The 64846-nt window shown below is 33.6% G+C and overlaps 5 protein-coding genes across 9 annotated transcripts; all 5 read right to left on the bottom strand.

Moving 5' to 3' along the window:
• Positions 1–3267: 3267 nt before the first annotated feature.
• On the bottom strand, positions 3268–6647 carry LOC18047574 (E3 ubiquitin-protein ligase SINAT5). The gene is made up of 3 exons (XM_006441025.2): positions 6182–6647; positions 4654–5040; positions 3268–3819 (listed from the first exon to the last, which is right to left on the bottom strand). The coding sequence occupies exons 1-3, from the start codon at positions 6449–6451 to the stop codon at positions 3457–3459; spliced, it is 1020 nt and encodes a 339-aa protein (XP_006441088.1). The 5' UTR covers positions 6452–6647; the 3' UTR covers positions 3268–3456.
• Positions 6648–12263: 5616 nt separating this feature from the next.
• LOC18047575 (CLP protease regulatory subunit CLPX1, mitochondrial) lies at positions 12264–20749 on the bottom strand. 4 transcript variants are annotated; one of them, XM_006441027.2, is made up of 15 exons: positions 19900–20749; positions 19220–19281; positions 18918–19018; positions 18297–18376; positions 15992–16042; positions 14780–14854; positions 14603–14680; positions 14309–14365; positions 13956–14026; positions 13756–13855; positions 13555–13659; positions 13230–13292; positions 12956–13078; positions 12557–12712; positions 12264–12474 (listed from the first exon to the last, which is right to left on the bottom strand). In XM_006441027.2, exons 1-15 carry the CDS (start codon positions 20425–20427, stop codon positions 12397–12399), a joined length of 1728 nt encoding a protein of 575 aa, XP_006441090.1. In that variant the 5' UTR covers positions 20428–20749; the 3' UTR covers positions 12264–12396. The 4 variants fall into 4 exon arrangements, with proteins under 4 accessions (XP_006441090.1, XP_006441089.1, XP_024043918.1 ...); XM_006441026.2 differs by having other exon boundaries at positions 12264–12468; positions 19900–20748; XM_024188150.1 differs by having other exon boundaries at positions 18918–19022; positions 19900–19986.
• A 1853-nt stretch (positions 20750–22602) lies between these two features.
• Positions 22603–33135, bottom strand: LOC18047576. The gene is made up of 12 exons (XM_024187930.1): positions 30210–33135; positions 29086–29216; positions 28571–28670; positions 28324–28456; positions 28160–28223; positions 26535–27279; positions 25746–26072; positions 24209–25054; positions 24055–24127; positions 23888–23973; positions 23239–23358; positions 22603–22992 (listed from the first exon to the last, which is right to left on the bottom strand). The coding sequence occupies exons 1-12, from the start codon at positions 32775–32777 to the stop codon at positions 22918–22920; spliced, it is 5268 nt and encodes a 1755-aa protein (XP_024043698.1). The 5' UTR covers positions 32778–33135; the 3' UTR covers positions 22603–22917.
• A 2071-nt stretch (positions 33136–35206) lies between these two features.
• LOC18047577 lies at positions 35207–36732 on the bottom strand. Its single transcript, XM_006441029.2, has 2 exons — positions 36613–36732; positions 35207–35714 (listed from the first exon to the last, which is right to left on the bottom strand). Exon 2 carries the CDS (start codon positions 35691–35693, stop codon positions 35304–35306), a length of 390 nt encoding a protein of 129 aa, XP_006441092.1. The 5' UTR covers positions 35694–35714; positions 36613–36732; the 3' UTR covers positions 35207–35303.
• Positions 36733–40125: 3393 nt separating this feature from the next.
• LOC18047578 lies at positions 40126–57161 on the bottom strand. Of its 2 annotated transcripts, XM_006441030.2 has the most exons (38): positions 56943–57161; positions 56408–56812; positions 56287–56319; positions 56116–56202; positions 55938–55993; positions 55207–55290; positions 54586–54658; positions 54338–54393; positions 54118–54223; positions 53922–53990; positions 52329–52415; positions 51779–51829; positions 51509–51644; positions 51339–51400; positions 51106–51234; positions 50790–50880; positions 50638–50672; positions 50230–50305; positions 49910–50092; positions 49550–49708; positions 49374–49395; positions 49149–49263; positions 48919–49035; positions 48152–48469; positions 47930–48039; positions 46790–46964; positions 46567–46675; positions 46343–46434; positions 45442–45540; positions 44455–44521; positions 44130–44215; positions 43771–44052; positions 43551–43691; positions 43121–43235; positions 41374–41569; positions 41087–41278; positions 40639–40959; positions 40126–40520 (listed from the first exon to the last, which is right to left on the bottom strand). In XM_006441030.2, exons 2-38 carry the CDS (start codon positions 56789–56791, stop codon positions 40304–40306), a joined length of 4731 nt encoding a protein of 1576 aa, XP_006441093.1. In that variant the 5' UTR covers positions 56792–56812; positions 56943–57161; the 3' UTR covers positions 40126–40303. The 2 variants fall into 2 exon arrangements, with proteins under 2 accessions (XP_006441093.1, XP_024045690.1); XM_024189922.1 differs by lacking the exon at positions 55207–55290.
• Between the last annotated feature and the right edge of the window lie 7685 nt (positions 57162–64846).

Raw genomic sequence — 64846 nt, forward strand, 5'->3', positions numbered from 1 at the left:
CGGTTCGATTCGGTTTGGGTTGGCGTTTTCAACCCGATTGGGTTCAATTCTCCAACCTGATCGGGTTGAAACCCAAACCGAAACCCGAATAACCCGAACTGAAACCCGATATGCCCACCCCTGGTGGAATCAGTGCAGTCACTGCTATTTATTAACTGTTTCAAAGTGTTTGGGGATAAATTTGAGGCATTGATTTGGGTCAATGGACAAGCGACACGTGTTAGCAGAGAATAATAGAGGAGAAAAATCAATAATTTTAAATGAATGAAGGGTAACTCAAGATAAGCTAGGGCCTAAAGATAATCTCGTAGAGAGAGAGGATGGCTTCAATAAATTTATCCAATTCAAGGGGTAAAAGTAGAATTCAAGAATGATAATTAGAGTCTTCACCCTGTGTGGGCTTATAGGCCATCAAAAAAGGAATAAATATTTTTGACCTTTAGGTTAAAAGCAAGAGACTAATGAAAGAATAATTAGCTGAACATAACAACGAGGAAATGACATGTCAGCACTCCTCAATTGTCCTTTGAGAAGCAGCAAGACCACTACATCAGCTTCTGCCACATGGCAAAGTACAAAGATCACATGATGGCCAGAGGAATTACTTGTTCACCAAGTTTACTTGGTTACTATCAAGTTAATAAAAGGAAAAGATGAAAATAGCCTTACTTATGGAGAATAGACTAATGAAAATTCGTCAGTTGTCTAAAAATACTAAAGTACCCTTAGGAACACTCTTATATAAGTTCCACATATTCAATTTTAAAAAGAATCTCTCTTTTTGCTGTATTTCAATCTCGACGGTCTTTTCAAGATCTGATTTCTTAAGAGGGTGCTTTATACTCTTCTTCCTCCATTTTTATACTTCCATGGAAGATCTTACCACCTTATCTCTTACAAAAGTTTTCCCTTATTCTTATCTTAGAAAACTCTCTTCATAAGATCTTCATTTCCCTTATGTTGTTATTCACTATAAACCACTTTTAATAATGTTTTATTGATATTATAAAGTAAACCATGTAATACTTCATTTTTACAGTAGATTATAGATGAGTTACACCTACGGACGTAAGCCAAAGGTGCAGAACACGTAAAATTTTGTGCATTCTTTATTTTTCATGCTTATTTTTTGCTTATTATGATGCTTTTGGTGCTCGTATTATATTTCATTTATGAACTCACTTGAGATACACCACGAGCTCTATTGAATCCCCCAAATAAGTTCTTTAAAGTTATCTCCTAACTATACTTGAGGTACCCTTGAGCTCCTTATGTTAACTCTCTAAAATAACTCCCACCGGTCTCATACTGGTCTCCGTATTATTGCAAATTCATAAAACCTTAGTTCACCTCCCAAATCACTTCAGCTCACCTCCCATATCACCTCAGCTATATCCTTTGCCTTGAACAGCAAAAAAACATTCTCAAATCCAAACTTAACACAATCTTTCCCTATATATAAATTTGTTTGTTTAAATCGGATTAACCTGGATGCAAGGATGGAGCCAGCATGGGACCAATTGGGGCACAGGCCCCAACTGGCTTTTAAAATTTTTTTTATGATTATATTAAAAAATTATATTTTATTTGTTATTTACGAAAAATGCCCCAACTGAATTGTAAAATTTGAAAGTGACTTCAGTAATTTAAAAATATTTCATATTGTCCCTAGTTTAAATATCTAATTCTAAATAATTTAATTAGTTATCAACATTTCATGAAACTCGATTAAAGACAAGAGAACAAATATTTAAAAAACAATCATAACAAAATGTTAGTATAATGGTTAATGGACCGGGCTTTAATCTTTTTATTTTCTATTCAAGCAAAATCAATTATTTGGTCCTTCAACAATGACTCATAAGTCGTAAGTCTATCTAATTCTAATTTTTAATTTTCTAATTAATCTTTCGTTTAGTTTTAAAATCTATAATTTTATCATGCATTCATGTTTGCTCTGTGTGTTATAATATATGAATATTTTTGTTATTATTAAAAGATTTTAAAAGCAAATTAAGTAATAATCTAGTCTTGTATATTGAAAAATATATTTTTGCTTATATTGATAATGAAATTATCATACATTATTTTCAACTCATAAAATCACATTGAGGAGTTTTCAACGAGAACAATTGTAATAGGTAACTTTATTACCAATGAATATTATATTATAATTGTAATGTTATATATTGCTATCTAAATTTTTAGAAGTGTATTATGCTTTAAATAATGTTTCAATTAGATGCGTGCAGACGCACTCTACAAGAAGTACGATTGTGCATGTGGCAAGCTCCCATTTGGAGTTTGTGGGGCCCACAACACAGTTTCCCAAATGAAAACTTATCACACGCGCAGTTGCGCATTCGAGTTATGTTTGATTTTAAATGTGCCCCAACTCGATCAAAATCCTGGCTACATCCCTGTTTGGATGTGATGAGAACAACTACTAAATAGTTCAAATCGGATCCTAGCGAAAATCTGGTTAAAACACAAAAGATTAATTCAATGCAGTTTGCATACCTCTTGCCATCTATCACACAAAGCATCATAAAAACAATTGAAGGGAAAATATATAGTTCCATGATTTTTTCTTGATTCATCTATCATAAAATAAGATCCCTAATCCCAGCGACATCAAATGAAGTTTTAAGGGTCAGCTTCGTGTAGCACATTCCATTGAGTTACAACCCAGTGATGCATTTCCTTGAACAGTTTCTGTGCATAACTTAAAAATATTTACACTTGGAGACAATCAAACAGAGGCGGTTTGCACTCGATTATCAGATAAAAAGACTCCGTTCTTGAGCAGCCAATAGAGATTCTGACTTCTGTGAACCACCAAATCGGAATTTAGAATCAAACGAATGATTATCTTCTCTCCAACATGAGATTGAATTACAAGGAGTAAAGCTCTAATCTAATGAGAGTATTGTAAATGAATCGCTGAGGATCTCTGATTTTCTCAAAACCCAGAGACTCCTAAAAAATGAAGTGTGTTTATATTAAAAAATTAGAGGATTTAGTGTGACTGTAATTGGAGAAGACTGAGCTTTTGAATAAGTCATTAATTTTGCCGCCATCTCATAGTTACATCGTATTGTCGTCTAAAAGAATAATATAAACACGACTTCACGTTTCGGTGCTAGTTAATCAAACGACTTGTCGTCCAATTTTTACTGCTGAAATTGCTTTCACCTACATGTAGAATCAACTTTTTCTTTTTAATATTTGTTGAAGGTTATTTGATCAAGCCGATGGTGGCGGCGCCCCCCGGGGAAGGGGGGGCGCGGGGTGTTAGAGGGGAAAAAAAGGTTGTACAATTTACTGAAGATGAAAAAGCCATTCTCAGTTCCGTTACAACGGACCAGAAAACTTGACACAGCTTCAACACACCAGAAAAATGTTCCAAACAAATCACAAATAAAAAAAAAAGAACTTGAATACAAAAATCACCTCTCAGCTACATAGGTTTGGTATGCACACGCCAGCATCTGGATTCTGTTGTTCCTTCCATATCCTCCCAGTAACTCTTAGCTTCAGCTCCTTCCTGTCCCCACCAGAGAAGAAAAGCGCCATGTTTCGTTGGATGATAAGACCATCGTGGCTATCTCTGACCTTCCGGTGGCAATCCCGGATGCTTCGGGGTGTTCCCTCCCAACTGAGCTTCCTACCATTTCCCCCAACCTCTAGGCTATAGCTATAGCTTCGAGCTTCAGTCTCATCACCCATAAAACGGAGGAATGCCATGTAAACAGGAGCTGTCCCAAGCTGGTATGCTTCGAAATGAAGGCAGAAGTATTGACCAAAACAATGGAAAACCTGGCCCAATAAAGAGTGGGGAAAAAAGGGAAAAGGACAGTGACACTTCCGTAGCTTGGCAATATGGTCAAGAAGACCCCTTAGAATTGGTCATATAGACCTCTTTTTAGACAATTATTCCAAATGAAATACAGTTGAGTCACTATAGTCAAAGGGCATAATTGTGCTAAAAGGAGACTATGTGACAATTTCTGAAAATAAGGGGGTCCCTATAACCATTTTGCCAAACCACGGGGTGGCATTGTCATTTTCCCATTAAAAAAAAAAATACAAACATATGAATAACGGGTTTAATGTGTGATTTCTTTAGGTGTGTGCTTGGAACCAGTCATGAAATTGTTTTTGCAACAGGCAGGGATATGGATGGTCAATGCACATCCTCAAATAAGCCACTAATCATCACACTGATGGATATAACAAATGCAAGCAGCCTTGCCAACTACTTTCATAATAAGATTGCCCTTAATCCTTTTTAACTGAACAACAAAGCCATAAACATAGCCATAAACATACAAACCACAGAACAGTTGACCCCAATCAAAAGAAAACACATAATCACCATTTATACATGAAGCAAGATTCTAGTCTTGGATAACCGAAAAATAAAAGCAAATGCTTTCGAAAATGAATGTGCCTGAAGTTTCGAACAGTTGCATAGAAGCACTACAGGGGCACTTCTATCTAAAAGGTGTTAATTGTGAAGTTTTATTGCATAAGGTTTAATCAGAAATCCACACAATGAAAAAATGTTAAAACACTATATTTGCCAGGAACCATCACACTTACGTCAAATGTATAGAGCAAATTAACGAATCTTTAATCAAATACACTTACTGTAAGCATCCATGTAGCATTCTCTACTTCACGGGGATTGGACTTCACATAGCGATGATTGAATGTGCATCCTGTGTGCATATCTACTTTGTGATCGTCCCTCAAATGGGCAACCAAGTATGGGATGTCCCCAACGACAGAGCAATCTGACCCAGCATATGGGCAGTTATACGGTCTGAAGGTGCACATAACCTCATGTTTAAGTTTGCTGTAATATGGAAATATCTCTGGGCAACCCAGGTGGTAATACTTGCATGGCAGTTCAAGTGATTCAGCCACCTTCTCCAATGCTAAACACCTAATATCTCCGAGCTCCTGTCTACAAGTGGGGCACCGGTTGTGTACCCTTGTTTTACAAGTGGAACAAAGTGTGTGTCCATTGTGGCACTGTAGAAGAGATATATTGCATAAAAGAGCAGCTCATAATCCAAGACTTGCACAAATATAAATATCAGATAAAATTCAGAATCTAAAGACAAAACCTATGTTCCTTTTTCTCTCAATATTTTAATGAATATTTGAACTAATATAAGTATTTTAATTAACCTCCACATAACTTGAAGTCTTCAAAAAGAAACCTTTAATGGTGTTAAACAACACCAAGGCAAGACTCGTAACATATAAAAGGAAAAAGTATTTTAGAAGATGCTACTTGCTGTGAAAATGCAATAGGGTGCGAGTCATCTTAATTCTTACATATCTAAAAGTAATGTCGTCACCACCACTTAGAAGGGACCATGCATTGCAAATTAGCAACAAGTACTAATGAGCACAGAATACTGTTAAACAGGATGAGCATTGACCTCTACATCACACATCCTGGACCAAAAAAAAGAAGAAGTTCAAATAGGAACAATATATGACTCAAAGGTTCTGCAGTGAACATTATTGAGCGAAGGATGCATTAACATGAGAGACACTTATAACCATCTAATGCACAATTGGAATTGCATAAAAAATTGTTATTTCACAGAAAAAAAAAAACACAAAGACAACCATCTAAGTTATTCTATTGGTCACCACAACTTTTCTTTAACAATAAACTACATATTTTTCCAAAACCTGCAGAAATAGACTTCAGCAGGAGCTCCAGTTGGGTCCTCTGTTAGCATTATGAATTTAGAATAAATATCCCATCCGTTACAGTCTTGTACTCTTGTTCAGGTTCATTCCTTGGTCAAAAAGAAAGAAAAGTACCGTATGAATTAGAGTCTAAGTTCAAACCCTTCCAATTGACCTTAATCTAGTACTTGCTAGAACTCCATAATCTAACACCCAAAGGTTCTATCTTAATCAACATACTTCATTAACGGACATTAAGAAGAATTCATTACTTAAACAAATTCAATATTATTCATCCTAAGAAGATCCAAAAAGTCTATGAATCAAACTTAAATTCAGTTAAAAAACAATCCGAAAACCAATGCACATGCAAAATCAAGTCATCAATGCCATCAAAATCCCCATTTCAAAAATCCATCCAAACCAACTAATTACCAAAGATAATTTTTTTTCAGAAAAAAACTACCTGATGGATTGGTGGGTACATAGAATTGGTGCAAACAGGGCATTCAAGCAACTCATGAACACTGGTGGCAGGGGCGATCGCCGTGGGACCCACAATACCATTGATGCCATTAGTGTTTGCTGCATTATTGTTGTTGATGGCATTATTGTGAGGCTTTGATGATGCAAATTGATGGTGATGAAGAAGAGGAGGATGGTGATGATGGCTGATCTCATCCTCATCCATCAACCCATCCATGGATGACACACACTCAATACTATCCAATTCCATCTGACAATAAAACAAAATCAACAACAATTTTTTTTCAATTTTTAATCAAAAACTTTTAATGGGTATCTTTCTTTTTCTCTCTTCTTCTCCAAAGTTTTTTTTTTTTTTTCTTACGAAGAAGAAGAAGAGAGAAAAAAAAAAGATTTGGATTTCCCAGAAACCAAACCACCACTTAAAAAAAGGGCAAAAAAAAAAATTCTTTTCTTCGTCAGCGCTTTTTCTTTAATTATTTTGTTTTTTATTTTTTTTTCTCTCTCTCTCGCGCGATTTTGTGAACTGTGAAAAAAGAGATGTATAAGGATGACCGTTTGATTTCCAAAAGAGCGCTCGATTTGTAATCCGACGGCTATTTGAATTTTTATTTTTTATTTTGTTTTCTTATTGTTGTTTCCGACAGGACAACCTTGTGACATCGACTTCAACTGCAATGAAAGCAAACAAAAATAGTAAAACATGCAAATGTTGTACTACTGTACAACCAACTTTTTACTTTTATTTTATTCTATTTTTGTTGTTGTTGTATTTACAATCCACTTAAAGAAATGTTACCTAACATTTGAAACTTGTAACGACGAAATTGTTAGTTATTTTTAAAAGGGTCATTCTACAATGGAGTCATTAAAGTAATGGCATCAATATCGTAATTAAATATAAATTATGTAAATAAAATATAAGACATATAAATTTAATGTAAAATTTATAAATTAGTATTAAGTATACACAAAATATAAACTATATAAATGGTATATAAGACTTGTAAAAAAAGTAAAAATAAATAAATTAATATAGAAGTGGTAAATTGTTGTATTATTGGTAAATAAAATAAAAAATTTATAAATATAATATAAAACTCGTAAACCAATATTAAGTATAAAATAAAACATAAATTGTGTAAATGGAACATAAGATTTGTAAATAGAAGATAAAACAAGTAAATCAATATAAGAGTTGTAAACTGACATATTATTGATAAATAAAACAAAAAACTTATTGATATAACAGAAAATTTGTAAATCAACATTAAGTGTAAAATAAAACATAAATAATATGAATGGAACATAAGACTTGTAAATGAAAAATAAAATAAGTAAATTGACATAGGAGTGGTAAACAAAATAAAAACTTATCAATATAACATAAAACTTATAAATTAACATTAAGTGCCAAGTAAAATATAAATTAAGTAAATGAAACATGAAACTTATAAATTGTGTTGACCTAAATGACTCATGACTTTGATTTTGATGGTAATAAACCATGTGTCAAGGGTTTATTGGTAAAAGTTTATTAGCCAATATATGTTCCAAATCTCACTAGCTCTTGAGGATTAAAAGCCAAAAATCATCTATGTGAGAATAAGTTCAAAGCATTCAAATGGATGAAGGCTTAAAGCTCATCAAATCAAGGACAGACATAAAAAATACTAGCTTAAGTGATTTTCTCTTGTTGTGGTTCTTGTAAAGCTAATATGATTAATTGAATGCATGTCTAAGCACTTAAAAACTCAAATTATTTTCATGATTTTTTTTAAGAAAATCATTCTCATAAAATAAAGATCCTTTTCTTTAAAAGAAAAAATGATTTTATGAAATGAGTAGTTTTCAGTTTATGGACCAAAATGGGCCTATTTGAATCTTTAAGACATTTTTAGGGGAAAATTATGATTTTGGATCAATTAGGAGTAAACTGGTTGTGGCAAATGGCTAACCGATATCTTTGGAAGAGGCTCTGGATGCAAATGGTGAGCCGTTTACTTCAAGTGGCTAACCCATGACTTTTGAGAGAGTTTTTAGATTAGAAGGCTAACTGATAATTTTTAAGCGGTAATCCGAATTCGCAAAATTTTCAAAATTGTCTCAAAACGATAACTTGCCATAATAAACGGAGATCCGTTTCAAATTAACGATAATCTGATAATTCCCAAAAATAAAATAATAGCTAGTTTTTCTTACTCATACTATAAAAAGACAAGTCAAACTCATTTCAAAAGTGCTTGCTCACCTTATTCATTATCTTCTTCAATTTTTATTAAGCTTAATATTGTTCATACAAATTGCCTTGAGATTTCATTTGCTTATTCATTTACACTAATTTATCATTGAGCAATAATTCAATCTTTGTAAACTTCAATTTCATTTAAAAAATTGAATGCTTGTAAGTGAGGGGAAACATTTAAGGAAGAAGTGTGTGATTATTTCTTATTGCAAAAGTTTATGGACACATTGGAGGTCAATTATAAACATTTTGAAGCCTTGGGTTATAAGGCTTGAATAATGAAATCCTCAAGTACGGTTGGCTTGGAGGGGTAGCTGTAGGCGGATTTTGCCAAACCATATAAAATAAAATCTTATGTTTGGTTTCCTTTCCCTTACATCTTTGAATTCACTCATTGTTATATTTATTGTTATTAGTTGAATTCCAAATTGGTATTGGATTGCTTTTTTTATCGTTTAATATTTTTTAGAAACCTAATTCACCAATTCTTTTGGGTTGTTTAGCTAGACTTTCAAATAGAAGGTGAAACAAGTAAATTAAAATAAGAGTAATAAATTGATTTATCATTGGTAAACAAAGTAATATAAAACTTGTAAATCAACATTAAGTGTAAAATGAAATATAAATTATGTAAATGAAATAGAAAATTTGTAAATGAAATGTAAAATAAGTAACTTATATATGAGTTATTAAAAACATAATAACTTACAAATGTAAAATTAGTAAATAATTCTACATTGAATAATGATAATTTTGGGTTTATGTAATACATGTGATGATATATGTAAAGTTCTATTAAGGATAAAACTTATTCTTAAAATTATATTTTGAAAAGCTATTCTTTTCATATCTTTCAATACTGTTTGTAAAATAAATGATTTTACATCATTCTAAACCCTCCTTAACAGCAATCCTAAATGTTCTTTTAGTATTAAGTAAAAAGCAAAGTTTGAAACTTTATGAAATATGTATAAAACTGAAAATTAGATAAATTTTATTGATATTTCCTATATGTCTAGTAAAATTATTTTTACTTATGTAACCTGTGTAGTAAACAAATATTATGATGAACGAAAAAAAAATTTATCGATGTCCTATGATGAATATAGAATTTATGGTTAAATTAATTTAATTAAACTTATTTCAATTGTTTTCAATACAAATTTTTGTTTTTAATTGATGATATATTTTATTTTTTAATTAAATTAAATGAATAAACTATTTTTTAAATAAATTTTAATGTTGATTTACAAGTTTTCTGCTATTTTTACGAGTATTTGTTTTGTTTGCAATTTTAAAACACTAATTTCACTCTTATTTACCTTATATTTACTAGTCACATGTGTAATTTACAAAATTTATGTTCATTACAACATTGATACTATAATTTTAATCATGGCATCATATAATTTTCCTTTTTAAAAACTTGTTACTGATAACTGAGAAAGTTATCGCTTATACGTTATTATTCCAAGCAAGGTATAGTAATTTTTTTTTTAATCTCTATTTTTAGAAATTTGTCACACATGACTCTTTTTAGATAAATATTAGCGCATGTCCTCCAAAGTATATTTTATTATAAAAATGTAAATTTATTCAATTTTGAATCCAAAGTATGTAATTTGTATAAATCATTCTTACAAAATGACAGAACAAAAGCAAACCCAAATTATAATAAAAGTTACAATTGGATACTTGTATTGACTTGTCGTGTGTTTTGTATGTAGTGGGATAGATTCTGTTTGAGCATGGAGACAAAATAAAAGTTAGATTCGAAAGCATTTTAACATTAACAAGGCATGTTTGATGTTTCCATAAAAGAAGATATTAAAAAAAAAAAAGAAAAAGAAAGAACAAATAGGCCAGAGCAGATTCAATTCTACTTGTGACGGTGAGCTCCAACCTGCCGGGTTTAGAAAATAGAACAGAAGAAGCTTTAACGGTTGACTTATAACTTCGATAGGTACCATATTCCACATCTTCACATCGTCAAATCATTAAATTTTATTAGTTTTTATTGATTTTATTGATTTTTTTTTTTTGAGAAGTTATTGATTTTTTTTTTTTGATTTTATTGACTACATGAGAGATTACATTATTGCAGTTGGATCCATTAAAAAAATAAAATAAATAAGTGTTCATAATTTTTGTAAAAATATAATTTTATCGAGTACTCCACAAATGTATGCACAAAATAGTCTTCTGTCTTTACAAGAATAATACAAGTCAAAACAAATGCGCGTAGAGATACTCTGTTTGTATATCTATTGTGACATTTAAATACGATTACGGTATAATGTGAATTAAGCATTTAATGTTGATCCCACGTCGGGCGAAAGAAAATACAAAGTTGTGGTCTAAATTCTTCGGATATTATTCATTTTCTTCTGCACACTGAAAACGTGAATCGTGAAACAACGCCACATATCATTCTCATCAATTCATACAACTACAATATGTACTAGAAGCTCTAAATTTGTAATGAACTATGTCATTTTCCTAAATAATATTCACCATTAAAACGTTATTAATATTTGACGTTAAATCTTGTTGGCCTCTTGGGCACAACTCGATTAGCTATAAATGCGCTTTGCACGTACAATCATCCAAGTTCAAATTCGAGTTATTTTTAGCAGGTGAAATTTTTTACCCCCACCACGCTTTCTTTCTATGAGAAAAAGAATGAAAATATCACGTATTTCTAAGAAGCTTTTAAAAGTGTTGTGAATACTGAGTAGGGTTGGGTAAATCGAATTTCGATTCGAGTTGTTTGAGTTACAATCCGATCAGGTTAAAAACGCGAACTCAAACTAAACTGATTAATTTGGTTTGGTTCAGTTCGGGTTCATAACTCAGATATAATTGATGGATGATTCGAATTAAAATTTTAGTTTAGGTTAAATTTGAGTTAGAACAGTTCACTCTCAAATCTAAGCATACTTTTTTTTTTTGTGACTAAAAATCTAAGCATACTTGACAACAAAGATTATAATGAAACAAAACAAAACAAATCATTTTATACTAATTTAAGATGCGAACGACTTTTTAGTCAAAGCATTTTCTACAATTAAGTGAGCCGAGCTAACAATAGAGAAAGTAGTACTTTGGAGGAACGGTTGTTTTTGTACATATATATATTTTTAGACTCAACCCGTTCCGATTTTATAGGTTAATCCGATCCAAACACCCACCCTTAACTGTAAATTTTAAAAGTCTTTACGTATATTTAATAAATTTTATTGTTGAACTATCGTAAGAATATAAATGATTAAATTTAATATAATATTGAATTCAATTTATTTAACCTTATATATGTATGTGTGTTTGTGAAATATTTTTTTATTGTGTATGTATAATAATTAATAACTAGAATAATAATTAACATTATTAATTTTACTTTTTACTTTGTTCTCTAAATTGATAATAATAATAACCTCTTTAAAGTTAATAATTTTATTTTTTAATTAATAAAAATATTTTTAGATTTTTATAATTTTATATAAAATTATATTAAATATAAAGATAATTTTCAAAATCAAATTTTAAAAAATTATCCATTCCTACCTTTCAAAATCTACAGTAGAATGAAATAATTTTATCATAAGTTATTTATAAAAAAAAATTAACCAAACACTAAAATTAACTTTTTGACATTTCAAAATCACTTTTAAGCCTTCCGATTATTAACTTTTTAACTTTTCAAAATCACTTTTAAACCTTCCAAAAATAATTTCACACGAGCCAAATAAACTACCTAAGAAGCTCAAATTCGGTCTATGATTTTAGATACACAGAGATATACCTACGGCAAAAAATATTTTCAGTGCCTTTTTCTTGGAAGGAATGATAATATAGCTTCTCATATAATTACACAATTAATTTACTATATTAATGTTAAACTTCTTATGTACAAGGATGAAGTTACATGTAAAAATCAAAAGTACGGCACATTACATGCTGGCAACAATGGAAGGAATTTCCGTTTCCATTTCAGGCTCTCCATCTGCTCCCGCAACATTTGTCTGCAACTCAAAATCAAAGCATTTGTGAGAAATAAATATAAATGGTGATCTCACACCATGGTGCATCCAACATTTAAGTAAAACACACCTCCAAGTCCTTCCTTTTATGTTGAGCAAGATAACGATCCAATGCACCTTTGCCGTAAAGAATCTTAGCCCCACAGCCACGATCCTCTGACCCGACAGCCTCTTCATCGACTACAACAGCATCAATTACCTCATCTCCTGCCCTAACATCAGGAATCTACAAAATAGATCATAAAATTGGTTACCATGTTTCCCATCCACGCAGCTGGAAAGGCAGAAGAATTAATTGCTATATAGCTTGATCTGTTCGGATTTTTAGCAAGTGTATTGGTCGGCAACTACACCACTAAGACTAGCTACCTAATTGTCTATAATTAGCCGCTCAGCTATAGTCCTACAGATAACATCTATGGTTCTACAGGCTCCACAAATGAGATACTGTTGTTCAAACACGACATACCTCATACATGGCGTCCATCAAGATGTTCTCCAATAGTGATCGCAATCCCCGAGCCCCAGTATTTTTACTTATAGCCTTTTTAGCAATTAATCTCAAAGCATTTTCCGTAAAATGCAGCTTGACCTGAGAAAAGCAATAACTTAGACACTGAGACAGAGAAATTATAGGGAAAAACCTTCTATAATTGTGCAAGAACTTCAGTAAGCATAGTAAAATAACATTATAACAGTAAATATCTTCAATAAACCAGCTAGAAAGACACTGAGGCACTCACGCCATTCATTTGGAACATTTTTCTGTATTGCTTCCCAAGTGCGTTCTTTGGCTCCGTCAGGACCTACAGAATGTCAGTGCCAGTAAGATTACTGAGGCTCATGGGTAACTTGTAAAACCGAGGAAAATGGCATTTCTGCAGGAGTAAAATTGATGCAACTAATTACATCAATCCCATTATTGCCCACTATTATAATAATGGCAGAAAAGGAAGTATTCAAAACACAAGCATACCAGTAAAAATATAGTTCTCATGAATATGAGAAAGCATGTCAGCTGCTCCTCTTCATCATGCAAATAACAACAGAAAACACATTGACTATTACCTGAACAAGTTGATTTTCAGTTAGAGCTAACAAGCTCACAAGAACAGGAAATCGTCCAACAAATTCTGGTATCAGACCATATGCAATGAGGTCACTGCTTTCTACCTGCCAACAAGGGAGTTCACAGTATATATCCGAAATCTAGCGGAATTACAAATGCAATCAGCTGTAAATTTTAACACTGACTGGTAAATCACTTACAGTCTCCATTAAAGACGATGTCACAACAGCATCTGTAACACCACCAGCCCTCATATTTGCACGTACTGGGGCACCAAATCCAATAGAAGAATCCTGCCGCCTACAGTGGACTCAAAAGCACACTCAATTTCCAAGGAAAAACTATCCACATCATGTCCAATGCAACGACATTGAAATTATAACCTCTAAACTGGTATTACCTTTCCGAGATTGTTTTTTCTATGTCAACAAAGGCACCCCCACAGATAAAGAGTATATCCTTTGTGTCAATCTGTGGAAAACATGAATAATGAGAACATCAAACACAATTCTACTCCTAAAAGTAAATGAGATTGAAAATCTATCCAAAAGAAGTCCAGCACCAGCCAATCACCCAATAATAATCATCATAAGAATGTGGTCAAGGCCAAGTCCTCACAGGTGTTGAAAAATAATAAATAAATGTACCTCTTAAACTCATATGGCTATGCCTATGTGCTTGTACCATGACCATATTTTATATGCAAATAAGTCCACATCTATGAAACATTTTTAGAAACCACATCATATTTACCTGAATGTTGTCACCTCTAGGATGCTTTCGAGCTCCCTTCTCAGGAACATTGACAACCTAGATCACAAAACTTCAGTGCATCAGAATACAAATAAATCAATTATGTTGGTTTGTGAAACAATGACCAAATGTTGAAATTTGAATCTTGTTCATCCACGTCTAGAGGTTAACACATATACAGCTTGTTCTGTAGCTGCTTAAATGGCACCATGCCACCTCCACAGAGCTCAATGATCGAGATACAGAGGAACAAATAAAAATTCAGTCTCAATTCATGCAAATAAAGCACTTAACAGTTCCTTCCAGCATTTTCAGCAGAGCTTGTTGAACACCCTCTCCAGACACATCTCGACTAATATTAAGGCTCTCCGCCTGCCCAAACAAAAAGGCAGAGCATGAAGAAGTGTTCACATCAAAGAAAAACAATATCTCCGATAAAAATGTTTTGATCATGAAAAAAGTGAGGGGAACCTTTTTGGTGATCTTATCAACTTCATCAATATACACAATGCCCTGCTGAGCAGCTGCAACATTATAGTCAGAAACCTGTGAAACGAGAATGATTTTAGATCTGCAATCCAATATAAGCATAAAATGTCATAAATTCCAACAATTTCCCAAGTGACATAACACTTTCTGCCCATCTTACAAGGACATAAGAAGTATGCAGCCTTAACTAAAAGCACCTTCCATATTCTACCCCAAAAACACCACACAAAACCTACCTAGTACCAGGTTCACCTTCCTACTACACACCTACGAGAAATGGACAAAAGCTGAACATATAAGAGAAACGGACAAATGCTGATGATTCCATCAGAAACCAAGTGGCAAAGTTTGTCCTTTGATATTTTGATAATATTGCAGCACCCAATTTCCCGCAAACATACCAGGGGATCATCTACTTCCAAGGCAAGAAAGTTAAGAAAAAGGTACAGAAACTAGAAAGTTCCATTTGTGCTCATAAGGACATACGTTAGGAGATTGGCCAACTTAATGTGGAGACAAAGTGGATCAGACGAAAGACTGGTCGAAACAAGGTTAGAAACTAACAAAAATATCGAAGGCACTACTACACTTTGGAAAAGGCTATTAAGCAGAAGATGGTCAAAAAAGAACTGCAGTTCAGTGGTTTTACATACTCTCACAACTCATCCATGTAAACCAGTCAAGAGAAGCACCCCGCAAAGAATCCTTTAAAACACATTTACTGATTTTTGGTTAGGAAGGATTGCTGTCTTTACAACATTATAAAAACCTAGTTACCAGGACAGCAAAAGAACCAAACTGACCAGAAAAATATCACAATAGCTTGATAAAGAAAATGCACAACAGTTCATATCCTCTGTGACTAAATCTACAGAAAGACTCAATTTTCTGTTTCCTGGATGTTTAAAATCAACAATCTAACTCAGAAATACTCAATCCTTCACCTATTACTTCATAATATCTGGATTCCACTACGAAAAAAATGAAAAATTACAGAAATTCGATTGAAAGTTTTGAAAAACTATCAACTGCAACAATCACTACAGTAGCAGAAACCAAAAGTAGAAAGCATAACTCATGAAATGATGCAAGATCATACACATGCCATCAACAGGTGACGTGCATTTTAAAAACAAAGTAGCTCTTCAACATCTAATTGATGCATGTAAACAAATTATGTTTCTGAGAATTTACCGTGAGAAGTTTGTATAAGATGGACTCCACATCTTCTCCAACGTATCCTGCCTGCAAATAAAATGCCAATGCCACAATAAAGTGAGTGCCAGTCACAATTTGCACAGATTTCCAACTCAAGTACAGCAACCAAATATCAAGAGTTGACACAATTACAACAAGAAGAACACAAAGAACAATCCATAGAATACTTTCATCACATAAATCAAGTGCATGTCTGAGTGCTTGCCCACACATGTGCTTGTCTATGTGCATTCATGTGCGCAGTTGTATTTGAGTAAGAGAGAACAGGAATGTAAATGGTGGATCATATACTCTTAAACAAATGGTAACAGGAAGAAAATCCCAAATTAGATAAGGTTTCTGGTTCCCCCGTCTCCCCCCCCCCCCCCCTCCTCTTCTCTCTCTCTATTTATCCTCTTCAGCCGGAAATCGTACTCCATTCAGACAGGCTTGAATGTCTTGCCCAGCCCAGGTATTAATATTTAATGTTTTAAGCACACCCACATATATACTAAATACACCTATTAAAAAAATTAAAATATATTTCATAATCGGCCTAAGACCAAAGCTCAAATGTAAAAGCCACTTCCAAATATTCAAATTGGAAGTGGAATAGCAATGGCTATCAACTATTTTGAAAGAGCCATTAAAAGATGGAAAAGAGCCATCCGCAAATGGCCTTCCCTCCACCCCCCCCCCCCCCAACCAAATAGTTGGCTTTATTTTAAATTTTCATTTTCTTTTCTCACAAATACTCAACTCTCCCTAGTAGGAGGGTCTTTAGCAATACATTTGTTTGCAATTGCAATCAAGTTTTTGCTACCCCTCTTAACTCGATGAACATAAAATGATCGAACATTTTTTAGCGAGGGTGCTTGGATCTCTTTCAATGATGAGGACAATCATTTTAAATTCTTCAAAATTTCAAAATTTATAGAGAGAATGGAGCATTTGGAAGAAAAGAAAATTTTATGAACAAAACATAAAAATAAGAACCATTGAATGGGAAAAGTGTAACTACTCTTTTCTATTATATTTTATGGCTCTTTAGGAAGAGTCATTGGCCACTGCTACACCTACCAGTTCCAATTTGAAAATTTTAAAGTGGCATTTACATTTGCGCTTTGGCAATTATTTAAGCCGAATATGAAATATAATATTATAATTTCAATTGTATATTTAGTATTGATGTGGGGTGCACTTAAATGACTAAAAATTGTAATGCCCAATCCGCCTAGGTAGGCCAACACATTTAAAGCGCAGCTGGCTCTTTTTGCCAAGCCTACTTCGTATAGGATGTTGGACTTACGGTATCATATTCGTAATTTTCTACCCCAACATTAATTATGCAATGATCTTTGGGAGGCAGTGCACCTAGTTAAATGTATTTGTCTCTCCTTAGGATTATAGTTATTGCATAATTTGTTAATTTAGTTGTGCTGTGGTATTCTAATTTCTATTCACCCGGACAGCAATTAAGTATTACATAACTTAACACTAGTCCTTTTCATTTAGTAATTCATAGCATAGCTGTCTTTTCTATTCACCCCAACTGGAATTAAGTGTCACATAACTTACACTAGTCCTTTTCATTTAGTAATTAATAGCATAGTTGTCTTAGACTTTTACACGATGATTTAGTAATTCACCATCAATTTTACAATAATTTGCCTTTTTATCTTAGTAATTTAGTAATTGTGCCATTTCGTGTTTAAACATAAGCATAAAGTAATCTTTTCAAATGGATAATTTACATACAACCAAATTGAATATGGAAATCGAAAAAGAATATTAATAAGGAATTAAGAATTAAGGGACATTAAAAAAAATGATTATAAAAATAATAACCCAAGCTCGGGACAACCCCGGGCAAGCAAAAATCCAGTCTTTTTCCCAGGCTCAGGCTTAAATAAACAACAACTGCCCCATTTGTCTGACCTAAACCAGAGCTCTAAAACATGAAACAATCTCATCAATTTTTTAAATATTATATTTCTTGTTGTTATCAGTTCTGTTTGCTGTAGATCTTCAGTCAAACAGAAGAACAAAGGAAAATACCAAACATCAGATGCTACTAAAACCAAAATTATGCGCAGCTAAACCTAGATGCCAATTAGGTAATTAAATAACATTTCCCTAGAGTATTACAACATTAAAAACCAAATAGAAATTTCCTGAAGGCCAAAAGGGCAATTCCCCTCAACAAAGCAGCACTTGCATTACTTATTGCTGGCTTTTCAGAAGGAAAGTGGAAGAAAAAAGTAGAAAAAGTATCCAACTAAAACAAGAGTCAGTGACTTGCCTGAGTCAAAGTAGTAGCATCTGCAATAACAAAGGGAACATTCACATAGCGTGCCAAGGTCTTGGCAAGTAAAGTCTTCCCTGTCCTTGAAACAGATTTAAAAGAGTACAGGTGAGACTAGTAATATACAGTAGCATTATAATGATCATTAAACTTAAATTCTATGACAGCACAGTTAGGAACGAAACAATACCACAATAAAAGTCCAGTCAAAACTCAACACTGCAAATAATCAGATATCAATGCAAATAAATGAAAGAAAAAAAAAAGAGAAAAAAGAAAAAAAGAAGAAGAAGAAGGCTAAGTAGAAAAAAAAAGAAAAAGGGATAGGTCCTTCTCTTATAAAATTTTTTTAAGCAGTAGTTACCCCAAAAAGGAAAATGATCCAACCTCATTAATTACACATAAGCCTGAGCAATCAAGGACAAATAGAAATTGCAATGCATCCAAACTAGACTATTATTAGCAACCACACGTAAAACATCTAAAGAAGAGAGCACTATACAGCCAGGATACAAGGCTTACAGAAGATTTTTTTGAAAAAAAAAAAAAAAAAGAGGCAAAACTGAAAAAGTTAGAAGTAGACTATAGATTATTAGAAAAAGGACAACACCAAATTACCTGAGCCTGTTGGCCCCATTAGGAGAATGTTACTTTTCTCCAGCTCCACAGTATCATCATCTACTCCATCTGTTGTGCAGCTGCTAGATTCTCCTGCTGACCTAACTTCCCAAGTGGTCGTAGCCATGTTAACAACTGAGTTCCCTCTCAGTGAGTGTGATCAATAATAACAAACAGCAATGCACATACGCATGAACATGGCAGTAAAATGAGAAAAAAGGATTCAAACAACGTGTGCATGCACTTTCTTTTTTTTCTTTATTTAAATTGAGGTGTGCGTATACCGAAGAAAAAGAGCTAACCGTTTTTGCGATGACTCATTATAAATTCTCATATAGTGATTGTACACTGCCACAGACAGCACCTGCATTCAGGAAAAAAAATATTATTTCTTAAGATAATGTTGACATTGAGTTCCTCGTTTATACATGGAGACATTAATCATTGAAAATATAATTTAACTGAATCGTTCAACTGATATGCAGCTTCCAAAATTGGCTCAATGCACAAAAACATGATAAAAGCCCCTTCCTTTTATATAAATAGGAGAACTGAAAGCATTTCCTAGTAAAGCCAATTAGGAAAAGTTAGACCCTCAACAATTTGCATTCTCATATTACATTTTTCATCATGAAAGCCATACCAACCATCACATTTTTATAAAAAATACCACATATTGAGTTGTCAAAATAAAACTTCTTCCCAGCTAAACTACTTCTAATGAGTCTTGATATTTATAAAAATTCAATAAAACAACATGCTTCACATTCAGATGAAAATAAAATTCAATGACGAAATAGTAAATTAGAACTTGAAGCTAGTCTTGTTGCTTCTAGGATTCTGAGAACCAAACAAAATCACATATTACCACCAAAAATACAAGGAACACTTGAAAACCAGCAACCAAACAAAACAATGCCAAAGATAAATAAATAAATAAACAAAATAACAATCATAAAGCCAATTGAAAAAAAAAATTCACCTTCTTAGCTCTCTCCTGTCCAATCACAAACTTATCGAGCCCCTTACAAATCTCCTTCGGAGTTGGAAACTTGTTCCCCAAATTTGAGCCACCCCAGCACCCATCCTTCGAACCTGAACCAAACCCACTTCCTGACCCGCCTCCGCGCACCAGATTAGGACCCTGTCCATTGACCCGGACCGCAATTCCATCCCCCGGAGGCTGCCATACTTCTGGTGGGTCCCCATATGAGCTAGTAATACTACTACTGCCACCCGTCAATTTTTGACATTTCGCATTATCTGTGCATAATTGAGAGCCCTTTTCGACCAATTCTCCACGAAGAGAGACGGGCCTGAATGAAGTGAAGTGATAGGGAGTGTTGATGACGTGATCGTCCCACTTTGAACGGTGTGCACAGCGAGAGCTGCTTGCTACACGACCAGCATGCATGTAACTGAGCATCAGGTACCTGAACTGGGATACTGTTAAAGAGGTCGTTCCCACCGTGGCGGGTTTGGATCTGAGTGCAGCAGCAGCAGCAGCCATTAGTGCGGGAATTATCAATTTTTCCCGGGGAAAAAAAAGAAAAAAAAAAGAAAAGGAAAAACTGAAAATAAGGGTTTAAAGATGGGATTCAGAGGATCATTCAAAGAGGTCAAAAGGGAAAATTCGGTGAGGGATTTGAGAGAATTTGAGGTGAATTGAAGTGGGTATCTGTTAGAATTTGAAGATTGGGAATGAAGATGAATTAAATTAAAACAACAGTCAACAAAAGGGGCAACCGGAGATAAAATATCTTTTTGATATTTACAGGATATGAGGTTTCCAGAGAATTTAACAAAAATATTTTGTGTAGAGGTGTTAGAGCAAACGATGTCGTTGTGACTTGGCAAATTGGGCACCAACAAATTTGTCATAAAATATCAAAGGCAGATTCTATTTCTTCCAAGTACAATGAATTATCAAACCATTTTTTTATATTAACTTGAAAAAGTAAAAAACCTTTTTGACCTTTTGTTTTTTCTTGTAATTTTTCTTTTTATTATTGTATAGGCACTACGGTGATTTGTGTCTTTTTTTTTTATAATTAAAATATGATTTTTACCCACAATAATTGAATTGGGTAGACTTATCTTTCAGTAAAAAAGAATCCATAGCGAGCCAACTTATAGAGTTACTGTTCGATTTCGTCCCAACAAAAAGGTCATTTTTAGGTACTCTCTTAAGTATTGTCTTGAGCAATTTGACTTCATGTTTTGCACCCCGAGACGGCATTTTATGGTTGTTTCTTTCTCCGTTTGATATTAAAAAAAAAACTTTATTATTTCCAAAAAGATATGAAATATCAAATTAACAATAAGACAAAATAAATAAGACCAATCAATTAATATATTTATTTTTTAGGGTTTAAGATGCTCTTCTTAATTTTTTTAAAAATCCTAATCTCTTCTTGTTTTTTAAATTTAATTTAAAAATGACTTCTTATAAAAAAGATAATTATCCACCGACCATCTATTTTTTTTACACTTTTTAAAAAATACATAATTCTTAATTTTTTTTTATTGAACTCTACTCGAGACTATATTATTTTACACTTATCCACTTTCATCTTCAAACTGTTAAGAAAACTAACGGAGTATTGTGTAAATAATTTTTTTACCCCAAATATAAAAGAGCAATTATTCATCGACTACTTTTTTTTGTATTTTTTAAAATTACACATTTCTTAATTTTTTTTTACTAAACTTCACTTAAAGTTATATTATTTTACACATATCCACTTCTATCTTTAAATAATGTCATTGTGAAATGATAATTTTATACTTATGATATTAACAAAATTCTAACTGTGTTATAACGAAAGTGGACAAGTGAAAAAAATGTTAATTTCAGATAAAGCGCTGTAAAAAAAAATTTTGTATTTTTAGAAAAATAAAAAAATAAGTGATCAGTGGATAATTACCCAAAAAAATAAAAAAAAATAACTTGATTACCAGTACCAAAATTAAAAACTCAATCTTGCCTACTCTTTTAACAAAGAGAGACTAAAATTTAAAGTTTAATCTTGACTACTCGTTTAACAAAGAGAAACTAATTGAGAAAAAAAATAAAGACTTAAGAGAAGTCAACTCTTGATGTTCTGACACACGTCGAATTATAAAGATTTTTTCAGAGGTCCAAACATTATTATGAATCAGACTTTTGGATTGATTATTGCATGCGACAAGATTTGACGCATGTCGAATTGATTGTTGCTAACTTACAGCAGCTTAACTTAACAATTGCCTTTAAAACACGTAATAAAAACAACTAATTGTATTATTTTATACTTTTTAGGTATTGATAACGAAATTTTTTTGTAAAATACATCTTTCATAAGAATCAGACTACGATATAACTGTGGTACCGTACCATAATTATATCCAACCGTTGTATACACTTGAATTGATTGAGTCTATTGATATCCAACAGCTGGATGCAACTGTGGCACAATACCACAGTTGCACCACAGGTTTCTCCCTTTCATAAATCATATTCAAACAATTCATCACAGCATTAGCCAAATGCTGGTGGATAAATATATTTTTGCATGCTTCATAGATGATTTTGAAGATAATTATTTTTTCTTCTTTAATTCACGAACGGATGATGCCAAATCGCCAATTACTTCTTGATAAAATTTAATAGGTTGAAAACAAAAGATTGGAGTACGAACCCCGTTCACATTAACACTTGCTTCTCTTCAATTTCAGTTTTATAAAGAAGAAAAGAAGAATGCTGGATCCAATGAAGATTTCACAAACTACCCGCCAAAAAATGACAATTTCCTTGGTAACCACATGAGAATTTCTCAATGAGTACAGATATCTGTCAAGTGTCAATCAAGGCATACATTTTTAAGTTGTAACAATTTTGTGTGCCACCGCAGCTGTTAGAAAGACAATTACAGATTGCCAATTAGATCTCCCAGAAAACAATCTCTACCAAAATGGAGACTGCCAGTAGATGGTGGTGAGGTAAACAACACAACCGGTCTCACTCGGATTTCGAAGTAAGAATTTGGGCTTCACTTACAGCTGCGCTTACGGCATATAATGCCATCTTCTTTACCTATAATAAGAAAGATTCTGTAAGTGTGCTGCTGATTCACGTATACCAGCACTTCTGAGTACTCACTACAACATAACAACCCAACGTGATTCCTTCAGAACAAGTCGGTCATCATTGTCATGCATGGTATTGATGCTAGAAGCTAAAAGCAAGACTTGGGGGAGTCTGTTTTTGGTAAAAATCCATCTTGTTTCACAACATATTATGTAGCAGAAAAATAATAATGACAATAAAAGAAAAAAATACCTCTAATTTGTCTTCATTTGCTCTGTGACCTTTTGGAAGCAAACGAAACTCCTCAGTCAACTGAATGCATTCTTGAACATTTTCAGGGGATACGAAGTCGAGGGCCACTTTAATGCAGGACTGCAAAAGAATATGATACAGTTTAAAACTTAATTAGACACATAAATCCAGATTAAGGCCCAGCGTAGAAACTTAACATCATGAGAATTGGGATCTTACTGGTAGTTCTAATAATATAAATTAATATTAAGTCCCCTTCCGAGGTTGTTACAGAGGGGACTGATCCTTAGATCTGACCAACTAGGCTAATCTGTTGGGACAACTACATCGTATCAACTTATCTAACAAATTTACAAAGTTGCAATAATGCTGACTCCAAACATCTTATTCTTTTTCATAATTCCCAGATAAATTCCAAAAACATATGGATAGTGGCTACCAAATTTCTTATGACAATGAAAAATCTGACTTTCATGCAATTACCAAGAGAAATGGGGCTCAAATTGAATAACCTATACAGGAATGAAAATTTTAAGTTGTTTAATATCTATATGGGCTGATGACAAGCAACCAGCAAATCAACAAGAGATGACTAAAGGAGGGAGGAAAAAAAAAAATTGCCTAGATTCCCAATTGACAAGAATCTCACCTTTCTATTTCTCACTTGATGTGGGCATCCAGCAGGAATGAAAACAGCCTCACCAAGATGTTGCTCGAATGTCCAAGGTTCAACATCTGAAAAGTTATTGGAGGTTACACACCAGTATGGCATCTTTGTATAAAGGTAAAAATGACTTGATTGATAATATATCTTACTAAACTCCTCCTTCAGCTGCTTTTTATGTCTCTCACTTAGAAAAAGGGTCTGGTCATGAATGGGGTGAATAACCTGAGGCAAGCACAAGACAATCAACTTAAAACAATATTGATGACAATGATATTGACAGCATTGGTAGGGAATGATACATACAGAAGTCACAGGATGATTATTAATGTGGCGGAATTCTTTCTGATGCTTCTGTAAGTACTCAATCAATTTGGGTACATCCTGCCTACGGAAAATGTCCCAAACAGCACCACCATATACAACATCTGTCATGTGATTATCCAGAAAATTATCTCTTTCTGCATTCACATCGGACTCAATTGATGCTTCATTATCAACTCCATCATCTGAATAAGTTGCCTCCAAAGACCCTTCACCCTTGACAAGTTCTGTTTTCCCTGCTACATCATAAGGATGGTCTTGATTGCACACACTTCCCTCAACTGTTTCATGGTTACCCTCAAGTGCATGGGCAGGTTGAAATTCTTCAACTGCAGCACAGCTGTGCCCTGTATCCATCCCATTTGGAAAGGAGGGATTAGCCCTAGCATCATCCAGACAATTATTATAGCTCTGAATCCTGTTGTCTGGTAAGGACTCTGAAGCTGCATCCCTCTCACCCTGGTCTGGTTTTGGACCATGAAAATCAGACTGCCCCAGAGCAGATTCTCTCCTTTTTGGAGTTAACCACAGGGCATCCAACCCTTTTGAATATTCTCCCTCTTGGGATGTGTTTTGTATGCCATCTTGTTTCTTTTCCTCTAAATTAAAATGCTCCATTAAGGAGTCACTCCCAGTGGTGTTCACTTTAGGGTTTTTTTCTTTTGGAGGTTTTTTTTGTGGCTTCCTTCCCACTCTACCTGATGCATTTGGCACACGACTTGAAAGCTTGTCCAAATCTTCAGCATCATATTTCTTCTGTAAATTTTTAATGATTTTTTGTTGCCATGGGGGAATCTTCACTTCAGCTGTGTGAGTCAGAACATTGACCTAAATGGAAATCCAAATAGAAGACATGACTTTGTAATGCCTAATAGTGGAAAGAGACCTTAACCTTATGGGTGACACTGTAAATCATTTATTAGCCAATACCCATAAGAGTATAAAGAAGAAAATTGTAGAACCCACTAAATTCTATGTATCAGTTATATTAAGAATTTAATATTAGTATGATTGACCAAATTTAAGCTTTTAACAGTGAACCACGATTAAAAGCTTCCCCGAGTCAATAAATAAATCACCATATTTATTTTAATTGGTTTTGTCAGTCACCAAATATTGGCTTTATTTAATATAGTCCAAATATGCGACTAACATCTAGTAGTTCCGCAGGTGAAAGAAAACAAGGCTTATCCTGGATTTGCGAAACCATATCTTACTGGAAAAGACAAAGAAAGGCTAGATAAGGACTTCTACTGTTCGTAACGATAACAGAAGATTCTCATCAGTTATTCAACCTCCAAACTATCACCACCACAAGCATCTCTAAGCGCAATGCAACTGTTAACTTACTTTAGGACATCTCCAAATCTTACAAACCATGTTTTGAGTTAGATTTTCAATAAATTATTATTCTATAGTGATGGAAGAACTAGGAGCATGTAGAAACCAGGAATAATGCCAAAACGGGACCATAATCATGAAGATAAGGTTCAATAATTTATACATAAAAATAGCATACCGCATCAGAAATGTCACAATGTAGTTTCGTCACTGAATCACCTCTTCCAAGTTCTTCCGAAGACCCATAAGCAATGTATGCTTTGGGTCCCAAGTCAGGCTTTAAAACAGCAGGAAGCTTTGTGGCAAGATTCAATGGACCAGATTTTGGATGGGTATAATCAGCAAAGGGAAGCATAGCTATGAATTCAGCACCATGCCTTGGCAAACACTCCTCAAATGAATTTGATGGAGGCCAATCCTTCAACTTCAGCATTCCTGGCCATCCATTCCTGTACCTTCGACCTTCTAAGTACCCCTTAAAGAACTGGAAAATATTAATTTCAACCTGTAGTGCCAAGAGGAAACATATCGTTAGATTGTAGTTAAAACTGGAGGCAACTTCCAGTAGAAAAGTTTTCAAGCTGTTAGAACCTGATTGAGCAACATGAAAGTTAAAGCTATTAGGTGGAATTGTCCAACAAGAAAATGAAACTATGTCAAACTCAAGAATTTGTCAATATATGATTCCTAACAATCTCTTCACATTTAAGCTCAACAAAAGAATAGGCCTAGCATGTGGAGCCCAAGAGGACAAGAAGAGATCCGAGAAAAGATTCTATTTAGGATAGGCTCAACCGGCAAATGAAGGCATATCATTTTCAGATGACTACCAAGATAAAAGGATATATCATACAAAAATTCATCATTCAGCATGCATCACGCCGAAGGAAAGAAAATAAAATTCATAAATGTATGATATCAGAAATTGCAAAAGTGCAGCTTAGCATGCAAAAATCGAAATGCATACCTCACACCACTCCAAACAATCAATGGCTTTAACCTTGTGAGCTTCCTCTTTTAATATCCTCCGTGCCCCGACAAAGGCCCTCCACATGACCATCGGATCCCAACTAAGTCCACAAGTCGTTTCAAGTACGTTTCTGACAATAACTGGTTCCCCTCTGATCCAGTGCATTTGAAAATGCTCAATTGCACTGTTTCCCAATTGGATTGCATTTGGGCAGTACAGATAATTGTCCTGACTGTTCTCTCTATAAGCTGCCTGCCTTACCTCAAGAGGTTTTGTTCCATTTTCAGCAGAATCAACAGGACGACACAAAGAACATCCTTGAGAAACATTGACATCCAGTGAACGATAACTGAAAGTCAGATCTTCTGCAGTCGTAATCAATTTGCTAACCCAATTAGCATCAAAAATGCGTCTAAGGGTAAGCATTTGAGTCCCACAACCTCCCCGTGCTTTGGCAGGACAGGGGATCCTACCATGAGGCTCTGCTCTCCAATCAAGAAATTTACAAGACATATCAGCCACGCAATCATCTGTTCCAAAATTTACAGAATTTTGGCCATTCAATTCTGCCACTTGACCACGCACTTTTTCAAAAACTTGCTGTTGAGAAGATTTTGCTTCCTTATCTCCAGACTGAATATCTTTTCTTATTTCCCAACAACAAGTGAGACAGAGATCATAGGAACAATCAGGATTTGGACAGCTTCTGTGGAAATTGACAATGGATGTACTGCAATTGTCACTGCCATATAGGAAAAGATTATGGTTACAAATTTTATATTGCAATATATTAAAAAGTTATGAATGCAGATGTTTACTTTAACACATAATATTACCACCTAACACAGCAAAAAGAACAGCCGTGTTTCAAAAGAGAAAATAAACTAGTAAACAAAAATGAAGGAACATATCTCTAATGTACAATTCGTACATTGAAAGAGGAACAAGAAATCTGTTAACAGTCTGAACTCCTTTACATAATGTTTCCGCAAAGCATGGATATATGAAATCACATTAGTCACTGCCACTTAGGGAAGCAGAAATCTACCAGGATCAGCAAAGAAAAGCAAGAATATTTCATCAAAGATAGACAATCCTATGCAACAAATCTAATCCTCCACCACAATAAAGACTAGATTTTAGAAGTTAAGAACATGCAATTCAAATATTCAACCAACAAAATTTTTTTCAGGAAAACAATTGCGCAGAAAGAGAAAAAAATAAAGTAGAAAAGACATCAAAGAGTAGATATAAACAAGGTATTAAAAAAAGGAAATCTGAAAGGAAAGAAAAAAAATCATTTCCTTCAAACCTTTCTATCTTCAGGTAAAAGAAATTAAAAATTGCTCTTAAATGGATCTTTGATCCTGATTACTAAGTTTAATTCAATTTAACAGCAAACAAGGTCACTAACTTCCTTTAGCATTAAGCATGAGCCTCATAGCAGACTCATGTCTACCCTGTTGACACAGTACGGGCAATACATAATATAGCATCAACATACTAAAGACAAAAATGTGTTTTCCTCTGATATACCACACTTTTCCAACGATTAGAAGCTGCTGCCAAACAAAGTTTTAAGGATGAAGACACTATGCATTTCAGAGATCATGAGATGATACCAATACACTCGATCATCATCGTCCAGTACAGATCTCTTCACATGATCTTCTGTCAACTGGATACCTATGGAATGAATGGACCAAACACAATGATAAGAATTTCGGCAATCTATCTAGTGAAAAGAACAAAACTTGCAATATGTGATCTTATCCGACTAAAATACCACAGATTTTGGATTCTACTTCCAATTCAGAGTTCTGCTCCTGTTGAATATGCCTCAGGAGAGGTAGCGTCTTTTGTAGCAAGTAAAGTAACTTTTCCAACTTGATATTTTTATCCTCTTCTTGGTGCCCAGCCTATCAGAATCGTATATATTATTTGAAATTATAAAGGAAAAAATGCTCTGAATTCAAACTAAATTATGTTGACCAAATAAAAGAAAAGAAGAAAAAGAATCTGAACACACGAACCAGAACATCTAAATCTTGTTTAAGGCATACTCTGCAATTGCAATTGCCCCTGCAGAAAGGACAGGCAATCTCTATGTCCTCTCTTGTTTTCTCTGGGTACCTAATTCAGTTCTTCAAAAACAGTATCAGGAGTTGCACAATAAATTAGAAAAATAACAAAGCGTCATCTAAAGTAACACTTTCTCTCAACTAAGCATCAAATAAGAAGCAATTCATAACCATGATTAACTTTGTTGAAAACTTGACATTAATGCTATTGTTCTAACCAAAAGATGCTGGGAGAAATTAAACGATAAACAAGTAAATTTACAGTTCAATAGTCATGTTTAAACCAATGGTTGTTTAACTGCACTTTTCAAGAGAAAAAAAGATTTGCAAAATGTAATTATTTTTTGCGGAAATGATATCCTTTTTCTCCCTCATAAAATCAAATAATCTACTGTCCAGGAGTCCTGGTTGTTACATTTTTTTTTTATTTTTTATTTTTATTTTTAATAAGAGTCAGACATTGTTACCACTTTGCAACACATTGATAGCAATAGCGTTTCCTTTTGCAATTGGCACAAACGACAACATCACTCCTATCATTCCTCAAACATTGGTGGCACATCAAACCCCTCTGCTCCTTTTTGCAGCTGGTAGCATCCTAATACAGAAACCCAGTCACAGTAAATTACAAATAAAAATTGGAAGGGTGTGGCATTGACATGGAGAATCAACAGATATGCCAATAAGAACTACAGTAAAAGTAGATAGAAGATAATTCTTCAATCTGCAATTAGAAAAGATAGAATTATAATTCTGTTCTTTCCCCACTTCTGCGTGCAAATAGCACTCCTAGCATACAAAATCCAATTTCCACCAATTTAACCATTATTTAAACAATCTCTCATGCTTCTGGCAAGAAAAAGGTTCAGTTCCACTCATGACATCAGACTATCACAAAGGGGCAGTGATAGCAATAAAGATGTCTGGTTACTTCTATGATCACATACACTTATTGGAAAATTCCAGCTGAATGGCTTACAGGATCAACCAGAAAACAATGCCAATATCTGTTCCCACAACAAAGCCATTTAAAAGCATGTGAAACAATGATCACAATAAACAAAGACAGAAAGGAGGGGGGGGGGGGGGGGCGACATAAGAAAACATGATCATTCAAGCTGGCGCGATTGAACATGATTAATTCACATCATAACTGCCTTAAATTTGATATATAGGCTGTAATCTCTGCTCTAGGGTGAGTTGACATTGGCTAGGTTATGAGTTGCTTTGAGTTTAGTTGGTGAAAACTACCCACAAACGCACTACCTGAATGATTAGTCACACCAAAAGAAAATGTACTATCGGGTATATAAAGTATTCTGTTGTCAGAGAATTGTTGCATGAAAATTTTTAGATATTTACATTGTATGATTGACAAATCAAGGAGCAGTATCGTGTTATTGAGCATTAACTTACTAGGAATGCCAAAACATAAGGTTTACTGAGTACATTTTTCCCAATTCATTAGTTTAAGAAGTTAATTCACCGACAGCACTAATTGACCTAGCCTCTAAATGTTTTAGCAGTGATAAGTGATTATTAACAAGCCGCACAATGGCATATGAGAAATGATGAATTTGGAAGAACTCACGATTGACTCTGAGTTTTCTGATTGGTTGCAAATTTTCCTTGGTCTTCCTCTAGTCCTCTTTTCAATTTTGACAGAGTCATTTGATAACTTGCATGTATTTATATCTCCATGGCCGATATCACTTCCTTCTTCAACCAGACAACCCCTTTTCACTTTCATATATTTTCCCTTTTCCTCTCCTATCTTAGTAGGAGGTCTCTGATTTTGATGCTTCTTCGCTAAAATCCTATTCAAAGCTTTCCCATAAAAAACTGCTCTCTTATTCTTTCCATCCTTTCCTCGGCCTCGCTTGCATGGCTTCTTATTACCACAATCATTCTTCTGCACATCCCCAACCTGCTGTTTTTCTTCTCCTTTTGCCATGCTTGTTCTCTCTAAGCTCACTGGAAGTACATTCTTATGACCAGAACTATTATCACACACAATATTGCCAGGCATTCTGCGATTTTCTTCACTGGTAAGAATTTTGTTCTTTTTTTTAGAACCCATAGGCCTGCCTCGCTTTTTCTTTAACAGTACAATATTGCCTCCGCCTGACAGCTGTTGAATAATTTCTTCGGTACCAACAATTTCCTTCTTCTTCTTCCAACCTTTTGGCCTGCCTCGCTTTCTCTTTAACAGTACAATATTGTCTCTGCCTGACAGCGGTTGAATAATTTCTTCAGCACCAACAATTTCCTTCTTCTTCTTCCAACCTTTTGGCCTGCCTCGCTTTCTCTTTAACAGTACAAAATTGTCTCCGCCTGACAGCGGTTGAATAATTTCTTCAGCACCAACAATTTCCTTCTTCTTCTTCCAACCTTTTGGCCGGCCACGCTTCTTCCTCGGCATGGAATTCACAGCTTCACCTTCAGTTGCTTCAACATTCATTTTCCTATTTTCATCACCTCCACATGTAGTCCTCTTATTCTCTAAATCCAGAGGCCTAAAATTCTGGTCACAGGCATTATCACCTACCAAAATTTCAACAGGCACCTCATAAACAACGCCAGCAAAATGGTTCTTCGTATTGTTAAAAACCTGTAGCCAGGCAGGCTTATCCTTTGCCCCAGCTGTCACACAATCAGCTCCATCACCATTACTAGCTTCAACGTTCACTATCCCGTATTCCTCATTTACAGCAGTAACCCTCTGGTTCTCCAAACCCTCAAGTCTAACATTACTATAATAATCGCCAACACCACATACAATATCACTGGAAATTTCTTGATTACCTTTAGCCAACTTCTGCTTCTTGCTCTTGGAACCCTTTGGTCGTCCACGCTTTTTCTCTGGCTTGACATTCTCTCTAACCACTCCATCACCAAATCTGGCGTTAACTGGCATTCCCCTATCCCTTTGAATCTTCAAACCTGTCGGCAAAATAGTCCCAACAACACCATTGTAAACTCCCTCACCTGCACTATGCACTTCACCAACTGCAGTTGAATGTGCTTGCCTATACTTAGGCTCCACAATCCCATCTCCAATAATTGACTGTTCAATATTGCAAGTAATTGTATCATCACAAACTTTAGCACTTGCAATTTCTTGATTACCTTCAGCCAGCTTCTGCTTCTTGCTCTTGGAACCCTTTGGTCGTCCACGCTTTTTCTTTGGCTTGACATTCTCTCTTACGGCTGCGTCACCAAAACTGGCGTCAACGGGCATTCCAGTATCCCTCTGAATCTCTGAACCTGCCTGCAAAATAGTACCAACAACACTATTGTAACCTCTCTCAACTGCACTACACTGACCTTGCCTATACTTAGGCTCCGCATTCCCATCTCCAATTGGCTGTTCAATATTGCAAGTAATTTTCCCATCACGATCTTCACCCCTTGCAATTTGACCAGGAAATTCTTGATTTTGCTCATCAAAATTTTTCTTTCTCTTATTCTTAGAACCCTTTGGCCGACCTCGCTTCTTCATAGGCCCCTCAATCCCATCCTCACCAACTTTGCTTAACCCTTCAATATCAGCTTGGTAAGCAGGAACCTTTTTCTTATTCTTTGAACCCACAGGCCTGCCACGCTTACGCTTTGGCATTACCAGAGCACTCTTACCATCATTTGCATTTCCACTTGCTGCTATTTCACCAAACAGACGCTCGATTCCATTACCATCATCAACACTCCCAAACAGACCCCCAAACCCTTCTCCACAAAATCCCAAACCCCCATTTCCATCACCACCACCACTACCATTAACTTGACCAAAAAGGCTGCCAATTCCTTCACCACCATTTCCACCACCACTGACTTCACCAAACAAACCCTCAAATAGCTCACTAGCAAAATCCAAACCACCATTCTCACAAGCATTGACACTAGATTTACCCACCTGTAAAAAATCTTCATTCACAAGATTCCCACCTCCATCTTCACCAAACAACTGATGAAAAGCTTTAACATCAAGAATTTCGCCAGCAGCAGCACCACCAGCACCAAACCGACACGTAGCTTCTTCTCCTCCTCCACCTGCAGAAGCCAAACCCACTTGATTTTCCCGATCCCCACCCAAAAGCTGCAAACTCTCCTCATCATCTTCGATTCCACAACCATTTTCACTCTTCTTCTTGTTCTCCATTCTCACTTCTTGTCTCCCTTCCTCACATAAAGTCTTTGCCTGTTTTCAAAGCTCTTTCAGTACAACTCTGTTCCACTCACTCATCATCATCATCTGAAGGCTATGAATTCATTCTTTCTCTCAACAAGCAGAATCATCAAGACTCTGTTTAGATTCATTCTATGAAAATCTTGATTTTTTTTAAAAAAAATCAAAACGGTACGGGTGACACTGTATGCAGTGAGTTAAATGCTTGCCAATGATACCAATACAAAAAATGTTATGGATTCTAGGCTACCAGTACTAGTACTAGCCCCACTAACAATATTAAAATATAGCAGTCCAGACAGAATCTATGGAGACTTCTTTTTTCTTTACTTTTTATTGAGTCATGAAATTAAATTAAAAATAAAATTATGATAAATTTGAAACGGAAATATTTGGGAGACAAAGTCTGAGGGACTGACACCTCATCACACAAATGTATGACTCTGCGAAGAGTGAAGACAGAACAGAAGTAAATGAATGTGTGCGCGAGCCGCGGGGTCCCCCCCCCCCCCAAATACGTACAGCTCGAGCGGCATCTTCATGATACCTATGCAAGTACTTCACTTCCATTTTTACGTACAATGATTTTTTTTTTTAAATTCTTTTTTCATTTTTTGTTTATGGAAATAATTTTTTCATGAATATAATAATAATTTTGAAACAGAAGGGATAAACGGACTAGTTTTCTAGTACACGTGTATATTATTATTCTTGCATGTAGTTACGTGGCACAACTCATCTGATATCGAACGTGTGTTCATCTTATTTGTTGCAATTCATGTGATATCTGACCTGTAAAATAATAATTTTATTTATGAAGTAATAATAAATATCTAAAATTTTATATTTTATATTTGATCAAATAACGTGTCATTGATTAAATAATTGATAATTTTTTATAAGATCTAAATGAATTAATCATATTATCTCATCAACTAATTATTAAATATCGTATCATTTAAGATAATTTTTTAAATAAAAAATTTAAAATATATACCGCTACTCTTATTTATCACAGTTCTTATCATATCTAATCAAATGTGCCATCCAATCATTTGACTCATACAATATTTAACGTGCCATGAATTTTTTAGTCTCAATTCACATAATATTTAGAATAGTGATAATTGACTCTGTCAATTTATCTCATCAGCTCCCACGTTTAATTTAGTTTACTTTAATTATAGAATTACCTTATTGAAAATAATTACTTATTATTTTAATTTCTCTCCCACGTCTCTCTCTCAAATATCAGCATCACCACAACTTGTCTTTTTCACCACCAAATTCACCATCACCCATCAATTAGAGGATGTTCCTGTGAGTGTGAAGTGCTGTAATTCCATTAAAATAATTTGTTCTACGACTGATGACACGTAACTTTAATATCTTGGAATCAATAAAGAATGCAGTCTGACTATTTTTTCTTTTCTTTTCTTTTCTTTTCTTTTCTTTTCTTTTCATTCTCTGATGTTTATAGCCATGATCAAGCACCAGAGACAAGGAGAATAAAGTAAATTTAAAAAAATATATGATGAAAATTGTACCAAACATTGTGATTCACTCCACTTTTTCTCACCTATACTTCTATTACATCTCTCAGTTAACTGGGTATTAGTTTTACTATAATTATTGGATTTGACTTATGTGGATCTAGCTATTTCGTAATCTTAATTTGATTATTAGATTTTTATTGCAATTGAAAACGTTGTGTTGTTGTAATTTTAATATGGTGGTAATGGTGATGATGCAGTTAGAGATGATGAAAATAAACAGTGGGGATGAAGATAATGCTTGAGAGAGAAAATAATAATTATATTTATTGAGGGTAATTTAGGAAATTAGTTAAGTAAATTTGTAACGTGAAATTTAAACAGATAAATTGAGGGGGTTAATTATCACTGCTCTGACGTTTAATGTGTAATCAAGTAATGAGTTAATTCAAAAATAATCCACTGCTCAAAATATAAAAGGAAGTTCAAACTCAAAATTTTAAGAATTAAATGAGACGAAGTGCCAACTCTGAGTGGGAAGAAATGACCAAAATCAAACCATCAAACCAATTCAGCTCAAAATTCAGTTTTGATTTGATTTTAAAACTTCCAAATAAATTGGGTTCAGCACACACACACACACACACATATATATGGACGAAATACAAAGGAAAACCAAAATTTTTAATTTTCAACTGAGCCGAACTGAATTCGATTCGAGTTACAAGTTCAATTCGATTTAGGTCTCATTTAATTGAACGGGCCCACTTCAATTCTTGTTCTGAGAAGACCATTTTGCCAAGTGGCAGTTGACCGTGAAAATTCATATTAATATTGTAATTACATATCCTTGCCCAAAAGTAGTGTGAACTCAGGTTGGTCCAATTTTATTTAAAACAAGCAAGAAAATTTAACATGAATAATCATAATAATAAGCACATTAATGCCAAGTTCAGTCTGAAACAAGAAATGGGAACAAAACATGATTTTAAAACGCCAAGTTTACTCATCTTTCTTTTGCTTTATCCTCTTCTTTCATTTTCTTCTCCCACCGGCGCTTCTTGTAGTCCAACAAGATTTCGGGCATTTTCTCCATCAATTTGGCAGTGTTTGCCCGTTTCTCTGCGGCTATTCTATCAACCTTGTGCCCTTTCCTCTTGGTTTTCATCTCTTTCCTCTCTGGATCATACAGCCAATCCTGCCCTGCCATGAGAACTTCCTTACGGAGTCTGGCTCTGCGACGAGCACTGATGCCGAGCGGCTTCCATGCCCCTAACTCCCAGTAACCCCACACACCCTTGGCTAGTTCATCTTTGTATTTTGCCAACTTCTCCTGCCATGGATACTGGTATTCTGCAACAGCCTTCGCCACAGAACTTGCTGCTTTCCCTGCCATTAACTTACTTCCAGGTTACGTCTATAAGAGAGAAAACAAAAACACCGTGCTAATCAGTTTGACATAATCATTATTATAAACCAAAATATTAAATTTACGAAACGACTAATAAACCTGCTCAAGAGGACAGAAAAAGTTTGAGGAGACTTTTAAAACACACATATTTGACTCCATATCAAAATGTCCGCAACAATACAATAAGTCTCATCCATGTTTGTGGATGCTTAAAAAAGACAACTATTCCTTGAGGGCATTCAATAAAGACCGATTTAATTTGGTCAATACTCATGGGTCAAACCAAACCAAATTTTACCTTCAAGTTTCTACAAAACTTTGTCCATTTTATCAAATCATTAGTGCAATTTTAGAGTTGAAATCCATTTCCCTACCAAGGAAGGACATTGAGAAATCAAACAGGCATGCAAACAAAGTTGCCAGAATACGAACAAGTGGGTTCAATGTTCGGGATAAATCAGCTACATAATATATAATGGCCAGCACTATTACTCATATAGGGAATCAACAGATATGACTATAAGCAGTAAAATATATATATATATATGTAACCGAATCAATAGTAGCTCACAAAGTTTCAGAAAGACTTCATGATGACGACTTAAAACCCTCTCAGGCATTTTATCGAACAACTTGAGCACAGAAAGTGTTAAATTGTCTTACACATAATTAATTTGTAAACCCGCAAAACGCAATGCTGGGGTTTTCTTTTTATGGCAACAGATCGACGACAACGTGCGATTTAAATTAAATTAAATTAAATATATATATATCACGCTAAAGTTGAAATTCATAACCTAAGATTCTGTTTGGTTGCCTAGAAAAAGGAAGAGGAAACAAGCAGAGGCAAATAATACTAGCTTTCGAACGAAAAGAGAAATGTTTTGAGTGTAATGAAACTTACAGAAACCAAAGATGTTGAGTTGCTGAAGATGGAAAGCCAGTCCCTTGGAGCTCACAAAAACCCTCTTGCGCTTCTGGACTTCCGTGTTGATTTTATGGACACCTTTTTTTTTTTAAACCTTCGGAGGAGGATGGGGTCAATTTTCAAAATTACAAATTTTTTTCTTTGTATTTTTTTTTAAATACTGCTATACAGGCCTATAACAGATTATACAAATTTAGACCTTCTTCGTAGCATGTACTCCTTTGAAACGCTACCCAGATAATTATTATTTACAAATAAATTATATAATTAAAATTTTTTTCGTGGCATGTACTCATCTGAAGCGCTGTCTAAACAATTATTATTTACAAACAGATTATACAACAGATTCTTTAAACCCTCCATTCACATTTCGTGAGGAATAAATTAGCTTCACTCAATTATTTAATAATTGAGTGATGATTGAAATTAACTCCCATAATACTTTTATGGAAGCTCAAACTCTTATACTCAACATTATAAGTGCAAGGATTCTCCTACTAGGCCAAAGATCTATTAGTACAGTTACAACATAATTGAATCCAAATAACAATATATTTTTAATATTTTTTAAAAATATTTTGGGCGGCATTTACCATAAAATCAATAAAAGTAGCCCATGACTAAAATAACCCGAAGTAAGATATTTCACAAATGATCATGTCTTATCTGACTTCTAATAACTTTCTCACTACTTGATGCTTGATAGTGCCCAACTATGAGGTATTGCATATTTGATGTCACAGCTATGACTCATAAGCCATAAGCTGCAGTAGATCCATCGAATAGTACCGTAGTAGTGGCGAAAGTGAAAATAAAAATTTCAGTTTGATGGGACAAAGTGTACTTGTTTAAATGTTTGATTAGAAGTATATTCATCGGATAAATTTAAAGTTTAGCTTAAAAATATTAATATGTAAAAAAGAATATTGCAGCAAAAATTTAAAAAATTATATTATTCAAATCTTTAATATATGAAAAAATACGACAATGTTGCATCACTTCAATCACACATCTATCTCGAGGGAAATTGAAAAAAAAAAATCAGAATTTTGCGATCTCTCGAGCCTTTTTGTTATCTAATGAAGTAAATTGTCATACGTGCGTACGTGCGTCTCAGATTGTTGTGGGGCCAACAATGATAATTTGGCAACGTGCATTATTTCCTATTCACTTAACTCCAAAAAAAGAAATTTTCCAATTTTCAAAATATTTTGGAGGTGGCCCCCGCTCTTCTAAGGCTTTACAAATAGTTTCGCAAGTCGCAGCACACAAATTAAGTAGCTCTCTTTTGGTCTTCGGATAATTTTTTTGGTTAGTTAATAATAGCTAAAATAGCAAAAACTAAAATCTGTGATAAAGTAACTTTTCTTTTTTGCTGTCAAATGGCTTATCAATTAGTTAAGTTGGCACAATTTAATATTTAAAATGGGTATCAATGAAATTTTGGTTTAGTAGGAGAACTCTTACACTCAAATCAGATTAAAAGTTCGGGTCTCTATAATAATATTATGAGATTAGTTTTAATCATCTGTATTATGAAGATTGATTTTAGTCCTCCCTTAATTATAAAATAATCGAGTGGAGATAATCTTAAATGTGAGTGTCCAATCTCCAAAATAAAAAACAAAAACAAAAAAAGATTATGGATGGAAAGTGAATTGTGTTGTTATTAGGGTAATTGAAAAAAAAAACATACCTTGTTAGCAATTACTACCCCCCCCCCCAAAAAGTTAACAACAAACTCTTTTTTTTTTTTAAAAAAAAGATAAAAGTATGCATATACCTTTATAAAATTTATTTTTAAAGTAGAGCTCCTTGGATGTTAATAAAAAAACCTACCTCCACAAGTTACAACAAATTAATTTCTTATCAATTGTAATGTTAGAGTTCAATAAAATTTTTGGGTGCATTTGACACACTATATTGCATTACATTGTATTAATTATATTGCATTAGCGTGTTACATTAATTTGTAATGTAATACTATATTTAGTGTAATATGGATTGTATTATATAAAATAATATTATTTTATATTAATATAAAAATTAAATGAATTTTTTTAATTTATTAATTTTTAGGGTTTTATTATTAATTTTTTGAAATTAAGTATTAAATAATACTATAAAAATGATTTAATGAAATACTATTATTAAATAATAAAATATTACAATATTAAGTTATATTACTAATGGTATCATATTATAATATGATTTATTTCTATGTATTATTTATTATAATATAGTATATTCATATTATATTATAAAATAATATAATATTAAATTATAAATTTTACTTTTATATTTTAAATAATAAATAATTAAATAAAATTAAAATACCTCTTAGGTATTTAATTATGTATTATCATTTATTTACTAAATATTTAGGTTTATTACTGTCTCGTATTATTATTTAAATTAAAATTTTTATTTAAATATAATAAAATTAACATTTAATAAATCTACATTTATTATAATTTATTAAATAATAAAACTTAAATGATTATATTTAAAATATGAATAATATTTTAATACAATACAGTTTAAACCCTACTTTTTCATAAATTTATTTTATACACCTTTCTTTGTCTTGCCCACATTTTTAATGCAGTTGAATGCAACTAAAAATTACAACTAAAAGTAAATTAACATAAAAACTGTGTTCTAATTAGGGATGGCAAACAGCGGGCCTGGGCCAGGCTTTTTTCAAGCCCATGCCCAGCCCCTCTGTCAGCTAAGTGTACCAGCCTGGGCCAGGCCGGGCTTGAGCTTTATTGTTTTAAAAATTTAAATTATTGTAAATTTGAAATAAATTAATGATCAACAAGTTATTACAATCATAGATAAATTAAAGAGAATAAATATTTCAAATTAAAATAATAAATAAAGCAAATAAAAACTCACAACTTTAATTTTCTTTAATACTGAATTTTCTAATTCAAACGATCTCTTAATTAATTGATACAAAAAAGAGAATTTAGTATAATAATTTTAATTTTTTTGAATCATAATTAATTTATAAGTTAAGAATTTAAGTTTTCTTTTTTATTTTTAAATTACTTTTTAATTTTAATTATATTATTCTAATTTATAAAATTATTTTTTTAAAAAATAATGGGCTTGAATTTTGTACGGATTATTTTTCTTAGGCCCTTGTCCAAGCCCTCATGGGTGAGGGCCAGACCTAAGCCCACGGACCGGGACTGGACCCAAATAATCTTGAGCCGGCCCAGACTTTTTTACCAACCCTAGTTCTAATGCAAATTATCAAAAGCACCATTTCGCTTTGAGCTAAACGCTACTTACGAAATAGGACGGACTGTTGCGAAAACATTGTGGCTTATCAGCTGATAAATTGTCTCTAGCTGAGAAATCCAGAACCCAAAATGAAAAAAAGCCAGAACCCCCCAGAACCAAACTATAGACTAGAAATTGTCACAAACCTTGCAAATGTCGAAAGTTAAATACTTATTTAAAAAAACAAAAACGAAAATCACTGATACAACCTTTTAAATATCGTGTGTTTTCCACAAATAACAGATGATGGTTAAGGTTAATACAAAAAGACAGTACTATCTACTAACTATATATGCCCACGACATCTTTCATTTCTATGGCATTTACACTTTACAGCCATATAATAATTACAACTACGATTAACAAAAGCAGATCATTTAAGACTGGTTTGCCAAAGATCCATAAACGAATTAAATTTATCTTCACTATTTTTAAGCTTCTCCAAATCTTTCTCAAGGGCTTTATTAGATTCCTGTATCGACTGCATGATCCCATCCAACTCCAACTTCTTTTCTTCAATTTGCTTCAATGCTTCGATGCTTTGAGTAGATATTCGGGTCCTGACAATGGGGAAACATATTGTAGGATTCCTGAAAAAACAATCACCAGACCACTTCATGCTCAGTTGCTCACTTATTGTGATTCTCATTTTATAAAAAAGGATTGTCCTTGATTCATAAAAGCAACCAACACCATTGAAATACGTACCCACATCCAAGAGAGATGATACCGTCCTCTTTCAAGATCCCACCATCCAGAGATACAGCACCATGTCTTATACAAGTATGCGCCTCTATCATGTCTTTACGGGTTTTATACACTTGAAGCTTGCCAAAGAGTCGATACAATAAAGTCTCCCGAAGACCATTCCCCGCACTTGTTCTTATGTGCATGTGGTGGTCATCTAGGTTAACCATATTAACTGCATATCCCACAAAACCTGCAGGGATATTTCCTTTTGGTAAGGTAGGTGCTGGCAAGGCTAACTTCCTTTGTGGGTCATTGCTTCCAAACTTCCCAGAGTACGGCCTGCCAAACCAATTCGAAAATTTGAATCATTACCACAAATTATTAATAACTTGCAATGTATGCATACAATATATTGATTTTTTCTTCTCCTTTCTATTTTTAGCAACTGGGAAGCTCAATATCATACCTTATACCCTCAAGGCATATAACAAGGTATCTGCCATCAATAGACTTTCCAAGTGCAGCTGCTGTGGCATGTAGCGCACACTTACGATCGATAGTTCCATCTTGTTCATACTTCTCAAGTGCAAATGCTGCTTCAAAAGATCTACACACCAAAGCAAGCATTTGATGTTCCCCCAGGTACTCTGCTAATGTCCTGAATACAAGGAAATCCAAAGAGTCAAGGATTGCAGACAAATTTAGTGAGTTTTCTTTTAATTTTAATCTAACCAAAAGAACTGTAGGGATGACCTGCTAAGCTTGTTGGTGCAGACTGTACCAATTAGAGCAACTGGACCAACTACATCTTCCATGAAATTTGACCGTGGTTTGCTGTACAGAAACTCCTTGGTAGAACAGCAGATAACTGAGGCAGCAGATTGATATATACTTTTAATCCGTCTTATGATTTCTTCTTTTGTCAACAAGGAGTATGGCTCAACTGAAACTGTCAAAACACATCAATTTTGAGTCTTCTGCTTTATTTTTGCAATTTTCACAGAATACCACATTATGCCAGCAACAAAATGATAGGAAACAGACTTGAATACAATCAGGTGTTATAATCTGACAAAAGTAGGTACTAGGTATTCTAGGCTTCTCTAGTTATCAGGCAAACCAATTTCCTTATTAGGTCATCTCCAATAAAATGTGATAGAACTTTTTCTTGAGGATACTTATCAGATCATCCTAATACAGGAAAGAGATAACCTTCGAAATCATTGCATCTAAATTATTTCCAGCTATATTCCACATTAAACATCCAGATTCCATCAACGTTGCAATGACACCTACTCTTGCAGCAGTACAGAAAATGACATATCTTAGTCTACAATGTAGAACCCATAAAAAGGCTACAATTCTCAATTGTCTACCTAAACATAACCCAAGTGCAAGGAACCTATTGTCAGCAATGTCCAATATTTAAGCACATTAAATTGATTAAATGAAAAATAGGTGATTATCTATCGTTTACCACGAAACAAAATTATTTCAGTAAAATTGACCTATGAAATAAGACACATGTATATAAATTCAATGAATAAATGATATATATAAACAATAAACCAAGAGGTAGAAATGTTTTGAATCACTGTTTGCATAAAATTGTTTAGTGTCATCAACTTCACAGGCAAACCAATATAACCTTGTGTAGTAAAACTTAGTTTTCTGACTCAAGTTTCCTAAAAGTATGAACTAATAATGATCAAACTTTATTACTACAAACTGCAGCATGCATCTAAGTTTGGGTGGTGAGCACAGTTAGTGTGGACTTGAGTGCAATGAATCCAAAACTCAGAGTCCCAAAACGGTTCGTTTTGATTAAGTGATTCAGTCTTTTGTCACATGCTGCACGTGGTGTTTTAATCCAAAAGCTAAACGACTCAGCAACTGTCGTTTTGGAGAAACTAAAGTGATGCACGTGAGTCAACTCGTGAAGAAGGGAATCAAGGCTGTTAAAAGCCATTACACACGTGTCCAGATTCTGTGCAATCTGGGTTTCAGCATCAGGGATATAAAACTGGTTGCTGAGGGGAAAATACGTGTGGTTTTGATAGAGCTTTAGAGAGGGATCAGAAAGTGAGAGAGGGTAATCTTGTTGCTTGTAATCTCTTGTTAAGGAGCTCTGTATTTGTCTTCTTGATTCATCAATAAAGCTTTTCCTGTGGCTTTTCCCGTGGATGTAAATTGTGCATGTAATGCACAATTGAACCACGTAATATGCTGTTCTTGTGAGTTGTTTCTTGTTTTAGTTAAACACTGTTATTAATCATTAGATCTAGAGCATACATAGATTGAGTTGAGAACTTGGCATCTAATCTTGGTTTCTTCTGCAACTTGTTTGATCAAGAACTTGAGTCTCCTGGGCAGTGGCTTAGTATCTTGAATCTTAAAGGGTACTAAATCACTACAGTTAGTATTAATTAAATTTCATCAGTTTGAATATCTGTAATATTTGTATCTTTTAATCAACAAAAAAGATTTCATAAGCCAAAACCTTGCAACTTGGATAGCACTTCCTCAACTTCCATCTTCTGATCATTGAGCAATTTCAGTGCCTTCTCGTGACGCCCGATGCATAAACCATAGTTGCGCACTTCGCTCTCAAGTTCCTGCAGGAAAAACAGCCCCATACACAAAAGAATGAAACTTGGGGAACCAATTATCAGTGCTTGACAAGTGACGACAGCTCATCTAAGTACTGACTTGAACACTACTTGTGGAGACTTTAAAACTCAAAAAATAAAGCAAAAGTCTTTTAGGTGAATGAAAATCGGAAAAAATTGAAGACTCTGATTGACATGCACTTTGAAACTCAATTAAGGGAATTTCCTGCTTTGAGAAAATGATAAAAAATAATGATGCCTCAACAAAAACCTAAAATGGATTTACATCTTGTACAAGTTAAATCACTAACATACACATACATTCACAATTTTCATGATGGGCACCATATGGTTTCCAACATGTTTGATTGGAGATGGACCCTCAAGGAGAAAAACCTTTCCACCAGAACATGGAGTTCTAATATCATCAGACTCCAGTTTTGGTGCTCGGACAATAGGTACCTATAAATACAGAGAAACGATTATCGCTACAGAATGATTGTTAAAAATGATCATGACAAAGTTCATTACAAGTTGCAACCTTGATGCTTGTATTTAGCTCTGTATATTGAGAGTGCGTGGCTACAAAGCAAAAGCACCCCTCATTCTGAGGTAGGGAAATAGCAGGGACAGTACATCGACCTTGCCTGAAAGCATACCGAATTGAATTCTCTGTGTTAATTAAGTCTGACCTTATTGTAAGAGTATGGGACTGCCCACTTTTATCATCATCATGAATAGTTACATCAACAGCACCCTTGGAATCAACAATTTCGAAAGTTATATCTTCCAGTTGAGAACCAACGGTACAGCATTCAGGCACCTGTCACCATAATCTATTATGAAAATTATAGAAAATAATGATTAAGAAAACTGAGGATGAAAGCAAAGTGCACAAACCCCTGATATGACTCTCAGCTCTCTTTTCTCAGTTTGAAAATCTTGCTTGAAAATAACTCCATTATCAGATAAAACAGAAAGTGACACTGCAAGGCAGCACAACTTAGAATGAAATCACTAAGCAGCCATAATTGAAAGATACAATTGAATACTTTTTAATTTTTGAAGTAGAACAAGTGATAATACACTGTATGAGGTTCTAATTTGTTACAATTTTATAGTAATGATGTTAGGCAGGAGAAATTAAACACTCATTTTCTTTTTTCTGCCTGCAAGCACAACCAACAGATTATGAGGGAAGACACCATCAGATGAATGCACGTACCATTTTTTCCATAACCAGCCTTTACTTTCAATAGGCCACTAAGATCGATGCATCCATAACCATCCACCTATGAGATAAATACAGCTTGTCAGAATATTCAAAATCATGTTAAAAACCAAAATCATAAACTCTCATGCAAAAGAGCTTCCTCAAAAGCACAATTACATTCAATAAGTTTATCATGCTGTAAATGTCACAAAAACAAAGAGGATTACATCATCCACTTCAAATTTCATTTAAGAAACAAGATGTTAGATCTTCAATATTGTTGTTGGGCCCACCTGATAGCTTAAAAATTTTTAGGTCAAAGCAGTAACTAGACAAATTTTTAGGTCAAACCCAAGTGGTCTTGGGTTTGACTCCCCACAGTGTATATTAATTAAATTATAATAACCTGTGCTTATTATCGAGTGGTAGTGGTGGTTTTCAGCTCTTTGAGCTTTTGAACACAATTAGATACAAACAATTATATCCCCACAACTAATAGATCATAAGAGGTTAAGACAATGGCTGATGGGTTGAGTTGGAACACTGTTTGCAGTTATTCACCATATTTTCTGTGTCAATTACATGTGAACCAATATAGCGACATAAAATCTCAAGCTCTTTTAGTTTTTGTGTTACAGAGACATACAATAAAATTGGACAAGCTAATGTTTCAACCAGGCAATCTTTAATTGCTTTAAAAAGAGTAGTCCTTGGATATTGCATCTTTCACTTCATATAGTCAAGCGGATTTTGTTCATTGAATTAGCTAGAATGGAATGATTTATAGTCACTTGCTCACTCAAGTTCATCCGTCTGCATCTAATCAACTTTTCTTTATATAGGTGCCTTAACAATTGCAAAATCAGCTATCCCTCACTTGTAATAGCAGATTCATGAAAGAAGCAATGCACAAGGCATAAATAAATCATCAGTCGAAGTAAAATGTAATTTTTTCAAACAGGGCACAAAATAATAAGAGATTTGGACAACAGTACAGACCTTTCGCCTTAAGCCCAATTGATCTTCGATACAAAATCCATCAACGTTAAGTTCAACCTCCAAGCCTTTCTTAACATTATTATAAAAAGCATCAAACATCTGGAATATTGACTAAACATGTTAGCAAGTTCAACTATAATGACTATGCAGCAGTCAAACAAAGATCTGTTTATCCAAAAGATCATGCTTTCTTGCTTTAATGTTTAGGTAAGTTGAGCAAAAAATCCTTTTTCTTTCTTTTTCCTGTATCATACCCAAAATCCCATACACTACACCATCCCCATAAGCAAACAGAAACTAAAAAAATTTTCCCCTCAAAAGGCTGGTCGGAATCGATTTCTTCATTTATTGCTTCCACGGCAAGAGGTCAACTAACTAGGCTATCCCCTTGGGGATGATAATTCCTATCTCAAATGTGTCTGATGAAGTGTTTGAATTTCCAAAAGTGTATGAAAATCTGTAATTAGCACTATAAAAAGATGCACAGTGAATACACAATCTATAATGTTTTCAAATCAATGCAAAGAAAAAAAAAAAAGATCTTAAACTTGAAAATGATAAAAAAAAGATCTTAAACTTGAAAATGATTCTCCATTTACCTGCACTAAAAATGAACACCATGAACTGCATGGTAAAGAAAAATGTTATGATCTAAGATGAGCAATATAAAGAATTTGATGCAAATTATTAAAAAGATATGAAGGATGCTGCTGATATGCCTAAGAATGACAATTGATTTTACATTACTACATCAAATAGCAGGTTTAAGGTACATTAAACAACAGTTGTTAGTTTCTTTCCTTAATCTTAGGCATTTGGTATTAATGATTTCTCAACCATGCAAATCCCGAAAACACAACAAAATCAGTCTAGCTTTGCAAATGATAGCATCCCCAAATACCTCCAATTTGAGCATTTTAATCACAGAGCCCGGAAGCAAGATACCCAAATTTTGTGGATGGACTGCTACATTCTTTAAAGATCCAGGAGTGACTGTTTCAAACAAACATATAAAACCAATTTTGAGAGTTGAGCACAATCACATGATGAGAGTAGAAAAAAGATGATAGAACCAGGTTCTTATATCTGTCTTTGCAGGCAGATGATTCAAAATAACAATAATACCTCGACATGGAATCGATACGGACACTGGTTTATCTTTTGAAGATATCACCAAAGTAGCTCTATAATCTGGCCGAATCTCATCCAACTTGGAGCTTGCAACCAGAATGTCCTATAGATTTAAAAAACTCAAGCAAGTAGTTAATGCATATAAAAACCCTACTAACCCTATTTACGAAAAAGGCGTAAATGAGCATAATGGAAAATATTAATCTGTGAATCAAACCTGAATATTTAGCGTCAATTTATCAGGTGAGAGGTTCCACTTCAACTTGTCTTCAACCTTAATAATCTTGCTTGGCTTAATTTTGACCAAAAATTGTGGCTTAGACTCGAACGGAATCCGATTATCATAAATGTCATAGCACGCAACAGATAACGGAGGTAAGAATGAACCAACTCTGTGCAAAGTAATCACTTCATGAGGAAAAAGAGAAAAAAGGGAAATTGATAGCACCAAGAAAGTTACAATCAGAAATGTGGGATTACGAGAACGCGGTAAATGATTGAACTTGAACCTTCTTTTTCAGCTTATGAACAGAGACATCCCACTTACATGCCGTTATAGTGAGAACTCAAAATAAATTAGCATTCGTGAAATAACAGACTTCATAAGGAGTTTAGGGTAAATAATTACTATTAACTCTCATACGGTTATCTACAACAATGGAGCTTCAGTGTTTGTGATAGATAACGATGAGAAATGCAGCCGGACTAAGTTTAGACTCACTGGAGGACAAGTTATTGCTTTTAACCTTGCTTTCGCATATACTATGCATTAAAAAAAAGAAAGAATAAAACTACGGTTACATAGGATAAGTAGCTTGTACCCAACTGACGTGACATCTAAAGTTGTATCAATTGGTAGGTGTTATGATATTATCCCATTAATCATAAACAATAACCTCAGATATCACTTAGCACATAGCAAACAATGATCTGTGCCACGTCTTTGTATCCCAACCAAGTGTAGTAATACTCTGAGAAAAAACAATATGTTATAAGATGTCACACACTTGATTTTAGGTCTCAGCGAATAAAGTTGATTTTTTGGTCTGTCTACAAGATACTCTAGGTTTAGGGCTTGACAAAAATGTTATGCAAAACATTCTCTATGTTCAGATTAATCAGTTATGTCGTCCACAAAAAGAGTTTTACTTGAGTTTCTCGAGTAGAAAATTGATGAGCCAGATCCATAAAGATCTCAATCTGTCTACAAGATACTCTAGTTTTAGGGCTTGACAATAATGTTATGCAAAACATTCTCTATGTTGAGATTAATCAGTTATGTCATCCACACAAAGAGTTTTACTCTAGTTTCTTGGGTAGAAAATTGATGAGCCAGATCCATAAAGATCTCAATTACCTAACACGTAACTCTGGTCTCTCTTTAGTATCCAAAAGTTTCCATTTTCCAACCTCAGAAGATCCCTTAACTAGCACCTTTTTCTCACAACTCTTGCAGCTTGTCTCAGTCTGAAGCACCAAATTGGAGAACATCATGTACATGGTCATAGAACCCAAAACAAGATCATATTATATTACGCAATAGAAAACAACATTAAAGGAGTTCCATTGTAGCACTTACAAGATGGAATGAAAATGTATATGCACCAGCATTCTGAAATAATTTAGGGAACTTGCAACCCACTTCAAATATATATAAACCCTGGTATCCTTTCCGAGAAGAAGGTGCTACGCGAGCTGTGTAAAGGGGGACTACATCTTCAAGATTCTCATCTTCACATTTGAACTTGACTTCCATGAGCATCTCTGAACTATTCTTAACAATATACTTCTGAACCAAGTTCTTTGAAGCACTAGAAGAAATAAAACTGGCAGGTCGAACAACAGCCACAATTTCTCTAGGAGGATTTTGTCCAGCAATAGCACTGCTAGGTAAAACCTGAAATAAAACACAATTAGTGAGCTTTATATATGCTTTAAGAAAAGAATGAACAAGAAATTGTATTTTTAATAGGGAACAAGAAATATATTAATATGAAGAGAAACCACAAAAGAGTGGACCAGCAGTCCACAAAAAATTACAAAAGATAATCCAAAACCAAAACATCATTTGAAAAACAGCTTCCCAATTTTGATAAATAAAAAAAAAGAAAGAAATTCTCTTTAAACTCAGTAGAAACTGAAGCCCATAGATACCCAAGAAAATGCACTGCAAAGAGTACTGAAAGAAGTTAAAAATAAATACATACATATAGACATAATATATGTATATATTGGTTCAAATTTCAAGGAAAGACAATCAAGACAATCTGTTATTAGTGAATTTCCTAATAACAATTTCATTGTTCTCTTGATATATCGAAAGCAACCAGGCAGGTCTACACAGACCCCATCAATCTCCAACTCCTGACATTGCGTCTCCTTCAACAACTCAATTGTAGATGGAGACTTCTGGCGATATTTCTCCAGTTGCTGATCCCAAACATTTTTGTTAACAGGTACACACTGTCCATGATAAAAAATCAGCAAGTCAATCAATTCATGGAACAGTAGCAAAGTAAAAATGAAATGGAAATGTCAGAAGCAATAAATGGCAAAACAAAAACTAAACAACAAACCTTTTCAGAATCAATGACACCAATAGGTAGAGATAAGGAGCTTCCAATATGTAAACTGGCATTCCCATTATTCACTGCAAGGACACAGCCTTTCTCATCTGGGACAGCTAGTGGCCTTTCAGACCGGAAATGAGAACGTAAATTACATTAAAAGTGGGGGAGGGGGAAGAATTTGATTTCAAAATTAAATATATAACTTTATTACAAATGCAGAAAACAAGATACCTGCATATAATTCGAGCTTCCCCTATTAGACAGAAACAAAAGAAAGGGTCAATTTCATAAAATTGATGAGAAATTGAGTTGCGTAGACATACCAGTTATAAATCTATTTTGTTGTGGTAATGAAACCAAACTAAATCAAACTCAATGAGTTTAAGAGTTAGGAAAACATCACTTACCACCAGCATCCCCTTGCAATCCTTCAATTACAAAATATTCTATTGTCGCGTACACATCATTATTATGGATTCCAGCATATGCTCCCTTTAGTAGTTTGACTTTTTGGCCTGATTTCCACATTGCTCCCTTCTTCTTTACTACTTTATGCACCCTGGCAACTATAGTTAAAAGTAAAAGAACACATGATTAATCCATCATAATGGCAGCAAATAAATCAAAGATAAAATATTAAATAATAGATAAAGACCTACATCAGTTTAAGATGTATGAACACAGAAAACTTATCAAACTAGAAAAAGATAATTAATAACTTCTCATAGTATACATATGCCATAAACTGTTTTTCAATCAAAACCAACCATCAGTTGAAATGACTAGTGGCTTAATGTTTTTGTGGCCGACAAGAAGAATTGGTTGATCCACTCCACAATCCTTTTCTGCATCATAATGATCATGCATATTCAGAAGCCACTCTTGATAGTCCTTCTCCAGTTGAATGGGAGTTAACAATTTCCCATCTCTACGAATTTCAACATTAACATCTGCAGAGTTTAAAATTATTTCACTGAAAAATGCTGATAACTGCAGATTTGAATTATTTCATAGCAAAGATAACCTAACAGTTAGGATAAAGTAATTATAACTGTTTCCATATTTAAAATTCACAAATAAAAGTTACCTTTTTCTTCCTTGAAAGTCTTAGCACCAAAATTCTTCAGAGCTATCGTATATAGATTCTGATGTGCTAGATCAGTCTGTTAAATATAAGAAAAGAAAAAGGTGTTTGATTTATTTTTCCTTTTATCTGCATCAAGTATAATCATCAGCAAAAAAAATTTGTGACAGATAAAAGAATGGAAGAAGCATAAACTAAGAGTACAAGGAGTGACCTAATAATTTTTCATAATGATATTTATAACTGAAAGCTTATCTTGAGCATTTAAAATGCTAATCTGCCACAATAATTTAAACAATTTAGAGTAACTGTATTAATGATGCCTTAGCAAACCAAAGTCAAACATAAAAGTAAAAAGGACAGTTTGCAGCATGCTATGGCATTACACATGGATGTCATCGCATTCTTTACCTTAGAAGGTGTTGGATTGAAACCACCATCGGTGTCTGCAAGAAAACAGCGTTTGCTAAAGTATATGTGATTATAGGAGTAAAAGCAGATTATGTCCCGAAGACTAAAAGGTAAGTATGCAGTGAGTTATTGTTATAATGCATGCGCACTACCAATGAAACATTTAACTCTCAAGCAAAATTTCTTCAACAAGTGGGCTTTTTCTCCTTTCCTCTGCCTCAGATCCATTAAAGGAAGCCATGCCTGGTGTGAAGCAGACAGGTCAATAATACAGGTATAGCCAGATATATAACTATAAGCAAAAGCAAAAAGCTTAAGAAGTGACACAACTTAAGTTCACAATGTGAGTGATAATTCTTTATAGTCCATGTGGATGTGTACATATAATATAGATAACTGGTGTGTTAAACCAACCATATTTTCCCATAGCTGAGAGAAGTTCTTTTACTGATAAAATTCAAAACTTACCCAGTGAACATCAGGAAGTAGACGACCAAGCCTACGAATAGATACACGACTACAGGTATCATAATTTGCAGCAGCCACACATCCTTCAGAAATCAGCTTATTCATAATTATGTCGATGCTCTCTCCCTCCTGTGGTATACAATTTCAGAATTTTTCTAGGGAAGATTTCTTCTTTTCCTTTTTTCTTTTTGAACACAGTGAGCAGAAAAAATTAGTGCTGACGTGTCACAAACCTCTGTAACAGGAAAATAAACAAACTTGAGGCGTGCATTTGCTTCTTTTGATGGCCATGAACCTGACATATTCCAATTTTTAGGAAATGGAATTATTCGAAGACGACATTTTGATGACAAATGATATGCCATTGCTAACCACAACAGAAGAAAGAAACTGCAGACGCTACCAGGACTGTTGGTAGTAGCACTAGCTTGCCTAAGGGAAAAATGAAGTTGTAAGATAAAATCAGGACCATTGCAAGAGTGCATGTTGGTTATTGCAACCTCCCCACCAGCAACTTCAGCTAAATCAATGCCATTAACCTGGAAGACATGGCATTTCGTCTCAAGACTTGTAAAGTTTACTTTAGAAAATTCCAGACACTGATGAATGGGAATCAACCACTCAGACTTGGAAAAAAGAAAGGTGCAGGTAAAATAACAGTAACATCTCAAACCTGGAACTCAATTGGTCTGGTGGTCTTCCCCGTACTGGAAATTTCATCACACTGCACCTCAACAAGATCATAAATGAGACATTATAAAATGAAATATCTAAAAGATTACGTAATGGCAGCATTTATGACTAATTGAATTATGTACAGTTTGCAGCAATTATAATAACAGCATTACAGAAATAACTTTTTTCTACGGACAAAAACAAAACTTTAGTGAGTGAATTTGATTGCGTGTGCGTAGAAAAGAGAAAGAAAAATTATTATTCTTATCACAAAGGTCAATGCCATGTGCATGCACACATTACACTGTCAAACACGCAATGGACACAAGCACTTCGATAAAATTATTTGTCTCACATTTAAATTACTGAACTTGCCTACATACACCATTTCCCGCCAAAAAAAAAATCCTATAAAAATAGTCATAATCATCTAACGCATAATAAGCTCATATGAATTCATATTTGGTGAATATTATCAAACAATATCACTTGTCCATATATGAAACAGAAAGTCAGCAAAATGCGTTAATGATTAGATGTAAATACACCTGAATATAGGGAAAATAGATATCCTTTAATTTGCATCCGAGTGGCTTTACGTCCAAGCTTTTTAGTTTAGGCTCCCATATCTCCACCTGTTAAGTGTTTTGTAATATTAAGCACTACAAACCAACATAATATGACCACCTAGGGAAAAATAAGAGAAGTAAACATTGATGCATTGCCTGACTATTTAAGCATTTTATGGCCAAGAAGCAACAATTCAGATATTTTAGGCCAATTACACAGGTTTCAATTAATTAAACGAGATCAAGACCAGAGTTAAATTATTCAAACATGTAGACCATAGATTATTCAAACATGTAGACCATAGATTATTCAAACATGTAGACCAACCATTTAAAAACCAAATCAGTAACTAGGAACTGAACAGAACAGAACAGATTTAAGAAATCTCATATTTAGCGTCATCTGTGATTTTTATGTGACCATATCTGATTAGCAAACATAATATTTTGTTACCTGAATATATCAAAAGAGGTGGAAATTGAGTGGATGATTGGACAAACTAAGTTATGCCTCTAAATATTTCAAAAATCAAATAAAAACAGACTAGAAGCTATTTGACTTGGGATAGGGGGGAAAAAAGGAAAAGAACCAATCAAAAAAGCTAATCAAACTCAAGGAAATAGAAACAAAGATGTTTACTAGTCCATAACAGCGATCACCAGCTACATGCACTTAGTTGAACATTCTTACAGAACCTTGCATCACACAGTTTTAACAAATTTTATGCTTTCTGTATTTTCTTGTCTATGGCTTCTTAAGGATTCCCTATCATTCCTTGCACTTCCTATTAATTTCAAATTCCTATTATTATAATCCCAATTGTTCGTCTTTTAAAGTTACCCAAGCAGCTGTATTTTTGTTCGTATAGGCTAGGCTATGAAAAAGAAAGTGAGTCTTTTATTATGAAGTTTGTACAGATGAATATGGATCTTAAAGCCAAACGACTTAGAAAGTTTACTCTATTTGCACTGAAAAGTAACTATATTGAGCCGTAATGACCCACTAATAGGCCTATGCCAGAAAATGAAACAAAACATCCAACTAAAAGAGTTATAAAGCAGAGTTAATATCTCATTAAAAATTCATTGTCACAACCCGAGTTGTCTTTCATACTCTTAACAACCATAAACCGTGACAAAGCAACCATTCAGAAAGGTGAAAATGTTTAAAGTAAAAAGACAAGAACATCCATGCTACAGATATTTTGAACTCTGGCAAGTACACAACTAGATCGGAGACATAAAATTCAGATTTGTAAATTCTTCCATAAGGGTATATAACTTGGAGTACTGACATAGAAACCTTCCCATACAGACATTTCTTTGTTTCTTAGAGGGAAGGCAAAAAGAACGAGGTATTAACAGTTATTGATCGATTAGAGGCTTTGCAAATTGATATAAACAAGAATATTATGTTAGATAATACATTTCCCTTTGCTTATTGACGATTGACCATGGCTCATCTCAAATATATTCCAAGATTACATAAAGATTATCTGAGAGTAAGAAATATATGCAACAGTTGACTCCAAAAAAGAAGATAAAAGGCCAGGGAAATTCAACCAAGATAACCTTTGTAAAACTTCCATGAGGTGAATCCGCAATTTCATCTTTCGAAGGAAACCTGATGCCGCCATTAGTCTATTAACAAATAATACACAATATTATTGCAGCTAAAAGTAAGCCACATTTAAAGGTAACTAGAAGCATCTAAAAGAAACTAAAATCTTTTTAGAAAGAAAAAAATCAGGTAATGAAATTTAATTACCCTCCAAGTGAGTTCAGCATCAGAACACCTCATTAAAGCCTCTTTCTCAAGATGCAAAGTATAAACTTCCTTAGAAACTTTTGTCTTTGAAGAAACTAAGGCACGCCTATCAAAGGTAGTAAGATTTGTCAAGCAAAAGCAAGCCCAAGTCAACTTCATAGGCACACACTCTCATTCAGAGGAAAAGAATAGAGTAAAAACAATTTTAGAAAGATAATACCTTCCTAAATGCATAGACGCTATGGGTCCTCCATATCCAAACATGCCAAAAAATGGCTGCAATATTATGAAAAGAAGAGCTTGTAAGAAGCAAGAATAATAATTACTGAAAGAAAATATCACTGATATTGAAATAAGTTGACAATGTTAGAGAGACTTCATTAAACATATACAATAAGAATGAAATTATGCACAATATGCATATATTAGAAAAGCAAGTTACAAAGTTACTTAAAGATTAAAATCTACCGTTAAATAAGGAGGTTTGCCCCCTATTCCTTGTGCTTTAGAAGCTCTGTGAAGTGAGGCACCCATCTTTCCCCTAAAACAAAGAACAAATGTAGAATTTCATCGCTGAGGTAGGCAAAAGGAGTTGATTATCAGGGAATCAAAAAAAAGTGAAGCAGTAAAAAGTGTGGTTTCATAACGAGCCAATTATTATTTCAAAATTACATTTATGTAAACTAAAATAGAAACATACGCGGCCCGAGGGGGGGTATTGTTAGAAGTGCTTATGTAATGTACAGTGATTATATATAAGAAAGTAGCTCATAAAATCTAAAATTGATAATCGCCTACGCTGAGATAATCGCATTTCCAGATTTTTCTTTCCTTTTAATGAGAGCAGAGACAGGGGTGACTGCTAGAAAACTTTTATTCCCCACTTTGATAGGTAAAACACATCATAACATTTGCAAAACAAGTTCCATATTCAACAAGATGACTGGGGATTGAAATAATGGGCATTAGAAATTTTCATTAACTCATTTCTTGGATATGAAGCTTAAAGCCACTTGTATACTTCGTTTTCTCTAATTGCCGAAACACTGCAGTTTTGCTTGTTAATGAAGAAAGAATAACAGTACATACCACTTCACAATAGAGTTTTCATCAGTGCTATCCATTCCTGGGCCAGTGTCAAAAACTGAAATCTTATCCTCAGCAATATTCACACTGTAAAGATATTAAAAAAAGCATCCCTTACGAATCATTGAAATCTATGAGGACAGTTGAACAAACAATGTCAACTAATGGGCAATTGACTTGTATGTATGTATCAAAATCCATGGGTAACAAATAAAATAGAAAGAAGATCTAGTTTATAGCAGAAATAACAGCCAATGAATCTAGAGCTCAACCCAGAGACCCTCAGTTCAATAGAAAACAGAATGGCCAAATTCTAGGGGTAGTATGTAGTCCATTGCTGTATTCTTTCTAAACCAGTAACATCCAGATGTTTAATGATAGAAAGTATGGCGTTTGGCAAATTAATAAACCATGAAGAATCTTCAAAAGCAATTCCGTTACAACCAGCAAACAAAGGCCAGCGCTAACAACCTTCAGAGTGAATGACAAATCATAAACAACGGTACACTGAAAAGTTAACGGAGCACATCTAATCATACAAATTCCCATCAGTGCTTAATCTAAATGTCAGCAGGTCATTTTGAAACCAAGCCAATAAAAAAGTTCATAATATTTGAAAAACAATAAGTTCCATTGAAAAATAAAGTAAAAATAATTAGGAAAACAGGAATAGAGTAAGTAAGATAAAAACAGAGCATTTCACACAAAGTACTATAATCAAAACAATGTCATACCTAATGAGTCTCCGCTCATTTTTGGCATTTGTCCACACTGCTTGCAAGGAATTATCCTGTCAAACAAGCAGCAGAGTGTAAGGGCCCAAATTGCCCCCCCCCCCCCCCCCAAAAAAAAAAATTACAAAGCACAAAAGCCAATAAATTCCATTTTCTTGAATATTTCAAGCTGTCTTACAATTAAATCCGCAAGAGCAGTTTCAAAAGTGTAGTCTTCAGGCAGCTCCCTCAGCAAATCAGTATCTGGAGTCAAATCCCACATGTTCTGAAAACAAAACAAGTTCATTGCAAAACCCAAATGAAACGAGTAATAGAACCACAACAAATGAACAACCCCACTAGTACTAACCTCAAAAGTCTTGGCTATCTCACCAGACCCATCCTAATCAAGAAACAGGACAAAATCACATAACCAAACAGAGCACCAGACACTAAAAGCCTAAAACAACAACAGTAGAAACAACACTCACATATAGCTTTAAAATGTGGCACTTGGAGGGCTCAAACATCTCAAAATTTATTGTATCACTTATCTTATTCAAATTTGCATCTTCCACATATAAATTTCCACCATTCCAATTTATTTTCCTTTTTCTCTTCATTGAATCGTGTCGCATCCAAGACTTGAAATACTCATCTTTCACCAAACAAATAAAGTCCGTAACGGCCATTTTATGCTTGGGATCTATCAGAAGTAAATCTATAGTAGCTCCATTCGGAAACAATATTTTGAATTTATACCGACACTGTCCTCTGATGGATTTCTTGTTCGGTAGAGCCTCGTCTCTATCATACGGCGCATTCTCCCATTTCCGTTTCGTCGGTCGCTTCAACGAGCTTTCCGCCGCCGCCATAATTAACTACAAATAAAAATGCTGCTAACAAAGAACTTCATTAATTTCTTAGTCGTCAAGCAATTACTACGTTTTTGAAAGAAACTTGATCAAGGAACAAAAACTAAATACATTTCTTAAAAACTTGCAGAAAAAAATTTAAATTATATACCTGATTGGTAATCTGATGATGCCGATGATGATTCCTTTAAGAAAAGAAAAAAAAAACTCGGAGAAGAAGAAGGCGAAGAAACAGAGTGTTAATGTACTTTTAAACTAAAGGTTAAATTTAGGGCTTTTACATTAAAGCTGAAGAGGAATAAGTGAGAGGGAGAGAAAATGGAGAGTCGTTTTACGGAAAACACAGCAAAAACGCTTTTTGAACTGACCTGTACTTAAAGAAGCTAATGATGCATTCTAGAGCTGCCAAAACGGTCGGATCGTGTTCGTGTTGTGTTAGTTTTGTATTGTGTTAAATTTAAGTTGATTTAAATTTGATCTATTTAATAATTATGTTAAAATATTAAGATTTAAATCTGACAAGAAAAAATAATCAAGTTATCTAATAATTCGTTTAATATTTATATATTGAATAAAAGTTACATCAAATATTTACACACTATCATACATACGTATGTATATAAATAAATACATACATACATATATACATACATACATACATAATTTATCGATATTATAAAATATACATATCTACTAATATATTACATATGTATACTATTGAGGTTTTAATTTTATATATATATATATATATATATATATATATATATATATATATATAATATTATATATCAATATTATAAAATATACATGTCTATTAATTTTTACACATTTACATTATTGAAGCTCTAAATGTATGTAAAATTTTATAAATAAAACATTATGTTTATATTCATCCTTTTAAAGAATAAAAATAAAATAAAATCATCTCTAATATTTGAGTTTTGATTATAAGAATATGTAAATTATTTTAAAATAGAAAATATAATCGGATCATTGATCGGGTAAATAAGTCAAGAATTTTATCTAAATCCGATACGAAAAAAAATCGTGTTGATTCAGATCCGACCTATTTAATAATCGTGTTAAATTTAATAATTCATACCCATTTATTTATGTCGTGTTCGTATCGGATAATCGGATCGTGTCAAATTTTTCTGGCTCTAATGCATTATATTACCATGTACGTTGGTTTTATACTGTCGTTGCTCACTGCACTGCTAGTGTGCTGGTCGTCTTAATTCTTGACACGTGGATTGTCTTGCTGAGGAAGTTTTGGGATATAGAGGTAATTTGTCAGGTTCAATAATGCAGTAGATCAGTATTACTTTTGCCTTTTGGGGGAATTGCGCGGGAGAAAGAGAGGAGTGTGTCGGTGCTGTGCGCCTATGGTGCAGCTTAGCAAGGAAGTGGTTTTTAAAGCAGCGTACGGATTATAGCAGTACGAGGAGCTAAATGCGATGTGGGGACAGCGTTGTTCGGAGATCAATTTAAGTAGAGCCACGTGGATACAAAGCATCGATTGTTCTCTGTCCGGAAATGACAATTATCGCCCAGCGAAAAAATTGAAAAATATTCCTGGAATTGATTTCATTTTTGCTTAAAAGTCTCAAACACGTGCTTTTATACAAAAATATTTGTTGCGTTATCATACCATATTATGAGCCAAATTTTGTATCAACAGTGTCCAAACTGATGTATAGAAAGAAATTATTAGATGGATTAAGGATGCATTTGATATTATTTTTTAATTGGTGTTTTTTTATATTTTTATTTTAGAAAAGGAAAATAATGTTTTTCATGTGATGTTTTTAAAAGTTAAAATGTGTTTGATAATTTGTTTTTAAAATTATTATATATGAAAATGAAAAATTGAAAACTTGTTTAGTTGTATGTTGTATGTTTGAAAATAAATAAAATAATGAAAATATGTTCGGTGAAATTTTTTTATCAAAAATGTGTTTCAATATATTATGCTATACATAGTATGTATCTATTCAAATTTCACTTAAAAATACAAATAAATATGGAAAATGATAAAAATATCATTAATTAAAGATATTCCTACGGTTGAACAAAATGGTCGGCAGGGTAATAAGGTCTCTATCAATTTATTCATTCAAGTAATTTTGAACTTCCAACTTCTTTGAAACCCACTTTGACTAGTTAAAAAGAAAAATTCAACAACTATAGCCGATCAGTTACTAAGTGATTTATTAATATTTTGTATAGTACTTGAGAAAGTTAATTAATGTGTCAAAGTTGATTCCCTCGTTAGACAGCACATCATAGATCTTGCAATTCCTACGGTTGATCCGGAATTTTGATTATGAAATTGAAAAGTGATCCCACCACAATGGACCATTAAGTGACATTATTTTTACAAATGTTATCATCTTCTTTCTCTTTATCTTCCATGCAAATGCAGGAGGGGTCACAAAACTCTACTTTTTGAGCATTAAATTACGCACACACAGTACCCACAGCATCTCAAAGAAAGCTTATAGGCGAAGAAAATATCATCCACTCAAAACCCTAAAATATAATGAAACAAAAAGTTAAATGGAGAACGGAAGAATAAGATCAGCACAATAAACAAAAGCCCTTTGCCTAGCTAGCTATCTTTAATTTCCCCCTCTTCTTTGAAAATACCTAGTCCAACTTGACCCGAGTCTAACCTCTAAAAAAAAAAAAGCTATGTAAATAGAAGATAACCATATGAAAAATAAAGAAAAAAATTAAAGTCTGTGTGTAATTTTATTACCAAGAACGTAGTAATTTAGAGTGAAAAGATGACAAAATTGTGTAAGCACAAGCATTGGCTCTAGGAATCATCAAGGGCTACAAATACTGTAACATCATAATATCCGCAGGCTTTTCTCTCAATTCTTGAATCCTTCCTTACAAGAACCCATCAAACACACTTTCTTCGAGCTCAGAGCAATCTTCATCTCTGCAAACACAGCAACTGTGAGCAAGCCGTCAGACCTGGCATGGTGAGACCTCTATATCTCTTAACATTCAAAATCCTAGCCAGCTTTGATAACCCCAATTTCAGGCGCCGTAATCCTGAAAAATATCCCGCGACAACTTTAACATAAAAAACACTTTGAAAAAACATAACAGTGACCCTGAAAAAGGCTTTGGCTATTGGTGGCAATGCATCATTGGTTTTTCATTATGGTTTTTGTTTATGTTTATTTATATAATTATATGGTTGAGATTTTGAGTAAGTAATTTTTATAACCAAGTTCTAAAACTTTTAAATTTTTATATATTAGGGGAGATTATGTTCTTTTTTTAAATTTAAATATTTAAATATCAAAATAAAAACTTCAAAAAAAATTATGGTTTGGCTTGGGCTCTGATTCTAGTCGGGTCAAATCAAACCTGAAGTTTAAAGGACCGAGTTTTTTAGGGCTCAAGCCTTTTATTTTAATTTTCAATTATAGAATTATGTTGGGCTTGGCAAATTAAACACCAATTAAAATAATCTATCCTTATTAGGTAAAACTTGGAAAAAAATCCACAATTTTTATATTTTTATAGAAAAAATATTATACAAAATTTTGACAAACATTTAAAAAAAAATGTTGCATAGAGTTGGCTTCCCTGAAATTGCAAGAGAGAAATGATAGATAATTTGGCAAAGCACAACAATGGTGAAAATGTAAAAGTGTAAGTGGGTCCTAATATTTTCTATCTATTTAATAAATAAATTATTTAATCATTTTTATAAAATAAGTCACTAATTTCAATTGTCAAAATAATAACAACAACAACAACAACAACAACAACAACAACAACAATAATAATAGAATTAGGGACATGTTTGAAAATAAAATAAAAAATATAAGGGTAATTGAATCATGGATATTTATGAAAACAACTGTGTTACTATATAAAATTGATAAAAACATTAAGGGTATGTTTGGTGCATTGGTATTAAAATGTTGTTCGCATTAAATATATACTAAAATTATGTTTGGAAGAATATAGGAATGGGTTAAAAGGGCTGTGCTAATGTTTAATAATAAAACTAAAGCTAGGTTGCCGGTTTGCCGCATTAGCCTGCCTTTTTATTCTCCTCTTTTGCTTTTGACTTTACTTTTTACTTTATAATAATAATAATAATAATAATAAATAAATAAATAAATAAATAAAAATTTTAATTTAATATAATATTATATAATTTGTTTTATTTTTTTATTTTTACATTATAATGTATTAATAAATTTATAATTTATTATAACTAATAATAAATATTTAAATATGAATAAATTTGAATAATATTAATTTAAAATTAATAATAATATAAAATATTAATACAATTTAAATATATTAATATAATATAAAAATATTAATATATTATAATATTTAATTTAAAGTAATCACAAAAAACAATATAGTACATTGTAGCACCAAACATTATACAACATTGTTATCATACAGTGATAATGCAATACAACATAATATAATACAGTATACCAAACACACCTTAAAGGTATAAATAATTTTTTTTTTACTAGAGTTGTGAACAAAGTGGAGAATGTTTATTATAAATGATAAAGTCATTAGTGTTTTGAAATATTCTCCATAAATGCAGAACATTAGGTGTTGGAGACCAAAATAATTTGATTATACATTATGCATGTGTTAAGAAGTGCTTGGAGCAATAGATTATCAAAAGTGGAGCGGCTTTTCTTCAACTTCTGCATTACTTTTCTAATTAATAAATGTTGATGCCGAAATATGGTCGAGTTGATAATGGCGACCAGATTATCTCGTCAACGCTTGAATTTATTTTGATGGGACACTATTACTTGCTGCTATAATGGAATTTGAACTTGATGGTTGTCTAAGCCAGCAAAAATAAATATATACTCTAAATAAATTGTGTATAGTGATTGGGCAGGATCATGTCCATAGAGATCGATAATTATTTAAATTCTTTTAAAATATAAAACACAAAATGGGGGAATTGTTGATGTTGAGTGTTAGAAAATACATATTTATAAAGGAGAAAACCGTCATTTTACATTTCAAGTCTTACTAACAACCCTTACTTTTATGTATTTAACCTTCTTGTGATTTAATTACATGTGTTTTATTTTAATTAAGTATTTTATGTATTTTAGGGGCATTATAGTCATTTCACAATAAAGGAGAGATCAGACGGCAAAACGAACATCACTTTTGAACTCAGGACGGTCGAAAACCTTAGGAGGAGCATAAAAGGAAAAATGGCACTATTCATATGTACGGTACTATTCACGTGTACGGTACTAACTACGTTACTGTTCACAACATTGTTCACATAGACGGATCGATGACGTGACATTGACCGATGATGTGGCATTAACTGATGAGGTGTCACGATCCTGTTGGGCTAAAATTCTTATGTACTGTTGATGGTGACGTGGCAGCATATCAGTGGATGAAAAATCTCGCGTACGGTACATGCATCACACAGGATTATTTTCAACCAAACTGCGTTACTGTTCATCTGAGTCAAACCGTGTTACTGTTCATCCACGTGGTCAAACCGTGGACTGTTGACTGATGACTTGGCGCAATCCTGAGCGTCCAAACTGTTTTTAATCCGATGACCATGATTTACTCCATGTATCTATAAAAAGGGGGCCTCTCCCCCTAATTTGATAGCTCTGAATCCATTTTTGGGATCCATTTTCTGTAATTCATCTCCATCTTGTATTTTCTTCGTATTTTAATAAATTTCCATTTTGCCCCTAGTTCAATTATGAGTGGCTAATTTTCTTTCAAGCTTGGGTTGAAGGTGAAGTCTCAACATGTGTCATGGGCTTTATTTGGTAAATTTATTTTCTCTTCCCCTCTAGTTTTTGTGGATGTTTTGACTTCTCGTCGACAAATAATACTAATCTTGTCTAGTACCGCCTTGGTTTCACCGGCCCTCTAGTACAAGGTTATTATTATTTGGCACGATAAGCCCTTAGCACCATATTGATTAGAGCGTGGTTCATGAGGTGTGGATTCCCCCCTTATGATTTAATTGGCATTAATACGAATTATTTAGCCCATGATGCATGTTGATACGGATCCAGATACCCAAGTACGTCATTTCAATAGAATTCTCTTCAATTTATTCTCACCATTTCAATACCAATTTTAGAATTTATTCTCGCCATTTTAATTTAAGTTTTAGATATTCCAAATCATTTCCACCACAAATCCAATCACCAATTTACAAAATTAATTCTACACACAATTAAAATCCACCTCCTCGTGGGATCGACACTCGTCACCATTGATCTATACTACAATAGATTCGTGCGCTTGCGAGTACATTAAAATTGACACAACAGTTGACAACAATAAAAATCTAATTAAAATAACAAGAACGCAAATTAAAATTGTAATTCAAATTAGGGAAAGCTCTGGTTGAAGGAATTAACTCAGCTTGATTCGACTACTGATCATTGATTTAAATATAAATTATTATTACTTATGAATAGATCAGTTATAGCTATTGAGACCTTCTAGTAGCCAATCTCTCCTTAATTAGTCGATAACCAAGGTACGACCATTGGTTATTTCCTTAATCAATAGACAACCCTAGATATGATCATAAAATTTAATCAATTGACAGCCTGAAAAATCAGAGAGACCCAAATCCTAATCAACAAACGCATACGATGGTTCATTTAAATTAGATTGTTTATTCTCATAACACAACGCACTGTTATGCTATTTGTTACAAACATTAAAATCTTCATACGATGAATCCTTTAATTGACAATAGATTAAGTTGATAATTAAATAGTGGCCAATTATCTAATTAACAAACATAATCATGACAATAATTCAGAGAATAAACAAATACTAAAAAAGTAATAAAACAATTAAAGATCTCACAGTAGTGATGAATCAAAACTTCATTAACCTTTAACCAGAATAATAGGTTTAGTTCTTCATAGAGAGAAGAGAAAAATTTAGATCTAGGGTTTCTTTTTTTTTTTTTTTCAAAAATCTCCCTTTTCACAATAGATTCCTCCCTTAAATACTCTTATCTCTCTTCTCTTCTAGAGTTCTTTTTAAAATAAAATACTAATATCTAAAATATTAAATTTGTAATTACAAAAATAACCAAAAAGACAAAACACGTTAAATTAAAAACTGCAGGTCCGTAGTTGACAGCACGCGTCCACGCCTTATCAACAAAGTTCTTTTGAAGCTCATAATTTCTCTAAGAAAACAATCATCCTCAAACATGATCTTGTAGCTCAATTTTAGCACCAATCAATAGAATTGCACGTACAAAAATAAGACACAACTAAATCACTATTATTAAGTGCAAAACATCAATATTATGGGAAGTAAACAATGCAAAACTAGTGCATAAATTGCACTCTAACAAAACTATACTGACACTTCCTTTGATCTGCAACAAGAGAAAACTGTCAAGAGTGAAATTCTAGTTATGCAACCCAAGAGGAGGGGGGTGAATTGGGATTCTAAAAATTATTCAATTCTAAAACAAAATACCATGCAAATTTAAAACGAATTTAAAGCAATAACAATTAAATCAATCACAATATAAAAAGATAAGGGAAGAGAGATTCAAGCATGAAGATTTTTACGTGGTTTAGCCAACCTCGCATATGTCCACGCCTCCAAGCTTTTTGGGTTTGAGGATTTCACTAAGCAAGCCTTCATGGCTTCAAAAGCTTACACTTGACTTCCAAAGTGTCAATGAACCTTTACAATAAGAGATTATCCCTAATCTTTTAACCCAAGTGTATCCCAACACTTATAATCACTCAAAGTAAAAGATTACAAATTATTTTTCTCTCACACAATATTTAAGATAACAAATCAATGTTTAATGTGTGAATAGATGAAGCAAGAATGTGTTTAAAGCTCTATGAAGATTGTATTCTCGAATATAAACTCAATGGTAGTGTTGTGATCAATCTTGTTTGAATTTGAATGAGTTTATTTATAGTTGGAGCTGAAAAATTAACCGTTACAGACTGCCTGCCCGAACACGGTTCACCGTTAACCATTAACGATTAACCG

The sequence above is a fragment of the Citrus clementina genome, unplaced genomic scaffold, assembly GCF_000493195.1.
Source record: "Citrus clementina cultivar Clemenules unplaced genomic scaffold, Citrus_clementina_v1.0 scaffold_3, whole genome shotgun sequence".
Classification (NCBI taxonomy): Eukaryota; Viridiplantae; Streptophyta; class Magnoliopsida; order Sapindales; family Rutaceae; genus Citrus; species Citrus x clementina.

Coding starts and splice junctions, on each gene's coding strand:
- LOC18047574 (XM_006441025.2), bottom strand. CDS start 6,451: ATGGAATTGGATAGTATTGAGTGTGTGTCATCCATGGATGGGTTGATG. Junction 5,041..6,181: donor TGTACCCACCAATCCATCAG/GTAGTTTTTTTC, acceptor TCTCTTCTACAG/TGCCACAATGGACACACACT. Junction 3,820..4,653: donor ATGCTACATGGATGCTTACA/GTAAGTGTATTT, acceptor TTATTGGGCCAG/GTTTTCCATTGTTTTGGTCA.
- LOC18047575 (XM_006441027.2), bottom strand. CDS start 20,427: ATGGCTGCTGCTGCTGCTGCACTCAGATCCAAACCCGCCACGGTGGGA. Junction 13,660..13,755: donor CATCGTCTTTAATGGAGACT/GTAAGTGATTTA, acceptor CCTTGTTGGCAG/GTAGAAAGCAGTGACCTCAT. Junction 13,293..13,554: donor CTGAAAATCAACTTGTTCAG/GTAATAGTCAAT, acceptor GACATTCTGTAG/GTCCTGACGGAGCCAAAGAA.
- LOC18047576 (XM_024187930.1), bottom strand. CDS start 32,777: ATGGAGAACAAGAAGAAGAGTGAAAATGGTTGTGGAATCGAAGATGAT. Junction 25,055..25,745: donor ATTGTGACATTTCTGATGCG/GTATGCTATTTT, acceptor ATTTCCATTTAG/GTCAATGTTCTGACTCACAC. Junction 24,128..24,208: donor ATAATCATCCTGTGACTTCT/GTATGTATCATT, acceptor TGCTTGCCTCAG/GTTATTCACCCCATTCATGA.
- LOC18047577 (XM_006441029.2), bottom strand. CDS start 35,693: ATGGCAGGGAAAGCAGCAAGTTCTGTGGCGAAGGCTGTTGCAGAATAC.
- LOC18047578 (XM_006441030.2), bottom strand. CDS start 56,791: ATGGCGGCGGCGGAAAGCTCGTTGAAGCGACCGACGAAACGGAAATGG. Junction 56,320..56,407: donor GCCACATTTTAAAGCTATAT/GTGAGTGTTGTT, acceptor TTTCTTGATTAG/GATGGGTCTGGTGAGATAGC. Junction 50,093..50,229: donor GACTTTCAAGGAAGAAAAAG/GTAACTTTTATT, acceptor TAAACTCTGCAG/ATGTTAATGTTGAAATTCGT.